Here is a 72089-nt window from a genome sequence, read left to right as displayed (position 1 = left end):
AAACTTATGTATTTTACCTCAAGTCTTTGCACAAAAGTAGCAACTGAATGCAGGTGAAGTGAAAATAAAATTTGTTCCAATCTTTTTTTTAAACTGAACTAAAAAAAGATACATCAATGAATAAAATGAATCCCATTGGATGTAGGTAAGTTATAACAAACCCCAGTATCATTTACTTCCTGTATTACTATGTATTTTACACATCTAAGAGCCAATGGTTTTCCACATCTGAGATCCATTGTTGACTAGACTGGGAACTCACTGTAATCCGTTGACGCTGACGTTACCGTTGGCCAGCTCCACGAAGGTTCCATCCAGCTTCAAAGAAACCTTAATAATAATAATAGTAGGACATTTTATTTCACAGACGCCTTTCAGGACCCTCAAGGTCACCTTACATTAAGATCATAGAGCAATAAAACCTATTAATCAATACTGCAATTAAAAAACAATTAATCAATAGTGCAATTTAAAACAATTAATCAACAGTGCAATTTAAAAACAATTAATCAATAGTGAAATTTGAAACAATTGATCAATAGTGAAATGTAAAACAATCAAAGGACTGATCACAAAGGAATACCTTGGTGATGGTTGGCAGCCCATCTACCTCCCCGCGCTGCAGCTGAATGTTAAAGGCCTCGTAGCCACTGCTGCTCTTACACAACGACGACAGCACGTAGTTACAGGTGTAGGGCAGCTGGAAGAGGTCTCCATCGTAGGTTTTGTAGTGGTAGTTACCCCATGTGCTGCAGACCTGCCCGTTATGAGTGGGACTTGCTCCTGCTGCATGATGGGAAATGTACAGTATAGTTGCACCATTCATGTCTGAATGTAAGATGTATAATATAACAGTAGAGTAGAATATAGATATTTGAGTATTTGGCGACATATATTCAACAACACAAATTACCTGATACGATTTGCAGTTTGGAATCATATAGACTCCCAATGGAAGTCATGTCTGGAATCATAACTGGAAATAGACAGGGAACAAGTCTTATTTTGCTTCTAACCCAGCTCCTCTTTAGTTCCTAAACTATGCTACATGACTTATCCTAAAGTGATATTAAAATGTATTTCATCATATCTTGTCTTACCAGTCTCAGAATGTGCAGCAGATAGTCCGAAGACCAGAGCGATCCACGGCTTCACCCATTGGAGTGCCATGATGGTTCTTCTAACGAGTCGTCCTGGTCCACCTGAACAGGTAATCTTCCTGTTCCTACTGATTCCGTGAGGCACCAGGTGCCTGCTTTTAAACTACTACACTCAAGGAAGTACCTTGATGATGCTGGGATAGTTTATTCTGTATCTAAGGAGGGGACTGATCAAACTTTAGGTGTTACCATTTTTCTGTTTGTCTGTCTGTCAGAGGTAGGATTACCTTTACTGTAATTGACATTGTGTAATGTATTAATTATAATAATCCCTAGGTAACTATCGATATTCCTGATAAGTAGCGTACATCCCAAAAGTGCTCCCTATTCCCTATACAATGAGTGTACATAACAATAAGACTCCAGGTGAAAGCTGTGATCCCTGATTGATGTCACCTGTTAAATCCACTTCAATCAGTGTAGATGAAGGGAAGGTTAAAGAAGGATGTTTAAGCCTTGAGACATTGTGACATGGATTGTGTATGTGTGCTATTCAGAGGATGAATGGGCAAGGCAAAATATTGAAGTGCCTTTGAACGGGGTATGGTAGTAGGTGCCAGGGCACCGGCTTGTGTCATGAACTGCAACACTGCTGGGTTTTTCACACTTAACAGATTCCCCGTGTGAATCAAAAATGGTCCATCACCCAAAAGACATCCAGCCAACTTGACACAACTGTTGGAAGCACAACAGTTTCCCTTGTGTTTCTCACAACTGTGAGAAGCATTGGGATCAACATGGGCCAGCATCCCTGTGGAACGCTTTCGACGCCTTGTAGAGTCCATGGCCTGACGAATTGAGGCAGTTCTGAAAGCGAAAAGGTGACGTGCAACTCAATATTAGGAATGTTTTGCACATTCAGTGTATAGTGAACAGAGTCCTCGTGTATGGTATAGGGTATAGGGTGCCATTTGTGCACATATTGATTACAGTAAACCCTTATTTAAACTGTGATGAATGGACAGACTCATCAACATTCTACAGAATCTTAGATTGTTGCATTAATCTTTAAAGGGCCAGTCTGTGATATTTACAGCCATTTATGCCACAGACGTGTTTGAGTGGTTACGTTTCTCCAGCCCTATCCCTCAGCTTTTATAGCAAACCAAGTGACGGGGCTGCCGTTGAGTTCTTTTTCAAATTAAGGAGTGGGCCTTTTAATGGCTAATGGATGATGCGCTGTCCATCTGTTTATGCTGATTTTTATGGTTTTACCGGGTTTTTAATATGTTGCATGACATCAAATATTATGTATGTTCTGCATATGTACAAAGATGTTCAAATAAACCTTTCAAACCTGATGGGATTAACTTGTTTGAACTTCAGTGTTATGTAACTTCAGTTGTGGTTTACTACTTGTCATGTTTCATGGCCTGTTATTTGAGAAGAGGGATGAAAGTGTGTGTTAGTCTTATTATGGACACAGTCTGCTTCACAGCCAGGACTCACCACTGGACCACAAAGTTGTAGGAGCAATCCCAAATAGCACCCTACTCACTAGTCACCATAAGGCTCTGGTCAGAAGTAGTGCACTATATAGGGAAAAGGGTGCCATTTGGGACGCATTCATAGATGTCCTACAGTTGTTCAAGCTCTGGGGTGTGTCTACAGATTATTTGTTTTTGGTTGGAGGAAACGTATCATCAACAACTCCACCACTCAGTCATTTCTAAGTACTCAGATCTCTAATGAACCATTAAAAGGACATGACCAAATATTGACTTAACAACTTATTTACAATTCATCATCAGCTTTTGGTGAACACACTACACAGTCACGCAGTAGAAGATGAGGTGTCAAGCTCAGCTCAATTATAATTCACTGAAATATTTCAGGACTATACTTGTACTAACAGGATGTCTGTTGTGTTAGAACACAGTAGTGATATATCAGACAGAGTAGTGATACTTCAGATAGAACAGAGTAGTGATATTTCAGATAGAACAGAGTAGTGATACTTCAGATAGAACAGAGTAGTGATACTTCAGATAGAACAGAGTAGGGATACTTCAGATAGAGTAGTGATACTTCAGATAGAACAGAGTAGTGATACTTCAGATAGAGTAGTGATACTTCAGACAGAACAGAGTAGTGATACTTCAGATAGAGTAGTGATACTTCAGATAGAACAGAGTAGTGATACTTCAGATAGAACAGAGTAGTGATACTTCAGATAGAGTAGTGATACTTCAGATAGAACAGAGTAGTGATACTTCAGATAGAGTAGTGATACTTCAGACAGAACAGAGTAGTGATACTTCAGATAGAGCAGTGATACTTCAGATAGAACAGAGTAGTGATACTTCAGATAGAACAGAGTAGTGATATTTCAGATAGAACAGAGTAGTGATACTTCAGATAGAACAGAGTGGAGAATAAAGTAGACGGCACGAGTCAAAATTCTGATTTATGACCCTATGTCCGGATGACGCGTACGTGCCGAAATATGGGTATCCGGTTAGGACATCCTGTTGGACATCCTGTTCCTGTTGTCACGTGTTAGAGGGTGTGTTATTTTATATCTATATTGCATCTATTCCTTTGAAGTTGTCGTGATGATTGATGTGTAGGGACCTGGTTGAACAGGGGGGGATGTGTTTGAACATTTCAAAGAGGGTGACCCCACACCCACCCTATTTTATTGCCCTTAGGGTTGTTATCTATGAAGTAGGAATGTCCGGGGGGGTTGTATTTGCGGCCGACGTATTATAAATAAATCCCAAAACAAGACATGCGGCCCTAAACAACACTAAACAAGATTTTAAAAATAAACATGGATTTTGCAAAGCAGTGATGACTGTAACAAAGGAAGCAGGACCTCGGCTGAAACATAGAGAAAGGGCCAAGTATAAAGCCACAATATACGATGCGACAAAAAAGCGGTTTCTAAGAGTGTATAGAACCAAAATACCGCCCACAACTGCGCTGAAAGATCAAGTGCTGATGTCTAATGGACAGCAATGGGAGTATCAGTTTGTTTACCTGGCCTGTAGAGAGAAACTCTATACCATAGCCGAAGGAGAAGAATATACAGACCAGGCTTTAGAAGTGGACTACAGGCTTGAAGACTGGCCGTTTTTTTTGCAAGGTTGTATTTCCCGAACAGAGAGTTATCACAAAGGGGTATAGCTTGTTCACTGGCTACGAGACCCATTGGGAAGGTGCCCCTGACTCCTCAGGTAGAGTATTTCATAGGGTGAAAATACAAAGAAAGAATGGACTTCCATGTGGATGTGTGGAGTTCAATATCAGCAACAAGGAAACCCGCAACCAAAACATTCATGATGGTGGCCTGACTGGGGATTTTAGGTTGCTCATGCTTATTCCTTTTAAAAGTTGGGATCTAATGGAATTGAAAAGAGTTGTTGGACGCTCTTTTTGTACAGAGTCAACAGCGGCAGAGCATTGTTCATCTAAGGAAGTGCATATTAGATACTGTATGAATCCTGAGGATTATGATTCAAAGGAACCCCAAGAAGGTACATCCTCAGATGGTTCAACCCCCGAAAAAAACTGCTGCGTTAACCACGCCCTGATACCCAAAGGACTGGTTCAACAATAAAGGGAGTGCCCTTAAAGCCTCCAGTTCTTAATTTCAGCATATATTACATGGATATGCGTGCTTCTACACCTGCATTGCTTGCTCTTTGGGGTTTCAGGCTGGGTTTCTGTACAGCACTTTGAGATATCAGCTGATGTACGAAGGGCTTTATAAATACATTTGAATTGATTTGATTTTTGATTCATGATGATGATATTCATACAACATACCAGGACTCCGATACGTCATGGGGGCCAGACTCTATGCCTCGCAGCCCAACATTCTACTCCCCCCAGGCAAGACCCACGACACCCCCTACATGTACACAGCCTGAGGATGTGTTTGATGTGGTGGTCAGTACTATTTTTGTGGACCATCAAGACCTCTGTAGCCACACTTTTAGATGTGGTGATTAGAGAGTATATAAGAGAAAAATGCAGCGGTTGTGAGATCAATCACCCCAACCAACGCCGCCATCCGTGCCTGTACGAGCCCCCAAGATACTACTTCTTCAACCATTTTGAGGAGCTGGTGAAAAGACTGTGGTCCTGCAGGTTTATACCTTCGCTGGTCAGAGCCCTGGATTCTAGGGGTCTTGTGCCTTCTATTCCCAGAGTTTACGGGGTAACCGAGGCTTAACTACAGGAACTGAAGGAGGAGATCTACATCCACGAGAAACTCAAAGAAATACGCATGTCGTGTCTTTACTATCATTAAATTGAAGACTTGGTTTTATCAAAGATTCTCTGTAATTATCAGTATTACGCGATCAAGCTGATTAATCATGTAACTGTAATTAACTAGAAAGTCGGGGCACCAAGGAAAATATTCAGATTACAAAGTTATAATTCCGAATATAACCTTTCAGATATTTTCATATCTGATCCAAAGTCTTCTGATTAATGAATTATTTATTTTACCTCACGTTAGTCTCATCCCAAACGTCGTAAATTGTTGATTATCTGCACGAACCCAGTCTTCACTTTGAGTCATCCATACATCAATTGTCTTGAATCATTCATTTATTACTAACTAAGTAATTCACAGAAATGATGCATAAACAAACAGTAAATATGGTTACAAGAAATGATAGGAGAATGTGCCCCTAGTGGGCTGAACCGGCATTGCGGCTTGATGGACAAAAGGGGGAGTGGGGGTCGACTGAGAAGTCACTACAGAGTTAATAATTATAACAATTGAAATGCTAATCCATTGCACGTCAACGCTCACTCATTCGGGAACAATTGCAATCAACATATATATTTACGCTCAGTGTGACGTCTTGATCGCTGTTGAAAAGTTGTTTATTTTGTAGAATTGTCCGTCTCTCTCCTACGTTATCTCTGTTGAGGTTAGAGTGGATTGTTCAGAGTGACAATCATTCATTCATTATAGTATGAATGTTTCGGCGGTTGTCGTTCTTCGCGTTCAATGATACCGAATTCCTGGCTGCAGACTAGTAATTAATATCAAAGACTTGTTCTTATTTTGTCGCTATCGATAGTCTAAGAGTTTAACCACGTAGTATTGTTAAAAGATTCAGCATTGGTCTACAACCTTTGTACCCTCGTAATGGAGGAAAACATGGTCTTACTGAGAATTTCTCAAAGTTGGGTTTTATTTGGAATTGCAGAAAAGGGCTGTCCCAGGATGCCTGACCCTAACTGGGCTCAGCGGCAGTCCTCTGATTTAGTTAAACTCAAAAGGGAATTGGAGTTTCCTTCAATAAACAGTTCAAATCACATTGTAAAATTGTGTAAACAGTATCATACTCACTCATTCATCTTATACAACAATTAGATGTAAACCTCATATCTGAGGCTATTATATAAACAGCGTTATGGTAATGTGGCCACAGCGTCTCCCATGAGCTTCCTCAAGTTGTAACAAATGGACCTGTTCGTAGCTGGATTCTTCACCGGTCTTTTATACTTTCTCCGGAACATGAAATTTGTTCTGTGAGGTGGAAGAAATTCCTTTGTTCTCTATGAAAATTCACTCTGTCTCTTATACTGTGTGGCCATGAGGTAGGGTCTTCTCAGGAATTTACGACCTCTCTCTGACCACAGCAGCCTAGTTGAAGGAGGCAGGGGGGAGGCAGGGAGAGGGGGATGGGCTTGCTCTACCCAAAGAGGGCAACGTCATGACACCCTGGTTGACGACAACAAATACAGGGAAGCTGTGGTGGCTGATGTGATGACTTTCTGGCTCAATAAACCCCAAGAGAACGAGTAACAACATATATTTGTTATTTAGATGTAAAGCCATGGGCAACTATATGCATACGATGTTAGAGAGAATAAAGACATGTTTTCTTTTGAGAGAACTTACAAATGTTATGCATCAAATTATTGAAAATAAAGTGAACAATGTATCATTCTACACAACACACAATGCCTGGGCTAATGTAGAGCGTTTGCTAAAAATGGAGCAGATCATGAATCATGTACGACATGCGGGCGAGAGTCTACAACGGACACAACTGGTATCCCGTCTTGTGGATGATTCTGAAGAACTAGAAACAACTTTGTCTAAGATTTTACTTTATTTGTTTGAAATACCATTTAATTGTAACATGTATCATATTTGTTGTTTATGTACTTATATAGTGTGTGTTTTAAAAAAATCTAAAAAAATCTAAAACCAAATATACAGGGTGTTGCATGCTGGGATCATTGAGAAAACAGGGACAAGTATCCTGCAACGAATCCTGAATTGTCTTACGTAATACTTGATGTTTGCAGAAAATAAAAAATACATTCAAAATGAAAATGAAACGTTGTCGTTATTTGAAAGTGTCTCATTAACGTTATTGTAGGGTGGCGGAGCAGATGTTGAAAAACATTTATTATAACCCCTCCAACCCTGGGTCTTATAGGGGTAAGGAACGTTTACAGAGAGCTATAGCCGAAGAAACAGGTAGCCAGTTAAGCGCTGCTAAAGTGAATGAGTGGTTATCAGAGCAGGATGCATATACTCTACATAAACCTGTACGAAAACAACAAGTTTTTTCTACTCATCCCTTGTCACATTTCAGGGGGATCGATGTGACATGCAGGCCCTTGCAGATAAAAATTATGGAATACGCTACATGCTAACGGTTATAGATATTTTCTCTAAAAATCATTTGTAAGGGGCTTAAAAAATAAGAGCGGGGCAGAGATTACCGGGCCTTTGACTCTATCTTGAAGGAAGGAGGAGCACCCAAGAAAGTGCAGACTGATGGCGGAAAATAATGTTTTTATAATACTTTTCAGAAACTCATGAAGAAGCACAATGTAGTACATTTTGCTACAGGCTCAGGTTTGAAAGCTTCAGTTGTTGAACGCTTTAACAGAACTCTGAAGGAGCGAATGTGGCTATATTTACAACACATATATCGATATAGTTCAAGATTTTTTTTATTTTAAATTCATAGTGGGGGACTTGGTGCGTATATCCAAGTTCAGGGGTGTTTTCGACAAAAAATATGAGCAAGGTTAAATCGATGAGTTGTTCACGGTTACCGAATGTCTACCGCACATACCCCCGGTCTACAAATTAAAAGATTATGACGGGGAACTTATAGAGGGACCTTTTATGAGAAGGAATTACAGAAGGTACAGTTGGGTAAAGACAAAGTCTTTCACGTGGAGGAGATTCTAGATCAAAAGAGAGAAAAGAGTCAAAAAATGGGTGCTGGTCTGCTGGAAAAATTGGCCCCAAAAGTTCAACAGAGAGAGAGAGCACGATGTGGTGGAGGCATCGGGGGTTAACTTAAACCCACATGCATGATAAAATACACCATCATTTGCGTGTACACAGGAGTGCATCATGGAACACAGCGGCTTCTACCTGACTCCCCAGTAATGCGTCCGTACATATATATCGTAATAATCAGAGTTCAAATTATACAACCAATTTTCCAAAGCCTATAGAGTTATCAGAGGCCTGGGAAGTAGGTCTCAGCGAGATTACATACCCCCATAGTTAGTATAATATCAAAGATAAGGACCGTGATTTTTATTGCAAAAGGATATCAGAACCTACGAAACTTATTAACCCTTAAAAAAGGGTTCTATAGAACTGTCGACAGGATCGTCTCAGAGTTGAATGAACTCAGAGTTGAATGAACTAACCCTGAACAATATGGAAATACTCTTTATCTACAACCCTATACATAAACGTGTACAAATCTCAGAGGATGCTGACGGGGGTATAAAGACCAGCGGTAATTTAGCCTTCATGTTGGGGATGGGTCCCAATAAATGGACGTATGTGAAAGATTAATTATTCCCATTCCCTGCGGATATACATGCAGGATTTTACAACATATTTGTGTATACCAACATCATACCCCATCAAAGGATCAGAGATAGCTGTGTGTCCCTCCTGAGAACAGTTCATATAGACGGAAAGGACAGCGATATAGTCACTGTCAACTACGACAAGCCACACTATGTACCTGTAAGCAAGAAATATATTGAAAACATTCTGGTTGAGCTTAAAACGGATCAGAACGAAAACATTGAATTTACTTATGTAAAATGATTGTAAAACTCCACTTTAGACCCACCAAAACCTCTCTACATATATAATATAATATTAGTATTATATATTTTTATAAATATAATACAAATAAATTAAAAGGGTTATGGTCCACCAGCATCTCGACCCTAGCCGCTATGTCTCATACTATGTTGCTCAAGTCGGTAATGGGTTGCCCGGCTATTATGGATCCCCAACCATGTACGGTTCGGGGATAGGCGGTATATTTCGTAACCTCTTTAGGATGGTTTTACCGTTTATGAAGAGAGGCCTCAGCATAGCCAAACCACATTTAAAATCAGTGGCTAAAAATATAGTAAGTGAGGTTGTAGCCAATGCTATGACCAGAAGGGCGTCACCAGATGCCGAGCATCATCAAGAAGGCTCGGGGCTTATGATGTTGTCTTGAAGACCAAAAAAGAGACCTCCGGGTATAAGGCGCAGGCTGGCCCCTAAAAAGCGAAGGGTAACAGTTAAAAGAAACTCAAAGACGTGGTGAAGTGAGGAGGTCTGGACCAAAAACAACAAAAAGACTCGGAAGTATTTCCTAAAAGAACAAGCAACATGGCTCTTCTACACCGCATGTCCTCTGAAGCTATAAAGACAGAGCTCGATCTTTTCACTGCTCCCTTAACCCAACATTCAATAGAGAGGTCCAGTTACGTGGAGACAGCCCTACTCTCTGCCATTATGGACAACGGTCCTATAGAATTTTTCATACCAGGCCACGGTGACAACTATCTGGACCGCAACAACACCTTGGTGCATTTACGTCTAAAAGTGACCAAAAGAGATTGTATTAATATTGCAGACGATGCCAAAGTGAGTCTCATTAATTACCCAGTGGCCACCATCTTCTCCCAAGTTGATGTGACTTTGGGGGAACACCTAATCAGTCAAGGCAGTGCCACCTATCCTTATAGGGCTATCCTGGAATGTTTACTAAACTACTACGAAGACACTCTCAAGACACAATTCAGCGCTGGCTGTTTAGCAAGGATACTGCAGGAGTCTCTATGGAAACGACAGACCCTTCCACCGGTGAAAACAAAGGACTGGAGGCACGCACTGGCTACTGTGCCGAATCTCGAGAGTTTCATCTGCTAGGGCCCATACACTCTGACATTTTCTTTCAAGAACGTTTACTCTTAAATTCGGTTGATTTAAGAATAAAATTAACCAGGGCTAAGGATGAGTGTTGCCTAATGTCTGCCCAGGACGAGGACTTTAGTTTAAAAGTGTTGGGGGCAACGCTTTTTATCTGTATCTCCGACAGTTCGTCTGGGTCACTCACAGGCTTTGATGAAAGGAAATTCCCTTTACCTTCTCCATAGAATTAGGGGGGCTGTAGCTCATTGAAAGTTTTTGTTTTAAAGCTTGAATCTGTAGACGAAGCTTATAGTTGGGTACCACCAAGAGGGGAATGTTGAGGATTGCCAGGGCCTTAAGAAACTGACGCCACCCGGGTCTTCTGTCATCAGCAACCTTGTGGGAAGCCGTGGTACTTTTAAGCAAGTCAAGCATATGTGAACCCTTGACAACAGAGCCCTGAAGGATAAACTGCCCTTTGTCATTCCAAGTAGCCGTCCCCTTTGAGTCTTTTTTCTTGTTCATAATGTATGTAACATTTTTCCTGTTATGTGCCGGAACATGGGTTAACATGTCATGCATAACTTTATCTTCAAAAGGCATTTGATATTCAACCGGTAAGATCGCAGGTACAGGCATTACAGGGGCTTGGCTCTCGCTAGGCTCGTCATCTTTTACAGGGTCCGGCAGGGAAAGCGTTAAAAGGTTGGTCTCTCTCTCTCACCTTTGTTTACCAAGGCCAAATACCTTTGCAATAGGTTTGTGTATTTTTGGACCTTATCATAGGGGTTCAACCCTTTTCGGTTCAAAATGTCCTTCATGGCCATATCCAAATCATTTTCCGCTGTTTGTCTGATATTTTCAGGACCCTGCATTTGTTTGTTTAAGTCTATCCAACTCTTGTTGTGGCACCAGATACATTTTGTTGGCCATCACACTCTGTGTTCAACCCCCACGTCTGGCAGCAATAAGGCTGGTGATGAAGGGCACGGCTATACTTAGTAAAGGTGGAAGAAAACCCCCAGACTGTTGTATGCTATGTCTTTTCTTTTGAAGACTTGCCCTTTTATTGGCAAAGAGTTTGATCGCGGTCTTTTGTCTCTTTAATTTTTTCAATTGGGTCAGGGTGAGTGGAATGCGTCCTTTGAGAAGATTTAAAGCAATCTCACATAGGGATAATATGAGATCTGAAGAACAGTGACCCAAGATGGCCTTCCCTTCTTTAGCTGTATTCCCAACTAGGCTTCTCAAGAGGGGCAGGTTTCTTTTTAAACGCAGAGACATAGCGTTTACTTTTTAGGAATGTACGCAGCCGGCCACTCCCACGGGAACAGACCGGTTCGTAGCCTCAGGTGTTCTGGAGTATTTGCTTTTAAATCCACGATTAAATAAGAAAATTGAGCTTTGGTAGCGTCCTCGTAGCTTTCCATAAAGTAGGATTTCCTTCCCGGGTACATCTGCTGAGCTAGAGTGTTAATTTGTAGTTTGTCTCTAGGATTTTTGAACAAAACCATGTAATTGGTGTTCAAACTGATGGTGCGGCTATTTTTACCTTGGTGAAACACATTCTGCACCAAGTAAAGCACGGACAGGTTTCTATGATGAATATATTGGGTAAAAGCTTGTGCAATTTCGGGATGTTCGCTACCTACAAATAGCATATCGTCCAAAACTAGCAAATTGTTTTTATGAGGAGGGAGAAGTTCATCATCAGACAGGGATTCAGGTATTCCTTCAACAAACTTAATTTTTATTTTCTTCAACAATTCATCATACAGAGGTTGATAACACGAATAACACCACTCAACACTATCAGGCTTTTGAGATAACACATGTTCAGAATTCTCTAAAATACTTTTTACAAAACAAGTTTTACCACTATTGGAGGGGCCTGCGATTAAGGCCGATTATGGTAGTTGCAACCGGGGGTCAAAAACTTCTACAGCAGTCATTATATCTTAAGCTTTAAGACACACTGGGGCTTGTAGAATAAGTCAGTAGCCAAAGGGCAATGTGGTCCCGTCAGGCAAAAGCAGTCTCTTGTTATAGACTACCCTGAATCTTTTAGTAAGTGGGGCATTCCTTAGATGGAATCCCTTTTTATCCCTAACAATTTTTTTGTAGGAGCTCAAAATCTCCAAGGCACTATTTCGGTCGTTTATGAACCCCTCCACCAAGCGTATGATTGATTCCAAGTTGACACGCGGGGCATTCTCATAGTTTTTGAGTCAAGCCTTTGGCCTTCAACGCCACGTGATTGTCACGTGATGTGATTGCCTCCTGTGAATCACCATGTGATTGCCTCCTGTGGTCCCAAAAGTTATGCTTTTGGGACCACAGGAGGACCATTCTGTGATATGGTCACCATCTTCGAGTTAAACCACCCAGATAGTTGCTAAGTGGGGGGTTCCAATCACCCTGTTTGCTTACATAGACCACAGAGTCTATGTCGTGGTAAAGAACCCGCCTCTGAAGCTGCTCCATGAGGGTGTACAGTTCAAGTCGGCCATAGGCCGTGCTAAATGCTGCAAGAAACACATTTACATTACCCGGGGGTAGAACCCACTTCTTGTTACCTCATACCTCACTTCTTGTTGCACCAGGGCAATGTCTTGACTCAAGAATGAAAAATTAGAAATGTTGTATTGGCCCGAAAAAACAAATTCCCCAAATTCTTTGGGGTCTTTAATGATCAACGTTGTTAGCATATTGCATCTCTGCAAAAGCTTGCCCAAAAGCGAGTTCAAGTACAATTTCGACACATTTATTTTGGTTTTGTTGACCGATGCAGGATAGCCTGAAGCCATTTGCTTGCATCTCAAGAAGGTCTTGATGTACTCTTTAAAGAATCGTATTTGTCTTGAAACTCTTGGTACATTTCCCCAAAAGTATTTCGGGTTAGGACACACATGGCCTGGAGCACAAAGTAAGATTTACAACCATGGAAGAAACAACCGTTGTACTCAAACACGGTCTCAACCCTGTCAATCTGTGTGCATCCATCTCAATGATAAGACCCAAACGCCTTCTCACCCCTATTCAAAGCATGTTGAATAAAAATGTCTTTATCCTAGGCCAAGTACTCCAACCATTGAATGGACCAACTAGAGTATGACTTGAATTGGCGTCGGTAGTTGTCAGGCGAGGGGATAGCTATAGATGCTGTAGGTAGAAAGTGTGTACGATAGGTTTTCATGCATGCCGATGCAATAGCTGTACAACTCCAGGGGTCAATGCCTGCATCTTTGATTACCTCTTCTCTGAATCTGAGGCATCCGTCACGCAGTATAACCACATCATTGTCACAGTGTGATTCCATCTCTTTATGGAAATCAAAGGTGATATGTCTTACTGTCTCGTACCACGTCATGAATCTCTCACGCTGTTTGGGAGACATTTGATCACACCCGTACATTTCGGGGCTGGGATATGATCCGACATAATGTAGATTCTCCTCAGATGTGAAGAAGTGGGGAAACCAGCCTTTCACAGAGTTTTCAAAACGCAAGGCCTCTGGCATTTGAGCCAATCTCATGGGTAAGAAGCTTAAACTGTCAATGTATCTCTGGTTGAATGCGGGGTCTACAAAACACAAGATTTTACTACCTTGAGCTATGACACTGGGTGCAACGCCTTGCTGTATCAAGTGGCTCTAGAATTGTGCGCTATAAACGTGAAGTTTCTGTACTGGGGTTTCCTAAAATGTTTTAGTGCAGTGCACAATTGGGTCCCTCTGCCGACCACTTTTCACCCTTGAAAGTCATGGTAAACACAAAAATAGGCAAATGAACCCCTGATTGCTGATTTGTCTCAAAATCATAGAACACCTATTTCTCTGAATGTTCATCTTCAGCCAAGGGCTGAATATAACACTCGTGTGGCACTTCCTGAACCACTTCAGCGTCTCTGCTTTTCAAAGGCCCTTTACAAATTGGGCAATGTATTTTTCCACACACATTAGGTTTAGGGCTGTCTATTTGTACCTTTTTGGGATAGGGGGCAGCATTTTCACTTTTGGATGAATAGCATGCCCATAGTGAACTGCCTCCTACTCTGTCCCAGATGCTAATATATGCATATTATTATTAGTATTGGATAGAAAACACTCTGAAGTTTCTAAAACTGTTTGAATGATGTCCGTGAGTATAACAGAACTCATATGGCAGGCAAAAACCTGAGAACAATCCACCAGGAAGTGGAACATCTGAGGTTTGTAGTTTTTCAAAGCTTGGCCTACCGAATACACATTGAGATATGGATAAAGTTGCACTTCCTACGGCTTCCACTAGATGTCAACCGTCTTTAGAAACTTGAATGAGGATTCTGCTATAAAGGAGGGGCTCATGAGACCTCTTTCAGTCAGTGGTCTGGCAGAGAGCCTTGGTCTCATGACGCGTGTTCCAGACAGAGTTACCTCTCGTTCCAGTGCATTTCTGAAGACAAAGGAATTCTCCGGTTGGAACATTATTGATGTTTTATGGTGACTTCTTGGTGACAGGGGGCAGTATTTTCACGTCCGGATGAAATACATGCCCAAATTCAACTGCCTGCTACTCATCCTCAGAAGATAAAATATGCATAGTATTAGTATATTTGGGTAGAAAACACTCTGAAGTTTCTAAAACTGTTTGAATCATGTCTGTGAGTATTACATAACTTATTTAGCAGGCGAAACCCAGAGGACAAACCATTCAGATTTGTTTTTTTTGAGGTCACTCTCTTTTCAATACGATTTCATTGGGAATCCAGATTTCTAAGGGACCTTCTTGCAGTTCTTATCGCTTCCACTGGATGTCAACAGTCTTTAGAAACTGGTTGAGGTTATTCCTTTGTGTAATGAAGAAGTACGGCCATCTTGAACGAGGGTCACTTGAAGCGTACTGTTAGAGGCGAGTGACCAGAAAGCTAGAGTTTGTTTTCCTCCTGTATAGAACACAGATCATCCCGTCTTCAATTGTATCGATTATTTACGTTAAAAAATAACTAAAGTTGCATTACAAAAGTAATTTGAAATGTTTTGGCAAAGTTTCCAGGTAACTTTTGAGATATTTTGTAGTCACGTTGCGCAAGTTGGAACCGGTGTTTTATTCTGGATCAAACGCGCTAAATAAATGGACATTCTGGATCTATATCGACGGAATTAATCGAACAAAAGGACCATTTGTGATGTTTATGGGACATATTGGAGTGCCAACAAAAGAAGCTTGTCAAAGGTAAGGCATTAATTATATTTTTATTTCTGCATTTTGTGTTGACTGGATTCACTGGATAATATTGTAATGAATAATATTGTTCTGGACTTGTAAATTGATAACACCTATTGATTCTTGAAGAATATCACTTATAAATGCCTAATGAGCTGAGTTCAACTGTCGTAGTCCATCACAACCCAAAATATAAGATTGTTTTATTCCATTGTTGGTAAACGACATAATTGTTAACAAAAACTGTATAGCCTCAAAACATGATTAAAACTGTCATTTTGATATCATGGACGGTCAGTTCTTACATCCATGGCCTTGTCTATGAACTTGAGAGTGGTTACATTTCTCCAGCCGCATTCTTCAACTTTTTGCCAAAACACTGGCAGGGTGGCCACTTTGTTATTGTTTGAATTGCAGATTGCCCCTTTTAATAGTAACAGTTATGTAATGAATATGTTCTTTATTAAATACTATGTCTACTGTTTCCCTAGTCACACAATGACGCACTTGACAATATGAAATAAAACAAGAAAGATAATGACTTCATGCTTCTTCATCAGTTTAATAGGTTTGCATAATGTCTATGGTAGTGTAGAGAGAAAGAACATACAGTTCATGAAAGTAGCCTATATGATAATGAGACAGACCCTATTGGTTCCCTTTAGATAAAACTATTGAATATTCCATGCAGGTAAATAAGAACATTTTAAAAGACTTAATTCGTCAAGGCCTAATCTAAGTGGTTCTTCTTGTCACACTCAGAGTCATGGCAGCCACACTTATCAATGTAAATGTAGGACTGCATGATCTTCTTCCCATCAGGGCAGACCATCTCCACCTTCCTCTCACTGGTAGACATCTCTTGACAGCAGGAGCAGGAGTGCATCAGGGTGTTTTTCTCTGCAGAGTACCTAGCAAACAGGACACACAAACAACACTGTTAGAAACAGTACCACATTTATTCTGCTATAGGTCAACTTCCATTGAATTCTCACCCTTCAATCCAATTCCCCACTTACAAATTTCTAAAAAGACCCAAATGCATGTTGCGTTTGTTTCTGTGTGCTTTTTTGGCATGTGTGTGTGTGGTCTTATTTAGAGTTCGTACTCACATAGAAGATGTTCCACAGGATCCCCCACAGGCTGAGATTTCCACCGGCACAGAGGACCTGCAGTTATTCACCTCAAGGTAGGTGGTGGTGTTCTTCACGTCACAGTGACTGATTAAAGTGCCTGTGGAGGTAGACAGAGTTAAGGAGGACATTTTAAAGTGGTGAGTACATCACATCTGTATTCAGTTTCATCTACAGTAACTCAACATTGATTTATTGTGTCATAAGAGGTCAGGCTCATAAGAGGTCAGGTTCAAAAAGGTTATGTTCATAAGAGGTCAGGTTCATAAGAGGTAATGTTCATAAGAGGTAATGTTCATAAGAGGTCAGTTTCATAAGAGGTTGTGTTCATAAGAGGTTATGTTCATAAAAGGTTAGGTTAATAAGAGGTTATGTTCATAAGAGGTCAGGTTCATAAGAGGTTAGGTTCATAAGAGGTTATGTTCATAAGAGGTTAATTTCATAAGAGGGTATGTTCATAAGAGGTTATGATCATAAGAGGTCAGGTTCATAAGCGGTTATGTTCATAAGAGGTCAGGTTCATAAGAGGACATGTTCATAAGAGGTTAGATTCATAAGAGGTTAGGTTCATAAGAGATTATGTTTATTAAGAGGTTATGTTTATAAGAGGTCAGGTTCATAAGAGGTTATGTTCATAAGAGGTCAGGTTCATAAGACGTTATGTTCATAAGAGGTCAGGTTCATAAGAGGTTATGTTCATAAGAGGTCAGGTTCATAAGAGGTTATGTTCATAAGAGGTCAATTTCATAAGAGGTTATGTTCATAAGAGGTCAGGTTCATAAGAAGTTATGTTCATAAGAGGTTATGTTCATAAGAGGTCAGGTTCATAAGTTATGTTCATAAGAGGTCAGGTTCATAAGAGGTTATGTTCATAGGAGGTCAGGTTCATAAGAGGTTATGTTCATAAGAGGTCAGGTTCATAAGAGGTTATGTTTGACTAGTAGATCTGATGTATAAACGAAAAATACAAAACAAATCATGAATTATATATTATATTATATTATATTGTTTTAACTTACAGGTTGTGCAACATCCATTTGCATCAGTTTTCTCAGTTCCCTGTCAAAAAGAATAGTGTACAGCTCAATTTGGATACGACTAGTTACAGTCTATTGAGCTAGATAAGACAGTGTAGATGTTATAATGGAAAACTATGATCATCTATGAATATGTTACTCGGGTGTAAATTCAATATAACCTCCAAGTTACTATCAAATGAAGCAAGCAGTATATTTAGAAATAGTAACTTTACTTCAAACAAACACATTCAACCAGTTTCCTCATCTACTTACAGGGACACAGTCCTCTGGACGGAACACTGGGCATTTCAATTTGGATTCCACAACGATGAACTGGCTGTTTGTCTTCGTGCATTCATACTTCACACAGCGGTCACTAGGGGGCGACCAAAACTTCCCAAGCTGTCAAGTAGCAAAACAATAAATGTTGGTATTAATACTGTACGTTATAAAATCTTAAATAAATAAGAGTTGATAAATCATTTATAAACTTTTCAGAAATATCTACATCATTATTCGAAAATGTAAACAAACATTACATTCTTTAAGCATTTACACCTTTAACATTTATGAGAATTTCTAAGCAATTATATGTTCTCATAATTGATGTCATTCGTCCCTTTGACATTTCACAAAGATATCTGATGTTAAAAATAATCTAATTTGGGTGCATTATCTCATCAATGTCACCTGAATGATGTGAGATGTGGCATCTGGGAGACCGACAACACAGTCCTTCTGTATACACGTTCCACAACATTTCTCAGGTAGGACTTCATACGCATAACCCTGGAGGAGAATCAACATGGTGACATCGTTAGGGGATTTCCTTCATATCAACCTGGAATATTATACTGTATAGCCAACCATGTAAAATGGTTCACTTATGTTAAACCGAGTTTGCAATTATCCAGAGTGCAGTACCGTTGGGCAGGTGGTGTTACAGTTGATTTGGGCACACTCAACAACATATAGCTTGGAGACTGGATCCTTTTTAGGACCACACCTGCACTCCTCACAGGTGCCGTTGGGAACATTTTCACCAAGCTGGAGAATGAGAGTTAGTATCATGCACTGAAGCAAAAATTCAGCCTGGGGCCACAGTGGCTCTCAGGATTACTTAAAGGGGCCATCTGTAATTGGTACATCAATATTTAGGTTTATTTTATACAAAATGTACAAATTATTTATTGAAATACAGCTCTGAGTGATATCAAAGAAGTGTCACTTCTCACCGTGTATTCAGTATTGTTGTGGACACAAACAGGTTTGGCCACTGAAAGAACACACAATAAAAGGGTCAGACAATGGTTGAGGCATAACAGTTGTTGAACGGTTAAGTTAGTCACAGTTCCTGCACCATGTTACCATCATGAAACCTGCACCATGTTACCATCATGACACCTGCACCATGTTACCATCATGACACCTGCACCATGTTACCATCATGACACCTGCACCATGTTACCATCATGACACCTGCACCATGTTACCATCATGACACCTGCACCATGTTACCATCATGAAACCTGCACCATGTTACCATCATGACACCTGCACCATGTTACCATCATGACACCTGCACCATGTTACCATCATGAAACCTGCACCATGTTACCATCATGACACCTGCACCATGTTACCATCATGACACCTGCACCATGTTACCATCATGACACCTGCACCATGTTACCATCATGACACCTGCACCATGTTACCATCATGACACCTGCACCATGTTACCATCATGACACCTGCACCATGTTACCATCATGACACCTGCACCATGTTACCATCATGACACCTGCACCATGTTACCATCATGACACCTGCACCATGTTACCATCATGACACCTGCACCATGTTACCATCATGACACCTGCACCATGTTACCATCATGACACCTGCACCATGTTGCCATCATGAAACCTGCACCATGTTACCATCATGAAACCTGCACCATGTTACCATCATGACACCTGCACCATGTTACCATCATGACACCTGCACCATGTTACCATCATGAAACCTGCACCATGTTACCATCATGAAACCTGCACCATGTTACCATCATGACACCTGCACCATGTTACCATCATGACACCTGCACCATGTTACCATCATGACACCTGCACCATGTTACCATCATGAAACCTGCACCATGTTACCATCATGACACCTGCACCATGTTACCATCATGAAACCTGCACCATGTTACCATCATGAAACCTGCACCATGTTACCATCATGACACCTGCACCATGTTACCATCATGACACCTGCACCATGTTACCATCATGACACCTGCACCATGTTACCATCATGACACCTGCACCATGTTACCATCATGACACCTGCACCATGTTACCATCATGACACCTGCACCATGTTACCATCATGACACCTGCACCATGTTACCATCATGACACCTGCACCATGTTACCATCATGACACCTGCACCATGTTGCCATCATAAAACCTGCACCATGTTACCATCATGAAACCTGCACCATGTTACCATCATGACACCTGCACCATGTTACCATCATGACACCTGCACCATGTTGCCATCATAAAACCTGCACCATGTTACCATCATGACACATGCACCATGTTACCATCATGAAACCTCTACCATGTTACCATCATGAAACCTCTACCATGTTACCATCATGACACCTGCACCATGTTACCATCATGACACCTGCACCATGTTACCATCATGAAACCTGCACCATGTTACCATCATGAAACCTCTACCATGTTACCATCATGACACCTGCACCATGTTACCATCATGACACCTCTACTATGTTACCATCATGAAACCTGCACCATGTTACCATCATGAAACCTGCACCATGTTACCATCATGACACCTGCACCATGTTACCATCATGACACCTGCTACATGTTCATGATAATATTTACATTCATCCTGGGCTTAATAATTACCTCCAGGTTGAAGTTAAAGTCTAAGTACATGATATGTTTGAGTGAGCGCTGTGCCTTTCCCCATTCTTGGAATAGAAATATGAAGTCACTGTTTTATCACTTTACACAGTTTTTAAATTATGGTGCATGATGGTCCAATGACATGGTCCACTGACAGGGTCCACTGACAGGGTCCAATGACAGGGTCGAATAACATGGTCCAATGACAGGGTCCAATAACAGGGTCCAATGACAGGGTCCAATGACAGGGTCCAATGACAGGGTCCAATGACAGGGTCCAATGACAGGGTCCAATGACAGGGTCCAATGACAGGGTCAGTATCAAGGCTTCACAAACACTACAGAAATGTGTTACAAATCATCTATAACCGTGTGGCATAACTGTATGACATAACCCACTGTGTCAAATTAGACAAACCTGTGCTTTACAAATGGTGGCATAAACACTGCTTAATAAATGTATTGTGAATAATTAACCTATATTTATTGTAATTTTTTCTGATTTTATAGTAGTTAAGTGTTGAGTTAGATTGCATATTGTTGTCACGCCCTGGTCTTAGTATTTTGTGTTTTCTTTATTATTTTGGTCAGGCCAGGGTGTGATATGGGTTAATTATGTGGTGTGTTTTGTCTTGTCTTTTTTTGTAGGTATTGGGATTGTGGTATAGTGGGGTGATCTAGAAAAGTCTATGGTTGCCTGAAGTGGTTCTCAATCAGAGGCAGGTGTTTATCGTTGTCTCTGATTGGGAACCATATTTAGGCAGCCATATTCTTTGAGTGTTTCGTGGGTGATTGTTCCTGTCTTTGTGTTTGTTGTCATCAGATAGGCTGTTTAGGTTTTCACACGTTTATTGTTTTGTTAGTTTATTCATGTTTAGTTTTCTTTATTAAAAAAACATGAATAACAACCACGCTGCATTTTGGTCCGCCTCTCCTTCACCTAAAGAAAACCGTTACAATTGTAGCTATCTTAATTGTTATTTCAAATAATTAGCACATCCTTTCAACACTGTATATAGACACAATATGACATTTGAAATGTCTTTATTCTTTTGGAATTGAGTGTAATGTTTACTGTTAATTTGTATTGTTCATTTCACTTTTGTTTATTATCTACTTCACTTGCTTTGGCAATGTTAACATATGTTTCCCATGCCAATAAAACCTCAAATTTAATTGAATTGGTGTGACAAATGCATTTCCTAACACACCTGCTAAATGTCTTTGTTACTTTTAAGGTTGGAATCAACATGCAGAACCTCCAGCAGAAAGACAGGTAAGAAAACATTGGTCCACCAGCTCAGGGACAAGCTACACTATTCACAGTCCGATGATTATGTCAGAGTTATGGCACATTTATGAACCCTTTATAAAGCACGTTATAGATGCTTTGTAACACATTTATGTAGTGCTTATGAAGGCTTTATGAAGTAGCTAGAATGAAGAGCTGTTTGGTGCTAACATTCCACTCCTTGTCATATGCCAAACATTTAGCACAAACAGACTTGTACCCAGGTTACCTGGTAGCACGTTAAGGTGCCTCTCTATCCTGTCTCTACTCACCACATGTATTTATCTGACAGCAGTCCACCGTCTCGTTGACCAACACCTCACCGTACTTCTTACAAGTAACAATTTCTTGGGGCGGACATTTCACTGGTTCACACTGGACACTCAGTGTGTCAGCATTACACGTGCACTTCTGGCAGTTACTGTTCCAAGTCTCACCAAACTGTGTTGGGACAAAACAAACACTGTTAACAGAGACTTCAAATTTGTTAAGACGAGGACTGGCCACCCCTCAGAACCTGGTTCCTCTCTTGGTTTATTCCTAGGTTTCTGCCTTCTAGGGAGTTTTTTCTAGCCACTGTCTTTCTGCCTCTGCATTGCTTGCTCTTTGAGGTTTTAGGTTGGGTATGTGGAAAGGCTTTGTTGCTGCTGCTGATGAAAAAGGGGCTTTATCAAATACATTTGATTGATTGATAATAACAATAGGGCACCAGCCTCTTCAGGGCTGGACAACTTACAAGCCCCAATGAAACTAGTAAACGGATTAAAATAATGGGGGTTCTATACAGAACCTTTTTGTGGGCCATAATGTGAAGTGATCTGTTGAACCATTTCTTCTGACAGATTCATTGTGGTTCACATCCACATTATTACCTGTTTGGGTTTTCCATCAGGTCCTGTGCATCCTTGAAGGGAAAATAAGATCTTAGGTCATACATGCTGGTACTTTGAGACACAATTAAACAATGTATTCCTCAAACTGACACATCCTTACCACAGTCACGAACACAGGTGTCAGAGAATGTGTTGAACAAGATGGTACCCTCAGGGCAGAAACAGCCCTCCATGAATGAGTCACATACAAAGTCACGGGTCATTTGTGCTCCCTGACATGAATGCACATATTTGTCATTGTATCTATGATAAGAAAAAACAATTAATTACAGACTAGAAACTTTGGCATAGACTGGAAACCTTTAAGAATGCATGTACTTTAGGAAGTGGTGTAAAATAATGAGATGGGAAAGAGATGCGATGGGAATGAGACGAGATGGGAATGATATGGGAATGAGATGAGATGAGATGAGATGAGATGGGAATGAGAATTAGATGAGGATGAGAATTAGATGGGAATGAGATGAGATGAGAATGAGATGGGAATGAGATGAGATGAGATGAGATGGGAATGAGAATTAGATGAGAATGAGATGGGAATGAGATGAGATGAGATGGGAATGAGAATGAGATGAGGATGAGAATTAGATGGGAATGAGATGAGATGAGAATGAGATGGGAATGAGATGAGATGGGAATTAGATGAGAATGAGATGAGATGGGAATGAGAATGAGATGGGAATGAGAATTAGATGGGAATGAGATGAGATGAGAATGAAATGAGATGGGAATGAGATGAGATGAGAATAAGATGAAAATGAGATGGAAATGTGATGGGAATGAAATTAGATGGGAATGAGTTGAGATGAGAATAAGATGAAAATGAAAATGAGATTGAAATGAGATGAGAATGAGATGGGAATGAGATGAGAATGAGATGAGATGGGAATTAGATGAGATGAGATGGGAATGAGATGAGATGAGATGGGAATGAGATGAGATGAGATGGGAATGAGAATGAGATGGGATGGGAATGAGATGAGAAGAGAATGAGATGAGATGGGAATGAGATGAGAAGAGAATGAGATGAGATGGGAATGAGATGAGATGGGAATGAGATGAGATGGGAATGAGATGAGATGGGAATGAGAATGAGATGGGAATGAGAATGAGATGAGATGAGATGGGAATGAGAATGAGATGAGATGAGATGAGATGAGAATGAGATGGGATGGGAATGAGATGAGATGAGAATGAGATGAGATGGGAATGAGATGAGAAGAGAATGAGATGAGATGGGAATGAGATGAGAAGAGAATGAGATGAGATGGGAATGAGATGAGAAGAGAATGAGATGAGATGGGAATGAGATGAGATGGGAATGAGATGAGAATGAGATGAGATGGGAATGAGTTGAGATGAGATGGGAATTAGATGAGAAGGAAATGAGATGAGATGGGAATGAGATGAGAATGGGAATGAGAATGTAATGAGTATCAGATGAGATGGGAATGAGATGAGATGGGAATGAGAAGAGATGGGAATGAGATGGGAATGAGATGAGATGGGAATGAGATGAGAATGAGATGAGATGAGATGGGAATGAGATGAGAATGAGAATGAGATGAGATGGAAATGAGATGGGAATGAGATGAGATGGGAATGAGATGAGAATGAGATGAGATGGGAATGAGTTGAGATGAGATGGGAATTAGATGAGAAGGAAATGAGATGAGATGGGAATGAGATGAGAATGGGAATGAGAATGTAATGAGTATCAGATGAGATGGGAATGAGATGAGATGGGAATGAGAAGAGATGGGAATGAGATGGGAATGAGATGAGATGGGAATGAGATGAGAATGAGATGAGATGAGATGGGAATGAGATGAGAATGAGAATGAGATGAGATGGAAATGAGATGGGAATGAGATGAGATGTGAATGAGATGAGAATGAGACTGGAATGAAATGTGATGGCAATGAGAATGTAATGAGAATCAGATGAGATGGGAATGAGATGGGAATGAGATGAGATGTGAATGAGATGAGAATGAGATGAGATGAGATTGAAATGAGTTGAGAGTGAGATGGGAATGAGATGAGATGAGAACGAGATGAGAATTAGATGAGAATGAAATGGGAATGAGATAAGATGGGAATGAGATGAAATGAGATGGGAATGAGATGAAATGAGATGGGAATGAGATGAGATGGGAATGAGATGAGATGAGATGGGAATGAGATGAGAATGAGATGAGATGGGAATGAGATGAGATGGGAATGAGATGAAAACGAGATGGGAATGAGATGAGAATGAAATGGGAATGAGATAAGATGAGATGGGAATGAGATGAGATGGGAATGAGATGAGATGAGATGGGGATGAGATGGGAATTAGATGAGATGGGAATGAGAAGGAAATGAGATGAGATGGGAATGAGATGAGAATGGGAATGAGAATGTAATGAGTATCAGATTAGATGGGAATGAGATGAGAATGAGAATGAGATGAGATGGAAATGAGATGGATACCTTGAATTGCATGTTGGCTGGATAGTAGAGCCACATGCCTTATACACTTTGGTCTTAGGGCATGTCAGATCTATATTATGGTCAAGATGGAATGAAAGACAAAACAGTATGTACACAATTTGTAAATGCAGGTTGTCAAAATACAAATAATTAATGTAAATCATAAAGTTATTAGAATTATTTAAAACCGTGTTAACATCTATCCTGCATCCGAAATTGGATCCTATTCCTTACATAGATCACTACTTATGGCCGGAGCCTGGTCAAAAGCATTGCACTATGTAGAGAATAGGATCCCATTGGGGACACAGGTCTTATTGGATATGAAAGTCCTGCCCTACCACATGTTCCATTAGTTGATTTCCTCCAGTCGATACAGACTCCAGCTGCTGCACAACTCACGGCGTAGGCTTCCAGGCTGGAGCAGCCGATTGAGATATTTGGCATGTGGCAGACATCAAACTTACAGGCCTCGAAGAAGGGTTGTTGTGGGATAACGTCATGGCATTGCTTAAAGACCCTTCCAAAATAAAGAACCCATTTAAGTTATTATATCGGCCTAACCCAAAAGGGGCATTTAATATGTCACAACAGATTTCTTACAAATATTGATTACTCTATGCCTTACACGCTAAATTATTTGTGAAGCATCTATGAAGTTCCTATGAATATGACATATTTTATACGGCATAAACAGTCTAAGATAATTTTGGTTCTAAGTTATGGAACAACAACCCATGCCTTTACCGGAGAGTTTACAGACTTGTATGTATACAGTGTCACAGCAACCTCAATCAATTCCCTTGTCTTTGTAATATAGCTGTCTCTTTGTGTTATTACAAGGTTACACGTCTTACGGGCTAAGTATGATGTCACAGATTGATGTCTTTCCTGGCGGGCAGGTTGGAGGCTTAGGGGTAGGTGGGGTAGGGGGTTGCCATTCACAGTAGGGTTTTTTAACATCAGGAATCTTCCATTCATGAGCCATCAGAGGACATGATGGGTCAATCTGTCCATTCGGTAATCTGCAATCGTTTTTCCTGTTATTGTCACAGGTACCTTTATAAAGGTACAATAAATATGGGAATGAGAAAAAACACAAGTTATTTTATGTCAGAAACAGCTGCTCATAACTTTAAGCCTACCTACAGTATCTTTTAATTGGTAAAGCTATCATTGTAACTGTACAGTGAACTTTAATGCCATGGAAATGCAAAAACACGCAACAAAATAACATTAAATCATTGCAACAAATGTTCAGTTTACTCACAGAGTAAACAAGCTGTTCATCTGATTCATACTTTAAGTGTTTTTGGTCTACATAATGGATGCATCCCAAATGGGACCCTATTCCCCCTGGTTAAAAGGAGTGCACTACAATGGGACCCTATTCCCCCTGGTTAAAAGGAGTGCACTACAATGGGACCCTATTCCCCCTGGTTAAAAGGAGTGCACTACAATGGGACCCTATTCCCCCTGGTTAAAAGGAGTGCACTACAATGGGACCCTATTCCCCCTGGTTATAAGGAATGCACTACATTGGGATCCTATTCCCCCTGGTTAAAAGGAGTGCACTACAATGGGACCCTATTCCCCCTGGTTAAAAGGAATGCACTACATTGGGAACAGTGTTCCATTTGGGATGCAGTAAAGCCTACATACTTACCACACTGCCCCTCTGTGTTGTTGTAGAATAGGGAGTTTGGCAGGGTTACACTGAACATAAGGGACTTAAACATCACTGTTGCTTTAATGGCAGGGATCTTCAACAGTAACTCCACCCCAGTGCTGGTGATCATGAGGTCTTCATTAGAAAAGGTTGGGAAGATCTGATTTCCATTGATGTAAACCTTGTGAATGATAAGGAAAAACAAGCAAGATCAGATATCCCTATTAATCAATACCCCCACGTTACAAAAAAATAAATAATACATTTCAAAATATGAAGCTAGATTATTTTAAGTCTTAAAGTGGTATGATAATGTCTATATCAAAGAATGTCTGTTTCAAATAGTGTCTATCTCAAATCATTTCTATCTCAAAGTGCACTTTTTTAAAGTGTATAAATGTGAACAATAGCACAGTTATAATTACCATATTTGTTGTCACGTTTAATCTCTTCGGAGTAAGAACGATTTTGTAGGACTTGTAATTGACAATCAGAGACTGAGGGCAGGTCGCATGTCCAGACGGATCGCAGTTATAGTTGTCGATGATGACACTGAAGTTCTGTAGAGGAACTATTTCTTTAATCAAAACGTAGGTGCAGTTTTCCTGGAAACTGTAATATTGGCCATCAAATGTGACGTAATGAGGGTCTCCCCATCCGTAGCATATACCTGAGAGATAGAACAGAAGAAGGTAACAAATAGATAGATCACTCATCAATACAAGAGTTTAAAGTCCTACTCCAATATTCCCCCCCACTTCTAAAGCCAAAGTTGCGCCACTGGATCAGACCTCCTTGAAGTTTGCAGCTTTGTAAAAAAAAACAAATATTGTATTTCTTTACCCTTTAGTATGCGTACTTTACTGTATTTATACTTGGGATATCACTTTCAACAGGAAAAGTTAAAAAATCAATGACGGACGTCTTTAAAACAAGTAAATTGGGGGTAATGCGTATTTGTAGAAGGTGAGAAGAGATGATAATTAAAAACATTACGTTTTGAACTTACATTCACATTCGTATTGATAGCAGCAACCTGATTCATCGTAGACTTTCACTGGTGGGTATCCATTTTCACACACAGGCTTTTCTACAGACTTACAGTCCACAGGCGTGGTGGTAATTACACCCCTATGGCAAGTCTGAGTAGTGCAGTTGTCTGTCTTCCAAGTCTCACCATCCTAAAGTTGAAAATGTATGTTTTAGTCCTGAAAGTAAACACACTACGTACTACACAACACTGTAAACTACACAACACTATGAACTACACAACATTATGAACTACACAACACTATGAGCTACACAACACTATTAACTACACAACACTGCGAACTACACAACTCTGTAAACTACACAACACTACGAACTAAGAAACACAATTATTCTGTTTACTTTATTTCATTACCTTTCTTGGTGGGAAGACATATTCACAGCCCGTGTAAGGTGTAGTCGAGGACAATCTAGATGTTGCAGTATGTGAAGCTTCTGTTGTTGTTGAGACATTGCTGACTGTAGTTGAGACAGTGCTGACTGTAGCTGAGACAGTGCTGACTGTAGCTGGGGTCGTAGAGGGACATGGTCTGGCTTGTTTCTCAACAACACAACTTGAGTTACAGTAGGAGGTGAAACACCAGCCTGCCCCATCAGTCTCATTATATATCAAGGAACCTAAACATAAACATAATATCAGTAATGAATAGATATTAAATGAAGTGTAGGAATGCAATATTTAGTCAGCATGTATCATTTCAATGAAGGAAGCTTTCACTTACCAGCAGGGAAATGTAGATTTTTATATGTGCAAAAACATAATGTGGTAGGATTTGTGGTTGGGATAGTTGTAGAGGGTGTTGGGCTAGTGATATGGGTTGTTTTGGGGGTATTGGTAGGGGTTGTTGTTGGGGTAGTGGTATGGGTTGTTGTTGGAGTGGTGGTAGGTATTGTTGTTGGGGTAGTGGTATGGGTTGTTGTTGGGGTGGTGGTAGGGGTTGTTGTTGGGGTAGTGGTATGGGTTGTTGTTGGAGTGGTGGTAGGTGTTGTTGTTGGGGTAGTGGTATGGGTTGTTGTTGGGGTGGTGGTAGGGGTTGTTGTTGGGGTAGTGATAGGGGTTGTGGTTGGGTTTGATGTCATAGTTTTTTCTGTCTGTATGGTCAAAGTTGTATTTTGCACTTGAGGTGCGGTTGACTGAAATGTATTTGTTGGATTTGTGATAACAATGAAGCCTGTTGTTGTGGTAGATGCTGAAGTAGTTGCAGTAGTTGTTGGGGTAGTGGAAGGTTTTGATGTTGGGGTAGTGGTAGGAGTTGTCGTTGGGGTTGTGGTAGGTTTAGTTGTTGTAGTAGTTGTTGTGGTAGTGGAAGGTTTTGATGTTGAAGTAGTTGTAGTAGTGGTTGGGGTAGTGGTAGGTTTTGATGTTGGGGTAGTGGTAGGAGTTGTTGTTGGGGTAGTGGTAGGTTTAGTTGTTGAAGTAGTTGTAGTAGATGTTGGGGTAGTGGTAGGTTTTGATGTTGGGGTCATTGTAGTAGTTGTTGTTGGGGTAGTGGAAGGTTTTGATGTTGGGGTACTGGTAGGAGTTGTTGTTGGGATAGTGGTAGATGTAATGGTTGAAGTAGTTGTAGTACTTGCTGGGGTAGTGGTAGGTCTTGATGTTGAAGAATATATAGTAGTTGTTGGGGTAGTGGTAGGTTTTGATGTTGGGGTCGTTGTAGTAGTTGTTGTTGGGATAGTGGTAGATGTAATTGTTGAAGTAGTTGTAGTACTTGTTGGGGTAGTGGTAGGTCTTGATGTTGAAGAATATATAGTAGTTGTTGGGGTAGTGGAAGGTTTTGATGTTGAAGTAGTTGTAGTACTGGTTGGGGTAGTGGTAGGTTTTGATGTTGGGGTCGTTGTAGTAGTTGTGGTTGGGGTAGTGGTAGGTTTTGATGTTGAAGTAGTTGTAGTAGTGGTTGGGGTAGTGGTAGGTTTAGTTGTTGTGGTAGTGGAAGGTTTTGATGTTGAAGTAGTTGTAGTAGTGGTTGGGGTAGTGGTAGGAGATGTTGGGGTTGTGGAAGGTTTAGTTGTTGAAGTGGTTGTAGTAGCTGTTGGGGTAGTGGTAGGTTTAGTTGTTGAAGTAGTTGCAGTTGATGTTGGGTTAGTAGTAGGTTTTGTTGTTGGGGTAGTTGTATCAGTTGTTGGGGTAGTGGTAGGTTTTGATGTTGAAGTAGTTGTAGTAGTTGTTGGTGTAGTGGTAGGTTTAGTTAATGAAGTAGTTGTAGTAGTTGTTGAAGTAGTTGTAGGGGTGGTGGTAGGTTTTGTTGTTGCGGTAGTGGTAGGAGATGTTAGAGTAGTGGTAGGTTTAATTGTTGAAGTAGTTGTAGCTGGTGTTGGGGTAGTGGTAGTAGATGTTGTTGGGGTAGTGGTAGGATATTTTGTTGGGGTAGTGTTAGGTTTAGTTGTAGGGGTAGTTGTAGTAGGTGTTGTTGGGGTAGTGGTAGGTTTAGATGTTGAAGTAGATGTAGTTGCTATTGGGGTAATTGTAGGTTTTGATGTTGGGGTCGTTGTAGTAGTTGTTGTTGGGGTAGTGGAAGGTTTAGTTGTGGAACTAGCTGTGGTAGTTGTTGTTGAAGTAGTTGCAGTAGTTGTTGGGGTAGTAGAAGGTTTTGATGTTGGGGTAGTGGTAGGAGTTGTTGTTGTGGTCGGTTTAGTTGTTGGGGTAGTTGCAGTAGTTGTTGTTGGGGTAGTGGTAGGTTTAGTTGTTGAAGTCGTTGCAGTCGTTGTTGGGTTAATAGTAGGTTGTGTTTTTGGGGTAGTTGTATTAGTTGTTGTTGTAGTGGTAGGTTTTGATGTTGAAGTAGTTGTAGTAGATGTTGTTGGGGTAGTGGTAGGCTTTGCTGTTGGGGTAGTGGTAGGAGCTGTTGTTGGGGTAGTGGTAGGAGTTGTTGTTGGGGTAGTGGTAGGTTTAGATGTTGAAGTAGTTGTAGTAGATGTTGGGGTAGTGGTAGGAGTTGTCGTTGGGGTTGTGGTAGGTTTAGTTGTTGTAGTAGTTGTAGTAGATGTTGGGGTAGTGGAAGGTTTTGATGTTGGGGTAGTGGTAGGAGTTGTTGTTGGGGTACTGGTAGGAGATTTTGTTGAAGTAGTTGTAGTAGTTGTTGGTGTAGTGGTAGGTTTAGTTAATGAAGTAGTTGTAGTAGTTGTTGTTGAAGTAGTTGTAGGGGTGGTGGTAGGTTTTGTTGTTGGGGTAGTGGTAGGAGTTGTTGTTGGGGAAGTGGTAGGTTTAGTTGTTGAAGTGGTTGGGGTACTGGTAGGTTTTGATGTTGGGGTAGTTGAAGTAGATGTTGGGGTACTGGTAGGTTTTGATGTTGGGGTAGTTGTAGTAGATGTTGGGGTACTGGTAGGTTTTGATGTTGGGGTAGTTGTAGTAGATGTTGGGGTACTGGTAGGTTTTGATGTTGGGGTAGTTGAAGTGGTTGGGGTACTGGTAGGTTTTGATGTTGGGGTAGTTGAAGTAGATGTTGGGGTACTGGTAGGTTTTGATGTTGGGGTAGTTGTAGTAGATGTTGGGGTACTGGTAGGTTTTGATGTTGGGGTAGTTGAAGTGGTTGGGGTACTGGTAGGTTTTGATGTTGGGGTAGTTGTAGTAGATGTTGGGGTACTGGTAGGTTTTGATGTTGGGGTAGTTGTAGTAGATGTTGGGGTACTGGTAGGTTTTGATGTTGGGGTAGTTGAAGTGGTTGGGGTACTGGTAGGTTTTGATGTTGGGGTAGTTGTAGTAGATGTTGGGGTACTGGTAGGTTTTGATGTTGGGGTAGTTGTAGTAGATGTTGGGGTACTGGTAGGTTTTGATGTTGGGGTAGTTGTAGTAGATGTTGGGGTACTGGTAGGTTTTGATGTTGGGGTAGTTGTAGTAGATGTTGGTGTAGTAGTTGTAGTAGTTGTTGGGGTAGTGGTAGGTTTTGATGTTGGGGTAGTGGTAGGAGTTGTTGCGGAAGTAGCTGAAGTAGTTGCAGGGGTAGTGGTTGGTTTTGTTGTTGTGGTAGTAGATGTTGGGGTAGTGGTAGGAGTTGTGGTTGGGGTAGTGGTAGGTTTAGTTGTTGAAGTAGTTGCAGTAGTTGTTGGGGTAGTGGTAGGAGTTGTTGTTGTGGTAGTGGTAGGTTTAGTTGTTGAAGTAGTTGTGGTAGTTGTTGGGGTAGTGGAAGGTTTTGTTGTTGGGGTAGTTGTGGTAGATGTTGGGGTAGTTGTGGTAGTTGTTGGGATAGTGGTTGGTTTTGATGTTGGGGTAGTGGTAGTAGATGTTGGGGTACTGGTAGGTTTAGTTGTTGAAGTAGTTGAAGTAGATGTTGTGGTAGTAGCTGTTGTTGGGATAGTGGTAGGTTTAGTTGTTGATGAAGAGGTAGTTGTTGGTGGGGTAGTGTCAGGTTTAGTAGCTGAAGTAGTTGCAGGGGTAGTGGTTGGTTTAGTTGTTGATGTAGTTGTAGTAGTTGTTGGGGTAGTGGTAGGAGTTGTGGTAGGTTTAGTTGTTGAAGTAGTTGCAGTAGTTGTTGGGGTAGTGTTAGGAATTGTTGTTGGGGTAGTGGTAGGTTTAGTTGTTGATGTAGTTTTAGTAGTTGTTGGGGTAGTGGAAGGTTTAGTTGTTGATGTAGTTGTAGTAGTTGTTGGGGTAGTAGAAGGTTTTGTTGTTGGGGTAGTTGTGGTAGTTGTTGGCGTAGTTGGGGTAGTTGTTGGGGTAGTTGTTGGTTTTGATGTTGGGGTAGTGGTAGCAGTTGTTGTTGTAATGGTTGTTGTGGGCCTGACTGAGGTGGTAGTTGTCCCATTGCTACAAACATCAACAACATCAACACAACATCTGACTCTGATCTCGTAGTTGTAGCATATTGGTATCTTGCCTTGATCCTTGTTGTGGCATATCAGTCCAACTGAGGGATTGCATTCAACATTTTGACCTAGTTCGTCCAAAGGAACAAGGAAGTCTTTGGCTCTGCATTCTACTTCCTTCGGTTGGCTACAAGTATCATTTCTATATTTCTTTATATTTTCTATGGTTTCATAATCTCCTCCTGTTTTTTCAGTAGGATAGTGATTGTCAATCCAGTCTGACCATTCACAGACAATCTTGGTCAAGCAGAGTGGAGTAGTAGTGGGTGAAGTGGTTGTTGGTGAAATAGGGGTTGTTGTGAGGGCAGTGGTAGGGGTTGGGGTAGGGGTTGTTGTTGGGGTAATGGTAGGGGTTGTTGTTGGGGTAGGGGTTGTTGTTGGGGTAGTGGTAGAAGTTGTTGTTGGGGTAGAGGTAGGGGTTGTTGTTGGGGTAGTGGTAGAAGTTGTTGTTGGGGTAGTGGTAGAAGTTGTTGTTGGGGTAGTGGTAGGAGTTGAGAAAACAAATACTGTTGTGGTCGGTGCTTGAGTGGATATCTGTGTTGTTGTAACACTTGGTGTAGTTGTTGGGGTGCTGGGACAGGGGTTCATAATCCGGACAATAGTTCCGTTCTCTTTGCAGGTGGCAGTAATACAGGTCCCATCACCGTCAGATGTGTGATATATGGTCGCTCCATAAGGGTATGTTCTGCCGTCGTATAAACAATAGCAAGCTGCAATAGGATTATCACAAGGAACATAAGTTATTATCATGTAATCATCTTGTCATGTTACCTTCTTGGTAATAATGTAGGCTAATGTTTCAGTTATTATCATGTAATCATCTTGTCATGTTACCTTCTTGGTAATAATGTAGGCTAATGTTTCAGTTTGTAGTGGTTTTCCTTACCTTGGACATCATAGCTGCATCTGACCTCAGTCGATGAGCAACGACTTGAAAAAGAAAGAAGGAGGTTACAGTACCTTTCAAAGTCGAATAAAATATTAAGAGCTATTTGTTATGAAGTACAAAACAATGTTATATGTTATATTCACAATAAGGTATTAACAGGTCAAATCACAATGAGGTATTAACAGGTCAAATCACAATAAGGTATTAACAGGTCAAATCACAATAAGGTATTAACAGGTCAAATCACAATGAGGTATTAACAGGTCAAATCACAATAAGGTATTAACAGGTCAAATCCCAATAAGGTATTAACAGGTCAAATCCCAATGAGGTATTAACAGGTCAAATCACAATGAGGTATTAACAGGTCAAATCACAATAAGGTATTAACAGGTCAAATCACAATAAGGATCAGTTCAAATCACAATCTTTGAAAATCAAAATCAATTGAATGGTAGGAAAACCTCTTTGTAGGTGGACTATTGACATTGCCTTATCTGACCAGAAATACAGGCTACCTTAAGGCTTATACCAACCGTATTAAACCCTATGTAATGTAAATACAGTATCTATGTATTTATCAAAATGTTGATCTGAAAACATACCATGTCTGACAGTTCTCCTTAGAAGGTATAACCTCTCCATCATTGTAATGAGTTCCATCTCCATCGTAGCAACCACAGTCCTTCTTAGTGACACACTTCATGGTACTTTCTTCCAAATAAGGCTGGGCCGAAGAACATTTTGGATAGCAACCTTTAAGATAAAAACAGTCAATTTAATCCAGGACACCTGCACAGATTAGATCATCCTCATGGTATCTAGTTTTAACACCAAAGCTGTAATGGATATGATATTTCAATATTTGTATTTAGTTTTCAGTATAGATGAACAAGGGAGGGGGAGGCATTACATATGTTATACTGTACATTTGTTTAACAACTTGGAATGTAAATTGTAAATCAAACGGCCAAGCTGTTATGAAGGGCTCTTAGTTACCTTCCAGTGCAGGGATCTGACTGGAGCATGTTCCTGAGGGATTCTTGCAGGTCTTCATACAGGGGTATCCACACGGATTATAATGCCACTCACACTCACCAATAGGGTTGTAGAAATCACAGAACAGAGCTGGTGAAATGAAAACATGTCACATTTTAACTGAACCAGGGTCCTAAAAGAGGATTAAACAGTTACACATTCAAATCATAAATTGGTATTTTGTCCCGATAGCAAAACAATCCCACCTATCCATCAATCAATTGTCCCACTCAAAGCAAATGACTCACGGCAGATATCTGGTGTTCTCCACTTGATACAAGCCCCTGCCTCGTTACAGGCCTGGGCGTAGGCTGCTACAGCTGTACAGAAACACTCGCAGTCTCCCCCAGTGTCACAGGCACACGAGTCCCTCACACAGGCATCATGGAATGGCGTGGGGTCCACCTTTTAGGAAGATGCATTAAGCCATCATTTGTTTATTCAATGCATTGCTCAGCTTGTTGAAGAGACTACAGATGAATTATTGACGATGATTATTATTGGGTTGGATGGTAGACTTTTAGTTTTTTGTTATCTTTTTATTCCTACTTTCGTTGGTGGATGTTTTTGGTGTCATTCACATGATTATTGACAAACCAATTTTATTAAAAGGATTGCCATGTACCATCATTCAACTCTGCTTGTCATTGTGTACCTTATACGAAACCTGTTAGCCTAAGACTTGTGCTACAAAATTATCGGTTCTTATAAATTCCACCATAAGTTTTACCCTGAGGCTGTGAAGTAAATGAACTATTGTTGAAGCCTTAACCTTATTGACCCTGAGGGTGTGAGGTAAATTAACTCTTGTTGAAGCCTTAACCTTATTGACCCTGGGTCTGTGAGTTACTGTGTATTAACTCTTGTTGTAGTTTTAACCTTATTGACCCTGAGGCTGTGAGTTACTGTGTATTAACTCTTGTTGAAGACTTAACCTTATTGACTCTGAGTCTGTGAGTTACTGTGTATTAACTCTTGTTGAAGCATTAACCATATTATTGTACTTATGCAGTGCCACTTTGGCTGCGTTTACACAGGCAGTCCAATTCAGATCATTCACCAATTATTTGCATATCTGACACCAATTGATATTGCCCTTAATGTATAAACAGCAACAACAAAAAAATGGAATCTGATCTTTTGAGCTCTGATTTATACCACTTCCATACGTGGATCTCAATCCTGATTCAAACCCAATTCTCCATGTGATCTCTGTTTGGATGCTCAGATCTGATGTTTTTGCTCTAAAGTGTTTTTTTTTGCACATGACCTGCCATTACCATGACAACCACCCAAAAATGTAAAGGACAGGAAATGAGCATTGCATCTGTGTGCTACTTCAGAACCTACATCAGTGTTAATGCGCCAATCTGATATGGGCTACAGTAAAACTACAGTCAGGGCCATAAATATTTGGACATTGACTAAGTTATTATTATTTTAGCATATTGGAGTTGAGATTAAAAAGTGCTGACTTCAGCATTATTTTGAGGGTATTTACCTCCAAATCGGGTGAACAGTGTAGGAATCACAGCACTTTTTATGTGGTCCCTCCCTTTTTAAAGGACCAAAAGTAATTGGACAATTGGCTGCTCAGCTGTTCCATGGCCAGGTGTGTCTTATTCCCTCATTAGTTAATTTGCAAGTAAGCAGATAAAATGCCTAGAGTTTATTCAAGTGTGGCATTTACACTTGAAGTCCACTGCCAGTGAAGCAAGCCATCATTAGGCTGAAAAATGAAAACAAACCCATCAGAGAGACAGCAAAAACAGTAGGCGTGGCCAAATCAAATATTTGGTACTTTCTTAAAAAGTGAGTGAGCTCAGGGACACCAAAAGGCCCGGAAGACCACGGAAAACAACTGTGGTGGATGACGGAAGAATTCCCTGGTGAAAAACAACCCCTTTACAACAGCTGGTCAAGAACACCCTCCAGGACGTAGGATTATCTGTGCCAAAGTCAACAATCAAGAGAAGACTCAACCAGAGTAAATACAGAGTAAAAAAGGAAGACCAGATTAAAGTTTGCCAAACAACATCTAAAAAAGCCTGTAAAGTTCTGTAACAACATCCTATGGACAGATGAGACAAGGTTCAACTTGTACCAGAATGATGGGAAGAGAAGAGTATGGAGAAGGGAAGGAACTGCTCACCATCAGAGCATACCACCTCATCTGTGAAGCAAGGTGGAGGTAGTGTTATGGGGTGGGCATGTATGGCTGCCAATGGAACTAGTTCCCTTGTATTTATTGATGATGCGATTGCTGACAAAAGCAGCAGGATGAATTCTGAGGTGTTTAGGGCCATATTATATGCTCAGATTCAGCCAAATGCTATTAAACACATTGGACAGCCCTTTACATTGCAGATGGACAATGACCCGAAGCACACTGTGAAAGCAACCCAATACTTTTTTAAGGCAAAGAAGTGGAATGTTCTGCAATGGCCTTTAAGGCCTAGATTCAATCCTCGTTAAAGAGCGATTTGAGCCAACAAATGCAGTGTTTACCTTGAATGTGGTCTTCATGAATTCAGAAATATTGCCTTTAAAAGGTGCATAGCCGAAATGGGGTCTAGAATCTAGCCTTTTAGAGTTGATCCCCCACATCTCAGGTCCATATTTATATTACAGATGAACTTTTATACGACCTGTACTGCAGTAATGTGCAGAGAGGTCAGTGGCTGGGTAACAACGGGTTATTAACAAAGCCAGATTTACTCACAAATAAACCTTGATGAAGGTCAAGTTCCCCATACAGCAGATAGCTCCAACAACCAGAGTGATTGAGGCTATTAATACTTAAAGAGTACATTGATGCACCTGTGCGTTGATCTAAGTAACATCACCAAAAAATCCCCCCTCACAATCTGTCAATTTAAGCCAGAGATATCAGGTTTTTTTTACTGCTTCTTTAAGAAAGCTCAGGAAGTATGGAGGTAGCTTAGTGCCAACAAAAATAAGGGATTAAGTACGTGTCCAAAAAAAGTAAAACATCTCCTAGATATACAACAGACACTTCAAAATCCTATTCCTTATGATTTATTTTTGACTGTCTGTTTTGCCATTTATGAATGTGTTGTTATGGGCTATAGCAGTAAAGGCCAAATTGAATATCTTATCAAATATCTTTGGGGAGGGGGTTATATTTTTGAAACCTAAAGGGGTCCTAAAATTGCAAATGAAAATAGCTAAATGATCAATGGCACTGTATGACCATCTGAAAACCATTCCATAAGTAACTCCCTCAACGGCTTTTGACCGAAATGGACAATTTTCACCAAATGTAATTACCAACATAGCCAAGATACACAAGTCATAGCCTTTTTACAGACAGCTTGTTTGAACCTGCCGACTGCATGTATCTGCTGTACTGTCTATTGAATGTATAGGTTTTTCAAATGACTGTATCTATTTATTTTATTTGACCTTTATTTAACTAGGCAAGTCAGTTAAGAACAAATTATTATTTTCAATGACGGCCTAGGAACAGTGGGTTAACTGCCTGTTCAGGGGCAGAACGACAGATTTGTACCTTGTCAGCTCGGGGATTTGAACTTGCAACCTTCCGGTTACTGGTCCAACGCTCTAACCACTAGGCTACCTTTTATCTTTATCAGCTGCACTACGTCGACTTCCTAACAACTTTGGTTGGCATGGCAATAAAGTATTGATCTATATTGAATAGTATCTGCTGTGTACTGTACCTGTGAGTGGCAGGCTGAGAAAACGTTACTGGTGATGATGCTGCAGCGTTTCAGAGACCAGGACTGCCTATATGATCTTAAAGTGCATGGGTTTTTTATGACATCAGCGTTGGGGCAACTGGGTGACACTTTCCAGCTGTTCCCAAACTCCAGAGCTTCAACAACCACTTCCTGGTTTCTGGATGTGAAGTCGTTCTTTCCATTACCGTCGTAGTTACCACACAGACCACACACTTGGCCCTGGAAGGAAATTCAACATTTAGAAATAATAACTTGAAGTAGATAATCAAACATCACATTGTTTTGTAAGCCAATGCAATTGCTAAACAAAGATACAGTGCAATCACTGGTTCAAAATGTCCTATTCTAGTCACTCACCTGGAAGGTAGAGCTGAGTTTGATGAACAGGCTATTCTTCTTGTCCCACATGAGGATCAGGCCATTTTCAGCCTCAACAACAACATAGAGACCGATAGAGTGGACCTGGTATGGCACGTCAACCCCGTTCTCTTGTTTGATCACTTTTACAGATTCATCTGCTAGTATGATCTCATTGCTCTGAAAGACAGAAACAGAAAGTGTTCATTGCTAATGTAATACTAGTAGACAGGTTTACACTGTGGTGGTGCTGGATTTAACACTATCCAGGGTAACACTGTGGTGGTGCTGGCTTTTACACCATCCAGGGTTACACTGGGGTGGTGCTGAGTTTTACACTATCCAGTATGTACACTAAAAGTGGCAGTGGTAAAGCCTCTCTTGAAAAAGCCAAACCTTGACCCAGAAAATGTAAAAAACTATTGGCCTATATCGAATCATCCATTCCTCTCAAAAATTTTAGAAAAGGCTGTTGCGCAGCAACTCACTGCATTCCTGAAGACAAACAATGTATACGAAATGCTTCAGTCTGGCTTTAGACCCCATCATAGCACTGAGACTGTACTTGTGAAGGTGGTAAATGACCTTTTAATTGCATCAGACCGAGGCTCTGCATCTGTCCTCGTGCTCCTAGACCTTAGTGCTGCTTTTGATGCCATCGATCACCACCTTCTTTTGGAGAGATTGGAAACCCAAATTGGTCTACACGGACAAGTTCTGGACTGGTTTAGATCTTATCTGTTCGAAAGATATCAGTTTGTCTCTGTGAATGGTTTGTCCTCTGACAAATCAACTGTAAATTTCGGTGTTCCTCAAGGTTCCATTTTAGGACCACTATTGTTTTCACTATATATTTTACCTCTTGGGGATGTCATTCGAAAACACAATGTTAACTTTCACTGCTATGCGGATGACACACAGCTGTACATTTCAATGAAACATGGTGAAGCCCCAAAATTGCCCTCGCTAGAAGCATGTGTTTCAGACATAAGGAAGTGGATGGCTGCAAACTTTCTACTTTTAAACTCGGACAAAACAGAGATGCTTGTTCTAGGTCCCGAGAAACAAAGAGATCTTCTGTTGAATCTGACAATTAATCTTAATGGTTGTACAGTCGTCTCAAATAAAACTGGACCTCTGCGTTACTCTGGACACTGATCTCTCTTTTGAAGAACATATCAAGACTGTTTCAAGGACAGCTTTTTTCCATCTACGTAACAATGCAAAAATCAGAAACTTTCTGTCCAAAAATGATGCAGAAAAATTAATCCATGCTTTTGTCACTTCTAGGTTAAACTACTGCAATGCTCTACTTTCCGGCTAACCGGATAAAGCACTAAATAAACTTCAGTTAGTGCTAAATACGGCTGCTAGAATCCTGACTAGAACCAAAAAATTTGATCATATTACTCCAGTGCTAGCCTCCCTACACTGGCTTCCTGTCAAGGCAAGGGCTGATTTCGAGGTTTTATTGCTAACCTAAAAAGCATTACATGGGCTTGCTCGTACCTATCTCTCTGATTTGGTCCTGCCGTACATACCTACACGTACGCTACGGTCACAAGACGCAGGCCTCCTAATTGTCCCTAGAATTTCTAAGCAAACAGCTGGAGGCAGGGCTTTCTCCTACAGAGCTCCATTTTTATGGAATGGTCTGCCTACCATGTGAGAGACTCAAATTTGGTCTCAACCTTTAAGTCTTTACTGAAGACTCATCTCTTCAGTGGGTCATATGATTGAGTGTAGTCTGGCCCAGGAGTGTGAAGGTGAACGGAAAGGCTCTGGAGCAACGAACCACCCTTGCTGTCTCTGCCTGGCCGGTTCCCCTCTTTCCACTGGGATTCTCTGCCTCTAACCCTATTACAGGGGCTGAGTCACTGGCTTACTAGGGCTCTTTCATACCGTCCCTAGGAGGGGTGCGTCACTTGAGTGGTTTGAGTCACTGATGTGATCTTCCTGTATGGGTTGGCGCCCTCACTTGGGTTGTGCCGTGGCAGAGATCTTTGTGGGCTATACTCGGCCTTGTCTCAGGATGGTAAGTTGGTGGTTGAAGATATCCCTCTAGTGGTGTGGGGTCTGTGCTTTGGCAAAGTGGGTGGGGTTATATCCTTCCTGTTTGGCCCTGTCCGGGGGTGTCATCGGATGAGGCCACAGTGTCTCCTGACCCCTCCTGTCTCAGCCTCTAGTATTTATGCTGCATTAGTTTATGTGTTGGGGGGCTAGGGTCAGTTTGTTATATCTGGAGTACTTCTCCTGTCCTATCCGGTGTCCTGTGTGAATTTAAGTATGCACTCTCTAATTCTCTTTCTCTCTTTCTTTCTTTCTTTCTTTCTCTCTCTCGGAGGACCTGAGCCCTAGGACCATGCCTCAGGACTACCTGACATGATGACTCCTTGCTGTCCCCAGTCCACCTGGCTGTGCTGCTGCTCCAGTTTCAACTGTTCTGCCTGTGATTATTATTATTTGACCATGCTGGTCATTTATGAACATTTGAACATCTTGGCCATGTTCTGTTATAATCTCCACCCGGCACAGCCAGAAGAGGACAGGCCACCCCACATATCCTGGTTCCTCTCTAGGTTCCTTCCTAGGTTTTGGCCTTTCTAGGGAGTTTTTCCAAGCCGCCGTGCTTCTACATCTGCATTGCTTGCTGTTTGGGGTTTTAGGCTGGGTTTCTGTATAGCACTTTGAGATATCAAATGATGTACGAAGGGCTATATAAATACATTTGATTTAATTTGATATACTGTACATGTCAATTTGAAATTCTACTGTACAAATACATAGCTAACCCTAACCCAAATATATAGCTAACCCTAACCCAAATACATAGCTAACCCTAATACATAGCTAACCCTAACCCAAATACAAGGGGGGGGGGGGGGGGGGGGGGGGGGGTCCTGCTATCAATTCTGCTCATAGAGAATTCTAAGCAGGCATTCCATCAGACAGCCCTGTCAATCTAGCTACAGTGGTTGCTCCACTAAAAATGTTGTGAATATGCTGCGGGATTTAGAGGTAATTTGTGGTTTAGTACAGTACCCTGCGCCACCACTTCATTGCTCCAGACCACCACAAGGGGGAGTTAGAGCACTGATTATGATTTTGGTTCCAACTGTGTCTCTAACTGACAATGAATGGGTGACATAAACCTAAATAGAAACTGATAATTGTGCACGACTTCAGTATTACTTACTAAAACTGTTGTTACACAGGTTTTTATTATTTCATTTTGTTAGGATTGTTTTGGTATTACTGTAGTACTGTAGGCTACTCTCGACCAGTCACGTTGTACAGCGCCTGAGTGGCACAATGGTCTAAGACACTGCTTAGCAAGCTGTGTTGCTACAGATGCTGGTACAATACTCCTACCAGCCTCGACTGGGAGATCCATGAGAAGACTGTGGGTTTTGTAGCTAAATTCATGGGGGGGACGAGATAAGCACAATCCAGAGTTCAGCATGCAATTCCGCTCACTGCCACCGGCGTCGACATTGTGCCAAATGTCCAGACTTGTCTATTGTACCTTTAATGCATGTATGAAGCAGTCTATGAACAGTAGTTCCTACCCCCAAGAAGAGCTTGATGGCCTTGGAACAGGTGGTGCCAGTGGATCCACAGGGAATGTTCTCTGTGATCACTCTAAAGGTACCGTTTGGATTGTTGCTGCAGTAGTCCTGCAGGATGTTTTCAAATTCACAATCAGAAAACATCTTAGTTATTATTATTATTACCTCATCTTAATCATAATTTGAAAATATGTGCATCATACATAAAGTAGGGGTTTTAATAAAATACAAAGAAAATCATGAATGCAAATGATTATTGCCCTACCTGAGTAAGAATGTATTCACAATCTCCATTGAAAGTGAACCTTTCCTCATCAAAAGTGATGAAATGCCCATCTCCATATATGGCACACATCCCATCACACTGCTTATTGGTACACTGCCATTTTCTGCCTTCGCAAGTGCTACAATGATGCAAACATAATCACATAGGAAGATTTTAGAGGGAAGCATTTGACATATCCAAAGAAGAAGAAGAAGAGGGATAGAAGTTGATTTTACCAGGTATTGCAGTCTACTTTGAGCACATGTCCAGGTTGGTAATAGACTCCATTGTGAGAACAGGGACATAGATCTTCCTTGATGCATCCTCCGTTTCCATCAGACAGCAGACCATCAGGACATACACAGCCTGACACACACTCTGCACTGATCTATAACACAATGAATCAGGGAAGGACTGACATGAATTTAAGTTGGACTTTATGTGCCTGAATGTCCCTCCTCCCTCCAGTGTATAAGATGTGGACATTATGTGCCTGAATGTCCCTCCTCCCTCCAGGGTATAGTATGTGGACATTATGTGCCTGAATGTCCCTCCTCCCTCCAGGGTATAATATGTGGACATTATGTGCCTGAATGTCCCTCCTCCCTCCAGGGTATAAGATGGGGACATTATGTGCCTGAATGTCCCTCCTCCCTCCAGGGTATAATATGTGGACATTATGTGCCTGAATGTCCCTCCCCACTCCAGTGTATAAGATGGGGACATTATTTGACTGTATGTCCACATCTTAAATTAAAACATGTTGTGAGGCATTTTCATATTTTTATTAACGTGTTGTAAGACATGTCCCATTGTAGACTTACACAGTGACTGTCTAGTGTTTGACAGCTCTTCTGGCACTCTGAGCCCTTGGCTCCGGGCCCTGCACTAGAACAGTTGAAGTATCCCATTGGTTCTTCACAGGCTGTAGGGAACAAAAGTAGGCTTTATAGGTTAGTAGGGATTAAACTACAGAGTCTTGGATGTGAAGTGATTTGCTAAATTTGGCAAATAACGATGTGTTCTGAATTTCAGAGTACTCACATAAATGTTGTTGTTCTCCAGTACAGCTTAATTTCCCTTGTCTGCAAGAGCTGGGTGGTTAAGAGGGGTACAAGAGGAGGGGGTTAAGCATGGTTTAGCATGCCTCTTGCAGTAAAACAAGACTTCAGAAGAAGACAGTCGATTTCTAAATATTTTAGTAGAGCCACAACAGAGAAGACCATCAGATTTTCAGAGATTTTCTTTCACATGCCAACCAAGTCCTCACCATGTAGCCCCATAGATCCTGGTGACCGCTCCAGGGGGTACTACTGTGCCTCCATTGTAGCAGGAGCAGCGTGAGGCAGGGACACACTCTCCCTGGTCATTCAGGTAGGTTCCCTCGGCACAGCCACAGCCGTCCACAGACACATGGTCTAACTGTTCAATTCAATTAAAAATGTTTTATCCATGAGGGGAAATTACTTTGGGCATGTCTGCAACAACAATAACAAAACAGCAACAACAAGACAACAACATCCACAACAACAACAAGACATCGACAACAAGACAACAACATACACAACAACAACAAGACAACAACAACAAGAAGACAACAACAACAACAAGACAACAGCAAGAAGACAACAACAATATATTGGGGCTCTGGTAGCCTATTGGTTAGAGCATTGATTGCTGGATCGAATGTCAGAGCTGTCAACGTAATAATCTGTCGTTCTGCCCCTGAGCAAGGCAGTTAACCCACTGTTCCCCGGGCCCTGAGCAAGGCAGTTAACCCACTGTTCCCCGGGCCCTGAGCAAGGCAGTTAACCCACTGTTCCCCGGGCCCTGAGCAAGGTAGTTAACCCACTGTTCCCCGGGCGCTGAAGATGTGAATGTCGATTATGGCAGCACCCTCTCTGATTCAGAGGGTTTGGGTTAAACGCGGAAGACACATTTCAGTTTAGGCATTCGGTTGTACAACTTACACAACAACAACAAGACAACAACAGCCTACACAACAACAACAAGACAACAACAGCCTACACAACAACAAAACACACAACCATTCACATCAAAATAAACTCGTCATAGACCACAAAACATTAAAAAAAATGAATAATAATAACAATAATTATGAGAATACAAATATATTAAATAAGTAACATGAATAGAAATGAGATGTCCAAGTAAATGTACCTGGCAGGTAAAGTCTGTCTGGCTCAGTGAACGACAGGTGCGGTCACAGCTGGTCATGGTGTAGTCATAGATCATCGTGTCAGGGCAGCTAGAGGAGTACTTCCCTGTGGAAAACAGTATGGTGATTCAACATTTAATTACATGTTTTGCGGAATTTTGTTTTTAAATAAGAAGGTAAACCCTGGACACCGTGGGTTAAAAGGAGGGTAAACCCTGGACACCGTGGGTTAATTGGAGGGTAAACCCTGGACACTGTGGGTTAATAGGAGGGTAAACCCTGGACACTGTGGGTTAATAGGAGGGTAAACCCTGGACAACGTGGGTTAATAGGAGGGTAAACCCTGAACACTGTGGGTTAATAGGAGGGTGAACCATGGAAACTGTGGGTTAATAGGAGGGTAAACCCTGAACACTGTGGGTTAATAGGAGGGTGAACCCTGGACACTGTGGGTTAATAGTAGGGTGAAATCTGGACACCGTGGGTTAATAGGAGGGTAAACCCTGGACAATGTGGGTAAATAGGAGGGTAAACCCTGGACATCGTGTGTTAATAGGAGGGGGAACCCTGGACACCGTGGGTAAATAGGAGGGGAACGCTTCATTAATTAATAAATAAATATATTCAGTATCTCTGATGTTTATCTTACCACAGGTGGTGTTTCTCCATCCACTGAGCAGGACGCCTGCAGCAGCACATGCATGGACGTAGGAGGAGACCGCAGCACACATGCACTCCTCACTCCTCTCACAGTTACAACTGTCATATAGGCAGATCTACAGGGAGAGAAGAAGAAACAGTAGAAGAAGAAGAAGTTATGAGATGTGATAATGAAGAAAACTACTGTTTTCTGAAATCACACACAAGCACAGGACAATAGTACTACAAAAATCTTAGATGTTTTGAGATAAATTAAATTAATATTATATAATTATTTGATATAGAACGTCTTAAATGATTGTTTAAATAAATATATTCTTAGAGCTTTGGGATAACTCTGTAATTAAAGAGTATTTGAGAAGTTAAAATCATCATACTTACTTCCTTGTAGTAATTTGGGTTGATCTCGGTGTGGCATTGGGAAAATATTCCTTTACTATCTGACAGCATTGAGCACCAGTACTTGGCATATCTCTCTGTAAAACATATGAGATATTAGAAACATTTCACAAAGTACAGTGTTTTTATCTAGGCTTTACTGTGCATCCCTTTTCTACTACTAGTAAGGAATAGTTTTGGTATTATCAAGTCCCTCAGTCGAGCACCTGATTCGCTTTTTGTTCAAGCTGGGCTGAAGCGCATTTGGGTTTCATGTTTCATTAGACCAAGGGTTTCCAAACCTTTTTGGCACACGACCCCATTTGGACTGGTGAAGAGGCCTGCCCGCTGTCCCACCATAGATTTGCCCCATTTGTGCAAGAGTCCACCTTTCAGTCCCATAAAAAGCTGGGGAGTTTGTGAGTCGTTCAATCAGAGTTTCCTCTTGATTGCGAGAAATAGCATAAATTCTTTGTTTAACATGTGCCTCTATCCCCCCACACCGATTGCGGACGGTAATATCAAAATCTCTGCAATAGTGAGTGGTTTCATTCCGTAGTGGAACTAGCCGTTCAACGTGGGAATGATTCAAGTGCAACGGTCAAGTGCGGCCATTGAAGAACTGGGACAATTTCAGCGTCCAGGAATTGTGTACAGATCCTTGCGACATGGGGCTGTGCATTATCATGTTGAAACATGAGGTGATGGCGGTGGATGAATGGCATGACAATAGGCCTCAGGATCTCGTCACGGTATCTCTGTGTATTCAAATTGCCATTGATAAAATGCAAGAGTGTTCATTGTCTGTAGCTCATGTCAGCCCCATACCATAACCCCACCGCCACCATGGGGCATTTTGTTCACAACACTGACATCAGCAGCGGTTGTGAGGATGTACTGCCAAATTCTCTAAAATGACGTTGAAGGCGGCTTATGGTAGAGAAATGAACATTCAATTCCCTGGCTACAGATCTGGTGGATCCTGCAGTCAGCATGCCAATTGCATGCGCACTCAAAACGTAAGACATCTGTGGCATTGAGTTGTGTGACAAAAACCTCACATTTTAGAGTGGCCTTTTTTTTACCCTAGCACATGGTGCACCTGTGTTATTGTCATAGTGTAAATCACCTTCTTGATCTGCCACACCTGTCAGATAGATGGATTGTCTTGGCAAAGGCAAAATGCTAACTAACAGGGATGTAAACAAATTTGTGTATATATTATTTGGTATTTTGGAAATTCTCCCGTGACCCCATTGTCATATAAAGTGACCCAACATGGGGTCGTGACCCCTAGTTTGAGAACTACTGCATTAGACATATGTTAGTGCTTTTAAAGAGGTCGAAGGAGTACCGTTCTCTACACTCAGACTGCATGGCATCTCAAAGTTCTGTGCCACATCAGGACAGCTTGCTTTGTTCTTCCACATGTTGGCGAACGTCACAGCGGTTCCTTCCACGAGTCCATTGATGGTTCTGAAGTCGTCAGCTTGGACACCGTTAAAGTCTCCGCAAAGACCTAGATAAGAGGTACAAAACATTATAACAGGTGGTTTGAACTAACATTGACAGAAGATGCAATGCATCAAGTATCATTAGTTTATTAATAATGGTTTCAGGTGAGGTTTGACCGAACCCCTCAAACAAGTGGTATAGTGGCACACGTTACATTAACAGTAGATTGATAACCAATCATCTTTTATAATAACAATGCATGACATTTATATAGCGCTTCTCAACAACCCCAAAACACTTATCTTTCCACAAAGACTTTAAATGAGCAGAGAGAAACATACCCTGGGTTTTTTCTTTGTGTGAACTGCTAGCTACGATGTAGACCTGCATTATAGGTGTTAGCTGGACCTCTAGACGGAGCCCATAAGAGGTATGCACAACGATGTAGAACGTAGAGGGCTGAAAGATCCTTACATCAGCTGTGGAAAATATACACAAGTTCTAGTTACAATCTGGTTTACCATGAACTTTTAGCTCCCACTTCCCTATTGTGGGATGCTTATGGTGTTACATGCTGCTAGACAAGGAAAGAAAGACGAAAGAAAGAGACAACTTCTGGTACAGAATGTACTGCATGGGAAGGGTTTCAAACATACGTTTATACTGATCAATGACTACAAAAAATAGACAGATATCACATCTCTGTATCCCTTTTCTCAAGCAGCCATCAATCAGTCCCTCACCCATGAAAAGCGGCATCTGAGAAAACATCTTGTTGACAAAGACCCTTCCACTGGCCTTGATGACGATCATCTGCAAGTGACAAATTACAACTTGAGTTAAAGCGACTCCCTTGGTGATAAGAAGTGTGGAACAGGGTTGGAGTCAATTCCAGTCAATTCAGAAAGAAAACCTCATTCCAATTCCAAATGTTCCTCACTGAAAAACAATGAAGAGCATTGGAATTGGAATTCAGTGGACTGCCTGAATTGACTGGAAATGAAATGTAATTTACTCCAACCCTGAAGTGGTGATACGAGTCACGGACTGGCTAACTTACCGTGGACTCTGGAGTCACCAGGGTTACAGATCTTAGGCAGGTCTCAATGTCCGTCTTCCCACATTTCACTATGTCACCCAGGACTGTGAAAGCAGTCTTGTTGGTTTGCTGGGGACAATCGGCAACAGGTATGACAGTAAAGTTAAGGTATGACAGTAAAGTTATGGAGTAATTAATTACAATATAGCAATTAAACACTGGAGTGATAGATGTGCAGAAGATGAATGTGCAAGTAGAGACACTGGGGTGTAAAGGAGCAAGATAAATAAATAAATACAGTATGGGGATGAGGTAGATAGATGGGCTGTTTACAGGTGGGCTATGTACAGGTGCAGTGATCTGTGAGCTGCTCTGACAGCTGGTGCTTAAAGCTAGTGAGGGAGATATGAGTCTCCAGCTTCAGTGATTTTTGCAGTTCATTACAGTCATTGGCAGCAGAGAACTGTAAGGAAATGCGACCAAAGGAGGAATTGGCTTTGGGGGTGACCAGTGAAATATACCTGCTGGATCGCGTGCTACGAGTGGGTGATGCTATGGTGACCAGTGAGCTGAGATAAGGCGGGGCTTTACCTAGCAGAGACTTGTAGATAACCTGTAGTCAGTAGGTTTGGCAACGAGTATGAAGCGAGGGCAGAGTGTTGGAGGCTATTTTATAGATGACATCGTCAAAGTCGAGGATCGGTAGGATGGTCCGTTTTACGAGGGTATGTTTGGCAGCATTAGTGAAGAATACTTTGCTGCGATATAGCGAACCAATTCTAGATTTAATGTTGGATTGGAGATGCTTAATGTGAGTCTGGAAGGAGAGTTTACAGTCTAACCAGACACATAGGTATTTGAAGTTGTCCACGTTTTCCTTGTCAGAACCGTCCAGAGTAGTGATGCTGGACGGGCGTGCAGGAGCGGGCAGTGATCGATTGAATAGCATGCATTTAAGAGTAGTTGGAGGCCAAGGAAGGAGAGTTGTATGTCATTGATGCTCGTCTGGAGGTTAGTTAACACAGTGTCCAAAGAAGGGCCAGAAGTATACAGAATGGTGTCATCTGTGTAGAGGTGGATCAGAGGATCACCAGCAACAAGAGAGACATCATTGATGTATACAGAGTCAGCCCAATAATTTAACCCTGTGGCACCCTCATAGAGACTGCCAGAGGTCCGGACACACTGAACTCTATCAGAGAAGTAGTTGGTAAACCAGGCGAGGCAATCATTTGAGGCACCAAGGCTGTTGAGTCTGCCAATAAGAATGTGGTGATTGACAGAATCGAAAGCCTTGGCCAGGTCGATGAATACTGCTGCACAGCATGTCTCTTATCAATTTCGTTTAGGACCTTGAGCGTGGCTGAGGTGCACCCACCGTACCTTCACCCATAGCGGAGAAGGTACGGTGGGATTCGAAATGGTCGATAATCTGTTTGTTAACTTGGCTTTCAAAGACCTTAGAAAGACAGGCTAGAATAGATATCGATCTGTAGCAGTTTGGGTCTAGAGTGTCACCCCCTTTGAAGAGGGGGATAACCGCACCAGCTTTGCAATCTTTGGGAATTTCAGATGATATGAAAGAGAGGTTGAACAGGCTTGTAATAGGGGTTGCAACAATTTCGGCAGAGAATTTTAGAAAGAGAGGGTCCAGATTGTCTAACCCGGCTGATTTGTAAGGGTCCAGATTTTGCAGCTCTTTCAGAACATAAGCTATCTGGATTTGTGTGAAGGAGAAATGGTGGCGGCTTTGGCGGGTTGCTGTGGAGGGTGCCGGGCAGTTGACCGGGGTAGGGGTAGCCTGGTGGAAAGCATGGCCAGCCGTAGAGAAATGCTTATTGATATTCTCAATTACAGTGGATTTATCGATGGTAACAGTGTTTCCTAGCCTCAGAGCAGTGGGCAGCTGGGAGAAGGTGCTCTTATTCTCCATGGACTTTACAGTGTCCCAGAACTTTTTTGAGTTTGTACTACAGGATAAAAATGTATGTTTGAAAAAGCTAGCCTTCGCTTTCCTAACTGCCTGTGTATATTTGTTCCTAACTTCCCTGAAAAGGCTATTCGATGCTATTGCAGAACGCCACAGGATGTTTTTGTACTGGTCAAGGGCAGACAGGTCTAGAGTGAATCAAGGACAATATATATTCCTAGTTCTACATTTTTTGAATGGGGCATGCTTATTTAAGATGTTGAGGAAGGCCCTTTTAAAAAATAACCATGCATCATCTACTGACGGGATGAGGTCAATGTCATTCTAGGATACCCGGCCAGGTCGATTAGAAAGACCTGCTCGCAGAAGTGATTTAGGGAGCGTTTGACAGTGATGAGGGGTGGTCCTTTGGTCACAGACCCATTGCGGATGCAGGCAATGAGGCAGTGATCGCTGAGATCCTGATTGAAAACAGCAGAGGGGTATTTGGAGGGCGAGTTAGTTAGGATGATATCTATGAGGGTGAAAACTCCCCAGTCCTTAACGATTACAAGCATACCCATAACATGATGCAGCCACCACTATGCTTGAAAAAATGAAGAGTGGTACTCAATAATGTGTTGAATTGTATTTGCCCCAAACGTGACACTTTGTATTCAGAACAAAAAGTCAATTTCTTTGCCACATGTTTTGCAGTATGACTTTAGTACCTTGTTGCAAACAGGATGCATGTTTTGTAATGTTTTTCTTCTGTACAGGATTCCTTCTTTTCACTTGTCAATTAGGTTAGTATTGTGGAGTAACTACAATGTTGTTGATCCATCCTCAGTTTTGTCCTTTCACAGCCATTAAACTCTGTAACTGTTTTAAAGTCACCATTGGTGAAATCACCGATCAGTTTCCTTCCTCTCTGGTTACTGAGTTTAGGAAGGATACTTGTATCTTTGTTTTGACTGGTACACTATCCAACGTGTGTAATTAATAACTTCACCATGTTCAAAGGGGTATTCAGTGTCTGCTTTTAATTTTTTTTTACCAATCGGTGCCCTTCTTTGCGAGTCATTGGAAAAACTTTCTGGTCTTTGTCGTTGAATCTGTTTGTGAAATTCATTGCTCGACTGAGGGACCTTAGAGATAATTTTATGTGTGGGGGTACAGACATGAGGTAGTCATTCAAAAGTCATGTTAAAGACGGTAAGTCACAGCGAGTCCACGCAATGTATTTATGTGACTTGTCAAGCCAATGTTTACTCCTGAACATAAAGCTTGTCATAACAAAGGGGTTGAATACCTATTGACTCAACATTTTTCGATTTATCTTTTAAAGTAATTTGTAATTTTTTTTTACAAATTTTAGAAAAATGATTCCGTTTTGACATTATGGGATATTGTGTGGCCAGTGACCCCCTCCAAAAATCACTATTTAATACATTTTTTGCAGTATTACTTTAGTACCTCGTTGCAAACAGGATGCATGTTTTGGAATGTTTTTCTTCTGTACAGGATTCCTTCTTTTCACTTGTCAATTAGGTTAGTATTGTGGAGTAACTACATTATTGGGTGTGAATACCTTCTGAAGACACTGTATATTATGGTTCAACTTGATTGAAAAGTATTTATGAGATTAATATGGATAGTGATGGCCATGGTATGTATAAGCACCTCCAATGCACGTGGCTGCCAGCTGTCGGCCGCAATCTATGCCGGATGTGGCCGGTTCGTTGGCCAGTACATGTTCGCTAGCGAGTTAGGAGTTAAATCTACTAAAACATACAGTATGTGTCAGCATGGAGTCATATTAGTGCCAACTGACATGGAATCTGAATTGAGTCACTTTGAATTTGTATGAAAGAGACCACATTTTTATTCAATATTTCTGTTGGCACTAATACCACTACATACAGTAGGTTAGATCCCTACCTTGGACAGGACATATGAGCAGTCTCCATGCAGTAGGTTAGATCCCTACCTTGGACAGGTCATATGAGCAGTCTCCATGCAGTAGGTTAGATCCCTACCTTGGACAGGACATATGAGCAGTCTCCATGGAAGGTGTAGGCTTTCCCATCGTAGGTGGTGATGTGGGAACCTCCCACTATGGAGCAGGTAGCAGGGCAATCTAGATCCATACAACTCCACTGGCCTCGGATACAGGTACTAACGGAGAGAGACAGTCAGTTTAGCCTCAACACATACAACTCCACTGGCCTTGGATACAGGTACTAACGGAGAGAGACAGTCAGTTTAGCCTCAACACATCTGGCTCCACTGGCCTTGGATACAGGTACTAACGGAGAGAGACAGTCAGTTTAGCCTCAACACATCTGGCTCCACTGGCCTTGGATACAGGTACTAACGGAGAGAGACAGTCAGTTTAGCCTCAACACATCTGGCTCCACTGGCCTTGGATACAGGTACTAACGGAGAGAGACAGTCAGTTTAGCCTCAACACATCTGGCTCCACTGGCCTTGGATACAGGTACTAACGGAGAGAGACAGTCAGTTTAGCCTCAACACATCTGGCTCCACTGGCCTTGGATACAGGTACTAACGGAGAGAGACAGTCAGTTTAGCCTCAACACATCTGGCTCCACTGGCCTTGGATACAGGTACTAACGGAGAGAGACAGTCAGTTTAGCCTCAACACATCTGGCTCCACTGGCCTTGGATACAGGTACTAACGGAGAGAGACAGTCAGTTTAGCCTCAACACATCTGGCTCCACTGGCCTTGGATACAGGTACTAACGGAGAGAGACAGTCAGTTTAGCCTCAACATACCCGGATCAACACACACAACAATTCTGTGTATATAAACGCAATGCAGCTCTTACCATTTGTGGCATGTTCTTGAGAATGATTGTCCAGGCTGGTAAGTTTGTCCGTTGTGGAGACAAGAGCACTGGTTCACAGCTACACAGCCAGTCTGAGTGATGTCATCAAACACGGTTCCTATGAGAAAGACATTCAATACATTTAGCCAGCTGATCCCATGACTTACATTCAATACATTACATTTAGCAAGCTGATCCCATGACTTACATTCAATACATTTAGTCAGCTGATCCCATGACTTACATTCAATACATTTAGCCAGCTGATCCCATGACTTAGATTCAATACATTTAGCCAGCTGATCCCATGACTTACATTCAATACATTTAGCCACCTGATCCCATGACTTACATTCAATACATTTAGCCACCTGATCCCATGACTTACATTCAATACATTTAGCCAGCTGATCCCATGACTTACATTCAATACATCACATTTAGTCAACTGATTCCGTAAATATATGTTATATTAAAGGCCCAGTGTAAAATTTTTTTATATATATTTTTTTAATTATGATTTTTTAGGGGGTGCTGCTGGACACTCAGCACCCCTACTTCCTGCAGCTATGCACATATCTGACATGAGGTTTAATTCAGTCTTCCTGGTTTAAAATACAAGGACGTGGACTCCAGTCATGTGACTTGCAATTTGAGACTTGACAAAAAAGTATCTTCATTTTATTTCACCTTTATTTAACCAGGTAGGCTAGTTGAGAACAAGTTCTCATTTACAACTGCGACCTGGCAAAGATAAAGTATAGCAGTGTGACACAGACAACTACACAGAGTTACACATGGAGTAAACAATAAACAAGCCAATAACACAATAAACAAGTCAAGGACACAGTAGAAAAAAGAAAGTATATTTACAGTGTGTGCAAAAGGCATGAGGAGGTAGGCAATAAATAGGCCATAGGAATAAATTATTACAATTTATCAGATTAACACTGGAGTGATAAATGAGCAGATAATGATGTGCAAGTAGAGATACTGGGGTGTAAAAGAGCAGAAAAGTAAATAAAATAAAAACAAATAAAATAAAAACAGTATGGAGATGAGGTAGGAAGATTGGGTGGGCTATTTACAGATGAACTATGTACAGCTGCAGCGATCGGTTAGCTGCTCAGATTGCTGATGTTTAAAGTTGGTGAGGGGAAAAAAAGTATCCAACTTCAGCGATTTTTGCAATTCGTTACCTAGCATAGACTTATAGATGACCTGGAGCCAGTGGGTCTGGCGACGAATATGTAACGAGGGCCAGCCGACTAGAGCATACAGGTCGCAGTGGTGGGTGGTATAAGGTGATTTGGTAACAAAACGGATGGCACTGTGATAGACTGCATCCAGTTTGCTGAGTAGAGTGTTGGAAGCTATTTTGTAGATGACATCGCCGAAGTCGAGGATCGGTAGGATAGTCCGTTTTACTCAGGTAAGTTTGGCAGTGTGACTGAAGAAGGCTTTGTTGCGAAGTAGAAAGCCGATTCTAGATTTGATTTTGGACTGGAGATGTTTAATATGAGTCTGGAAGGAGAGTTTACAGTCTAACCAGACAACTAGGTATTTATAGTTGTCCACATATTCTAGGTCGGAACCGTCCAGGGTGGTGATGCTAGTCGGGCGGGCGGGTGCGGGCAGCGAACGGTTGAAAAGCATGCATTTGGTTTTACTAGCGTTTAAGAACAGTTGGAGAACACGGAAGGAGTGTTGTATGCCATTGAAGCTCGTTTGGAGGTTAGTTAGCACAGTGTCCAAGAAAGGGCCAGAAGTATACAGAATGGTGTCGTCTGCATAGAGGTGGATCAGGGAATCGCCCGCAGCAAGAGAGACATCATTGATATATACAGAGAAAAGAGTCGGTCCAACAATTGAACCCTGTGGTACCCCCATAGAGACTGCCAGAGGTCCGGACAACATGCCCTCCGATTTGACACACAGAACGCTGTCTGCAAAGTAGTTGGTGAACCAGGCGAGGCAGTCATTAGAAAAATTAAGAATATTGAGTCTGCCGATAAGAATGTGGTGATTGACAGAGTCAAAAGCCTTGGCCAGGTCGATGAAGACGGCTGCACAGTACTGTCTTTTATCGATGGCGATTATGATATCGTTTAGTACCTTGAGCGTGGCTGAGGTGCACCAGTGGCCGGCTCGGAAACCGGATTGCACAGCGGAGAAGGTACGGTGGGATTCTAAATGGTCAGTGATCTGTTTATTAACTTGGCTTTCAAAGACTTTAGATAGGCAGGGCAGGATGGATATAGCTGTAACAATTTGGGGCTAGGGTGTCACCCCCTTTGAAGAGGGGGATGACCACGGCATTTTTCCAATCTTTACAGATCTAGGACTATACGAAAGAGAGGTTGAACAGGCTAGTAATAGGGGTTGCAACAATGGCGGCGGATAGTTTTAGAAAGAGAGGGTCCAGATTTTTTATTTTACCTTTCTTTAATTTAACCTTTCTTTAACTAGGCAAGTCAGTGAAGAACAAATTCTTATTTTCAATAATGGCCTAGGAACAGTGGGTTAACTGCCTGTTCAGGGGCAGAACGACAGATCTTGTACCTTGTCAGCTCGGGGGTTTGAAGTTGCAACCTTCCGGTTACTAGTCCAACGCTCTAACCACTAGGCTACCCTGCCGCCCCAAGCCCAGCTGATTTGTACGGGTCCAGGTTTTGCAGCTCTGTCTGGATTTGGGTGAAGGAGAAGCTGGGGAAGCTTGGGCGAGTAGCTGCAGCGGGGGGGGGGGGGGGGGGGGGGGGGGGGGGGGGGGGGGGGGGCTTTACAGTGTCCCAAAACTCTTAGTTAGAGCTACAGGATGCTAATTTCTGCTTGAAATAGCTAGCCTTTGCTTTCCTGACTGACTGCGTGTATTGGTTCCTGACTTCCCTGAACAGTTGCATATCGCAGGGACTATTCGATGCTATTGCAGTCCGCCACAGGATGTTTTTGTGCTGGTCGAGGGCAGACAGGTCTGGAGTGAATCAAGGACAATATATATTCCTAGTTCTACATTTTTTGAATGGGGCATGCTTATTTAAGATGTTGAGGAAGGCCCTCTTAAAAAATAACCATGCATCATCTACTGACGGGATGAGGTCAATGTCATTCCAGGATACCCGGCCAGGTCGATTAGAAAGACCTGCTCGCAGAAGTGTTTTAGGGAGCGTTTGACAGTGATGAGGGGTGGTCGTTTGACCGCGGACCCATTGCAGATACGGCAATGAGACGAGACAGTGATTGCTGAGATCCTGATTGAAAACAGCGGAGGTGTATTTGGAGGGCAAGTTGGTCAAGATAATGTCTATGAGGGTGCCCATGTTTACGGATTTAGGGTTGTACCTGGTGGGTTCCTTGATGATTTGTGTGAGATTGAGGGCATCTAGCTTAGATTGCAGGACTGCCGGGGTGTTAAGCATATCCCAGTTTAGGTCACCGAACAGAACGAACTCTGAAGCTAGATGGAGGGCGATCAATTCACAAGGGCAGCTGTATGACTCAATTTGTCATCTTGCGCATGCAAACCTATGTATTATTTTAATCAGAGTGCTGCAGGTTCTGTGCGTTTTGTTCTGTGTCTTGACCAATCAGATTCACAGAAATCACAGGTTGCGCATGTCAGGCGCAAAGCACATAATCTAGCAAAACTCTGCTCCGCTTTCCTCCGGTATGTATTTAGCAAACATGATAACACATCACTCCTGACATACCCAAGCAAGAACTCTTCACGGAAATGTTTCAGCAGCCTACACTTAAACTTTATGGCAAGAAAACTAGAGGATTTCTCAGTCTGACTATGCTACTGATAACAACCGCTGCCTGGAGCTGCATAGTCTACAGCCATTGCGCCCTGTCCCTTCTGACCAGGGTAAACCACATGGTAATGTGGTTTAGGCTATATTCAAACTTGGTCTGGCTGGCTAGGCTACCTTGACCTGTTCAATCCAGAATGATTAACTGAAATGAATCAAACAACACAGAACTGATTACATAAATGGACCGTGTGAGTCCATTTTGAATTGCAGTTGTATGGGCCTATATGATGCTAAGCTCAGCCCTGTGAGTTCTGTTGTCCAATCACTGTGGTTGTGTCTGTGTACAGGAAAGAAGATTTAAAATAGGTTGCTGAAGTTTGACAGGTTTTTCATCCACCCAAGGGTCAGGATTTTTTCCCAGAATTTCTTTAAAACCATGTGACCTGTTTCGAAAATATCTGAATACCTAGGCGGCAGGTAGCCTATTGGTTAAGAGCATTGCTGTCACACCCTGGCCATAGAGAGGCTCTAATTCTCTATTTCGGTTAGGCCAGGGTGTGACTAGGGTGGGCATTCTAGTTTCTTTATTTCTATGTTTTCTGTTTTCTGTTTCTATGTTTTGGCCGGATGTGGTTCTCAATCAGGGACAGCTGTCTGTCGTGGTCTCTGATTGGGATGGGAATCATACTTAGGCAGCCTGTTTTGCCACCTTAGTTGTGGGTAGTTGTATTGGTTAGTGGCCTGTATAGTCGAAGTAAGCGTCACGGTAACGGTCACGGTCCTTATTCCGTGTTTTGTTGGTGACATTTATGAATAAAAATAAATGTACCACGCTGCAACTTGGTCACCCTGACGACGATCGTGACAATTGAACTAGTAACTGAAAGGTCGATGGTTTGAATACCCGACCTGACTAGGTGAACAATCTTGTGTCAGTGTGCCCTTGAGCAAGACTCTTACCCTAACTGTTCCTGTAAGTCGCTCTGGATAAGAGCATCTGCTGAAAATGTAAATCTGGGCCCACTCCCATCATTGCCCATAAAAATACCTTTTCACAACTACTAATTAATCACAGTCAGATCCTATAGGGTCCTGATGTACACCTGGGTTAGGTTACCAGATTAGGAAAAGCTCTGGGCCCCAGGAAAAACGATTTGCCCCACCACTCTGGGACCTGTGGTGCACCTCTGCATCAGGGCATCATCGGTCCCAAAAACCATTTGGTTTCAAAGACTATGTGGTAGTAGGGAGGGGGGGAGGGTTGCAAAACATGTGGGGCCAAAATCACTGATGTATTGCAGTTGCAATGAAATTGGCATAAAACACTTAACCATTAACTTGAGGACTCAAAACCCCAAATAAGGGACATGTACTGTAGCTTGACTCGAACTGAGCTGTCGAACTTTACTTGGGACTTACCCATTATTACTTGGGACATGCAACGAAACTCAAAAAATTAAGACTTCAGACTTGCTTAGGACGTGCAAAATTGTGAATTGATCCCATCTCTGATAAAATCAGTGAGTGTGCAGTAGGCAGGGCAGAATCTCTGTCGGTGAGATTGCATTGTATGTTTTAAATGCTACTTTAAATAGTTACATAGCTGACATATAATGTTGTATTCAGCTACTTTAAAATAGTTACATAGCTGATATATAATGTTGTATTCAGCTACTTTAAAATAGTTACATAGCTGACATATAATGTTGTATTCAGCTACTTTAAAATAGTTACATAGCTGACATATAATGTTGTATTCAGCTACTTTAAAATAGTTACATAGCTGACATATAATGTTGTATTCAGCTACTTTAAAATAGTTACATAGCAGACTTACAATGTTGTATTCAGCTACTTTAAAATAGTTACATAACTGACATATAATGTTGTATTCAGCTACTTTAAAATAGTTACATAGCTGACTTATGTTGTATTCAGCTACTTTAAAATAGTTACACAGCTGACATATAATGTTGTATTCAGCTACTTTAAAATAGTTACATAGCTGACATATAATGTTGTATTCAGCTACTTTAAAATAGTTACACAGCTGACATATAATGTTGTATTCAGCTACTTTAAAATAGTTACATAGCTGACATATAATGTTGTATTCAGCTACTTTAAAATGGTTACATAGCTGACATATGATGTTGTATTCAGTAATGAGTGCATGTACCAGCAGGGCAGAAGCATCCGTCGGTGCAGTGTTCCTCACAATGCTGGTTCCTCTTTGGGTTGGAGCAGGTATCAGTGCAGGGACTACCACACTCCTGGTACTGCATGCTTAAAGGACACGTCTGCACTGCTCAACACAAATAACCAGAGTCACAAATCTGTTTCTGACTCTTCATTACTTCACATTTTCACGGCTTCTTCTATTGACATCATTGGAAGTGAAAATTGGGATTTGCTCCTCAGTTTTCAGTCACATAAATGTAAATACTAGCATGTCAAAGAAGAAGACACTATAGATTACCTAAGGCAAAGCATTATTGCATATCAAAAGTGTTTACTTTGAGTTACAATATAACTGTGGCTGAGTTTGTTTTTTTTACCCACAACCAAACTACCAACAGAGCAATACAAACAAACAATCTAGTATAAAAACAAAAAGGATGTGTAATGCAAATAATGTTCCCTTACAGCAGAACTGGTCGGTCTTCCACTCCTGGGGTTTCCCCCCTGCGTGAGCACACTGGCGGGAGTACTCTGACAGGGTGGGACAGGCGCAGGTGACACTGCTGCTGCTGTTGCCACAGTGACACATGTCTTCTGCACAGGCCTTGATGAAGGAGTCTGTGGCAATCAGGTCCTTACAGCTACTGAAGGCAAGACTGGTGAGAAGCTGCTCACAAAGTTTGGTCTGAAAGGATGAAGAAGAAGAAGAATTACTAGAGGCAACATAGAGGGATTATGTACTGATCAAATGTCAGCCATGATGATATTTTAAACAAACAGACAAACAACATGTTTAAATGAAGTGAATAAGAAATCTTAAATGTTCAGCTCAGCTCTAGACTTGTAAATACCTGGTCTTCACACTGCTCAGTGTGAACAGGGATTTCTGTACAGGTTTCTGTTGGGCCATTCATCTTCCAAATATCAGCATAGTCGATTGTCTTCAGATAATCATCTGTAGGAAAAGAAACAGTTTTATCTTACCTGTTTATTTCCCCTTACAAACAGTGTTTTGTGTTTTTGATAACCTTTTCTTAAAATGGTACCTAGAAAAATACTTTATAACCCCTTCCTAACCCATAGATTGAACCCACACATTCATAAGCAGAACAGGAGCGTAATCCGCCCCTCTAAGACATTTGGTGATTTTGTTTACCATTCCTATTGAACTCGTTCTGGACTCCGTTGAAGTCTCCACACAGCCCACATGTATGATTCTGGAACTTTGAGTCCAGCTCCACCTATAAAATCAATGGAAGATGACTGAGGGGTAATGCATTGCAAGCTAGCTGTTGAGGCGCCTACAGCAGTTCATATATATGTACATTTCACATACAGCTAGCTGGCCATGCACCTACAGCAGTTCATATGTACTGACATTTCACATTCTTCATCCTGAGATGAGTCTGTTCTAGCCTGGGTACCAGTCTGTTTATGCTAATATTCCACTCCTTGTTGTAGCCTGGGTACAAGTCTGTTAATGCTAACATTCCACTCCTTGTTCTAGCCTTGGTACCAGTCTGTTTATGCTAACATTCCACTCCTTGTTCTAGCCTGGGTACCAGTCTCTTTATGCTAACATTCCACTCCTTGTTCTAGCCTTGGTACCAGTCTGTTTATGCTAACATTCCACTAATTGTTCTAGCCTGGGTACCAGTCTGTTTATGCTAACATTCCACTCCTTGTTCTAGCCTGGGTACCAGTCTGTTTATAATAACATTCCACCCCCTGTGCTACAAGAATTTCGCTACTTCCGCAATAACATCTGCTATATATGTGTGTGCGGCCAATAGAATGACACTGAGTACAAGGAGTGTGATGTTAGCACACACAAGGCACTGTTTTTCAGGCTAGGAATGTACAGATAGGATCAAAACAGAGCATTAGAGCATTTAAATTGTATTTTAAAGAGTACATATCACTATTTGTTTCTCTGTTTTAATCATCAGGATTCTATTTTTTGTTGGTTTGTGTTTTATAAACATCTGACAGGGGAGGTGTTTTACAATCCCCTCTGTTTTTTTTTACCTCTCCTGCACATGCACTCTTCCCTTTAAAACCATTTAAACTCTCATCATGGTTGTTCAAATCTTTTCAACTCTCATCTTTTTGTTAAAACCGTTTAAACTCTCATCATAATGTTTTGTATTTTCTTGTGTGCATTTTTGGAAAATAACAAAATGAAGCATCATATTGATTATTTTTTCGTCATTAAATTGAATGTGAGTTGTCTGAAAACTGGTCTGTCTGCTTTGCAGGTTAGTTTCAGTCTGAGATTATGATGTCTGAGTACACTGGCGTAATTTACGTACACACGAAGAGGAAGGATGATACATACAGTATTTACTCACTACAATGTCAATAGATAGTGAGGCAATGCTGTATGTAACCGTGCAGAAATATAGATTGATTATTGGTCTGTCCTGTCCCATCAGAGGTTAACACTCTGTTCCCACTCTTATCCAAACAGTTCCCCTAACACTGATGTTCCCACTCTTATCCCAACAGTTCCCCTAACACTGATGTTCCCACTCTTATCCAAACAGTTCCCCTAACACTGATGTTCCCACTCTTATCCCAACAGTTCCCCAAACACTGATGTTCCCACTCTTATCCCATCAGAGGTTAATAACACTCTGTTCCCACTCTTATCCCAACAGTTCCCCTAACACTGATGTTCCCACTCTTATCCCAACAGTTCCCCTAACACTGATGTTCCCACTCTTATCCCAACAGTTCCCCAAACACTGATGTTCCCACTCTTATCCCATCAGAGGTTAACACTGATGTTCCCACTCTTATCCCAGCAGTTCCCCTAACACTGATGTTCCCACTCTTATCCCAACAGTTCCCCTAACACTGATGTTCCCACTCTTATCCCATCTGAGGTTAACACTCTGTTCCCACTCTTATCCCAACAGTTCCCCAAACACTGATGTTCCCACTCTTATCCCATCTGAGGTTAACACTGATGTTCCCACTCTTATCCCAGCAGTTCCCCTAACACTGATGTTCCCACTCTTATCCCATCAGAGGTTAATAACACTCTGTTCCCACTCTTATCCCAACAGTTCCCCTAACACTGATGCTCCCACTCTTATCCCAACAGTTCCCCTAACACTGATGTTCCCACTCTTATCCCAACAGTTCCCCAAACACTGATGTTCCCACTCTTATCCCATCTGAGGTTAACACTGATGTTCCCACTCTTATCCCAGCAGTTCCCCTAACACTGATGTTCCCACTCTTATCCCAACAGTTCCCCTAACACTGATGCTCCCACTCTTATCCCAACAGTTCCCCTAACACTGATGTTCCCACTCTTATCCCAACAGTTCCCCTAACACTGATGTTCCCACTCTTATCCCAACAGTTCCCCTAACACTGATGTTCCCACTCTTATCCCAACAGTTCCCCTAACACTGATGTTCCCACTCTTATCCCAACAGTTCCCCTAACACTGATGTTCCCACTCTTATCCCATCTGAGGTTAACACTGATGTTCCCACTCTTATCCCAACAGTTCCACTAACACAGATCTTACCACTCTTATCCCAACAGTTCCCCTAACACTGATGTTCCCACTCTTATCCCATCTGAGGTTAACACTGATGTTCCCATTCTTATCCCAACAGTTCCCCTAAAACTGATGTTCCCACTCTTATCCCAACACTTCCCCTAACACTGATGTTCCCACTCTTATCCCATCAGAGGTTAATAACACTCTGTTCCCACTCTTATCCCAACAGTTCCCCTAACACTGATGTTCCCATTCCTATCCCAACAGTTCCCCTAACACTGATGTTCCCACTCTTATCCCAACAGTTCCCCAAACACTGATGTTCCCACTCTTATCCCAACAGAGGTTAACACTGATGTTCCCACTCTTATCCCAACCATTCCCCTAACACTGATGTTCCCACTCTTATCCCAACAGTTCCCCTTTCCCCCCAGAGTGATTTACAATCAGTGTATTGAACCAAAGCAGGTGAAACAACCACATATCACTGTAGTGTAACAGAAGACGTATGGAAATGAGTAAGCAAACTAAACACATACCCAGAGGGAATCATCTTGATTCCACATGATGACTAACCCCAGCTTGGCTGTGATCTTCACATAGGAAACGGTCCTCTCAATGAAGACGTTAAACTGACCAAACGGTATGGTGACCCTAGAGGGACAAAACAATAGTGTTCATCAGAGAGGAGAGTCTGTATTCCAACAAGGGTCAAAATGGTCCTTTACAGTATTTTCTTTGTATTTCTCTTCCTCCCCTGTTGAGACTGTACCAGGTAATAATGTCTGTATAGGATTTCATCAAATGGAATTTCAGCTTGGTAACTTTCATCTGTAAATGCACATCAACTGAACTTCAGAATAAGAGTTTGACCTCTGAATGCTTTTAGATCACGGATGAACTCACTGTTGCCGGTTGAAACTGACATTATGTAGATTATGTTAAAAGAGCAAAAGATTGATCTCAAGATGAGATAAATGATGATGCAACACTGCATCCATGACATTAATGCATTTTTTATAAAACTTGTTATGAATTTTACCTTAAGTCTTCGCACAAATGTAGCAACTGAATGAAGTGAAAAATACTTTCCATTCTTTTTTTCCTACATATGATAAATGCAAGTGAACTCTCTGAATAAAATGAATCCCATTGGATGTAGATAAGCTATAACAAACCCCAGTATCATTTACTTCCTGTATTACTATGTATTTTACACATCTAAGAGCCAATGGTTTTACACATCTGAGATCCATTGTTGACTAGACTGGGAACTCACTGTAATCCGTTGACGCTGACGTTACCGTTGGCCAGCTCCACGAAGGTTCCATCCAGCTTCAACGAAACCTTAATAATAATAATAGTAGGACATTTTATTTCACAGACGCCTTTCAGGACCCTCAAGGTCACCTTACATTAAGATCATAGAGCAATAAAAACTATTAATCAATACTGCAATTAAAAAACAATTAATCAATAGTGCAATTTAAAAACAATTAATCAATAGTGCAATTTAAAAACAATGAATCAATAGTGAAATTTGAAACAATTAATCAATAGTGAAATTTAAAAACAATCAAAGGACTGATCACAAAGGAATACCTTGGTGATGGTTGGCAGCCCATCTACCTCCCCGCGCTGCAGCTGAATGTTAAAGGCCTCGTAGCCACTGCTGCTCTTACACAACGACGACAGCACGTAGTTACAGGTGTAGGGCAGCTGGAAGAGGTCTCCATCGTAGGTTTTGTAGTGGTAGTTACCCCATGTGCTGCAGACCTGCCCGTTATGAGTGGGACTTGCTCCTGCTGCATGGGGGGAAATGTACAGTATAGTTGCACCATTCATGTCTGAATATAAGATGTAAAATATAACAGTAGAGTAGAATATAGATATTTGAGTATTTGGTGACATATATTCAACAACACAAATTACCTGATACGATTTGCAGTTTGGAATCATATAGACTCCCAATGGAAGTCATGTCTGGAATCATAACTGGAAATAGACAGGGAACAAGTCTTATTTTGCTTCTAACCCAGCTCCTCTTTAGTTCCTAAACTATGCAACATGACTTATCCTAAAGTGAGATTAAAATGTATTTCATCATATCTTTTCTTACCAGTCTCAGAATGTGCAGCAGATAGTCCGAAGACCAGAGCGATCCACGGCTTCACCCATTGGAGTGCCATGATGGTTCTTCTAACGAGTCGTCCTGGTCCACCTGGTCAGGTACTCTTCCTGTTCCTACTGATACCGTGAGGCACCAGGTGCCTGCTTTTAAACTACTACACTCAAGGAAGTATCTCCACTCAAGGAAGTACCTTGATGATTCTGTGATACCTGATTCTGTATCTAAGGAGGGTAATGTGTTTTTATCATAATAATCCTTAGATCACTATCAATATTCCTGAGATGTAGGGTATGTCCCGAATGTGTTCCCTATAAAATGAGTGTACAAAACATTAAGACTGTAGGTGAAAGCTATGATCCCTGATTGATGTCACTTGATAAATCCACTTCAGTCAGTGTAGGTGAAGGGAAAGAGACAGGTTAAAGAAGGATGTTTAAGACTTGAGACAATTGAGATTTGAGATATGGATTGTGTGTGTGTGCCATTCAGAGGTTAAATAGGCAAGACAAGACATGTATCTCAAGTGCCTTTGAGCGGGGGTATGGTGCCAGTCACACCAGTTTGTGTCAAGAACTGCAATGCTGCTGGGTCTATCACGCTCAACACTTTGTGTCTGTATCAAGAATATTCCAACACCCAAAGGACATCTAGCCAACCATCTGCCTCCTGTGTCTGTATCTGGGTCTCGCCTTGTGCCTTGATAATCACCCCATTTCAAGACTTGCTCAGCTAAGATTCTTAAATCCTTGGTTAATGTACAACTTTGTTCCTTTTTATCTGATAATTGTATTCTTAATATTAACCAGTCAGGGTTTAGGCCTGGGTACTACCACACCAACCACGCTAGTTTGTTAATGACCATGTCAATGCCTTGGATGCTAAAAAGAGCTTTGCTGCCTTGTTCATTGACCTTTGAAAGACGTTTGACACTGTTGATCTGTTTTGTGGAAGAAATTACAAATAAGAGAGAGATTGTTCAAACAATGCTTCGCCCTGCATTGGATTTTGGTTTTGGTGTTTACATGCATGTGGCAACCTCTGTTTTAAAACCCTTGGACACAGTCTACCATTCAGCGATACGTTTTAGCACAGCGGACAATTTTAGGACTCATCATTGTAGTCTGTACAAAAAATATGGGCTGGACCTCTCTGTCTGTAAGAAGAGAGCTTCATTCTCATATTTATTTACACAGCAATCTGACAGAAACTCCCTCTATATGTAACATCATTAATTAAGATTAAAAATCATAAGTTACCCGTTCACAGGAATGGATAGCCCTAGAACAGATTGTCTAGCCCAGCTGATTTGTATGGGGTCCAGGTTTTGTAGCTCTTTCAGAACATCAGCTATCTGGATTTGGGTGAAGGAGAAGCTGAGGAGGCTAGGGCAAGTAGCTGTGGGGTGGGTGGAGCTGTTTGCAGGGGTTGGGGTAGCCAGGAGGAAAGCATGGCTAGCCGTAGAGAAATGCTTTTTGCAATTTTCGATTATCATGGATTTATCGGTGGTGACCGTGTTACCTAGCCTCAAAGCAGTGGGCAGCTAGGAGGAGGTGCTTGTTCTCCATGGACTTGACAGTGTCCCAAATCTTTTTGGAGTTAGGATGCAAATTTCTGTTTGAAAAAGCTAGCCTTTGCTTTCCCGACTGACTCCAGTGTCATTTTGCGTATCAGTTCATAAACCATATGCCATGCAATCGGTATGTCAAAAATATCTTCCTAACTATTTTGCAATCTATATGGCACAGGCTGTCAATTTTTGGGTCCTTAAATGGAACTGGTATAGTTTTTTGTTTTCACAATTTTCATTAACCAATTTTGGGCCGACAGAAAAGTTCCTTGCTTTTACCCCTTCCACTTTCCCCTTCCACTTTCCTCTTACATTTTTGCGGTAATACCAATTAGTTGGTTGTATTTTGGGAAGAGCAGACATTTCCATCTGTTTTAGTTAGTCTTATTTATATAATTTGTGAAGATTATACCTTTGTTTTTTTTTGTTTTTTTGTCTTTCTGGTGGATTAAATTAAATTGAAATTGCATCAAACTTTCTATGGTTTGTTTTAAAAATCGCGATATTTGGGAGATGATTACCTTTTCAAATAACTGAGTGAGAGGTTGTAATCTGAATAAAGGGGGAAAGGTCTTTCTTGAACAGACATACTTACTAATTTGCTAGAGAACCAGTTGTCACATCCTGACCTTAGTTCCTTTGTTATGTTTCTTGTTTAGGTTGGTCAGGGCGTGAGTTGAGGTGGGCATTCTATGTGTTGTTCTAGTTTTGGTTTTCTATGTGTTTGGCCTGGTATGGTTGTCAATCAGAGGCAGCTGTCAATTGTTGTCTCTGATTGAGAACCATATTTAGGTAGCCTGTTTTTCCCACTTGATTTGTGGGTAGTTGTTTTCTGTTTAGTGCATGTCACTTTACAGAACTGTTTCGTATTCGTTCGCCGGTGTTATTTTGTTTAGTGTTCTATGTTTAATATGAACACATTTTGTATTTTGTATTCATTCTCATTAAAAGACATTGTGGACACGTACCACGCTGCACATTGGTCCGATCTCTCCTACTCCTCCTCAGACGAGGACGACGAACGTTACATCAGTTTGGATTTAAGTATAAGTTTTGTATGACCCGTGGCCTTTAGTGAGAGGTCCAATGCTTTAATATTTAATCATTTCTGCCCTCTGAATTCATATTCGTTATATAAATAGGCCATTTAATTTTGTCTGGCTTGCCTTCTAAATAAAATGAATATTTTTTTCTTATATAATTTAAAAAACAGTTCGATAGATGTCGGCAAGACCATCAGCGCAAATGTAAACTGGGATATGACTAAAGAGATATTTTTACACAAATAGACAAGATCTTGCTACCATGGAAAGGAAAATACCTGTCTATTTTTGCTAATTTTCTATTAAAATTTATTGGAGTGAGATCATTTATTTATTTCGGGATATGTATACACATCACCATCCACATCACCATCTGACCATTTTATTGGTAAACTACATGGTAAAGTAAAAGTAATATTATTTTTTTTTTGTGATCCAATACGTAATATGTCATAATTTGGTTGTAATCCGGAGAGGTTATATAAAGTATCTATTTCCTCTATGAGGCTGTGGAGGGATCCAAGTTGTGGTTTTAAAAGAAAACATGAATCATCAGCGTACAATGACACCTTTGTTTTTACACCCTGGATTTCTAATCTCTTAATATTATTGTTGGATTTGATTTTAATACTGTAGTTCAAATTTCAATGGCCATAATAGATATGCCGATAGTGGACAACCATTGTTTTACTCCTCTTGACAGTTTAAAACTTTCGGAGAAGCAGCCTTTATTTTATTGTTTTACTCCATGTGTAACTCTGTGTTGTCTGTTCACGCTGCTTTGCTTTATCTTGGTCAGGTCGCAGTTGTAAATGAGAACTTGTTCTCAACTAGCCTACCTGGTTAAATAAAGGTGAAATAAATCAAATAAAATTTACCATTTTACACCTAGCGTTACTGTAGATGATTTTAACCCATTTTAAGGAGATTCTCCAAATTTGAAATGTTCCAGGCATTTATATATAAACTCCAGTCACACTTTATCAAAAGCCTTTTCATAGTCTGCTGTGAATCGTAGGCCTGGTTTCCGAGAGTTTTCATAATGTTCTATTGTTTCCAGTACTTCTATTATCTCCAATGTGTCCATGGAAAAAGAACTGTCTGATTGGAATGAATAATGTCCGACAATACCTTTTTAAATCTATGCGCTATACATGTTGCTAGAATTTTTACACCACAACACTGAAGAGTAAGGGGCCTCCAATTTTTTTTAAAGGACTGGATCTTTATATTTCGCACTTGTATCCTGTTTCAGTAATAATGAAATCAGACCTTCTTGTTTAGTGTCTGATAATCTGCCATTAACATAGGACTGGTCAAAACATGCTATGAATGGTCCTCTGAGTACATCAAAAAAGGTTTGGTATACTTCCACTGCCATCAAGCCCTGGAGTTTTCCCAGACTTAAAGGCTTTAATCGCATCGATAAGTTCCTCCTCTGTATTTTGGCATTTCACATGAGTCTTTCTGTACACAATGTTATATTATTAATAGAAAAAGGAGATGGAGGAGACTGAAAAAAAAAACATATGCTTAAAGTTCTTTGCTTCCTCTTTAAAATATAATTTGTAACAAATTTTAGTAAATTATTTATGTATGTGGAAGATTAAAACATGTTTTGGGACACTTTTCCCCAATTGTCCATCCAGTTTGCTTCATTTCATTATTATAATATATTACACTCTTTTTGTTTTTTTTCTCTAACTCTAACTCTGAGCCTCTATGGTACAGTTTTTATTGCTATCTATCTGTTCTGTTAGACCGTCTATTTCCTTTGTTAGTATGGACTCCTTTGACCTGCTCTTGTTTTAGAGATGAGTGCTGAATTGCATGGCCTCTAAAAGGCACATTTAAAAGTGTACCACACAATACATTTCCAATATCCTGGTCCACGTGGAAGTTCAGTAAGAGTAATGTAAATGTCAATTATCTGATGGTCCGACCGCATTCTATCTCCTATCAACACTTTGTAAACTTTTGGTGCCAATGAGAATAACATAAGAAATAAGTCAACTAGCAACTAGGCAACTAGCAACTAGGCAACTAGCAACTAGGCAACTAGCAACTAGGCAACTAGCACCTAGGCAACTAACTCCACTACTCCACCCACTAAAGCCCCTCCCCATCCCTAGTTGGGTTGTCATCAAAGTAAGCAGCAAACCTCCCCCATCCCCCTTGGATCCCTAGGCCCCCTGAGAGGCCAGGACCCATCTTTTGAAAGGAGCACATAGTGCCAGAGACCCACAGAACAGAAGCAGATCAACCGCTAAATATATTTCCGATGCTCTCACCTCAATTTGTTTTATATATTGCCGTTAAAAAATATAGACATATTCAAATATCCTACGTATCTAATTTTCAGAATTTACAATAATAATAATGTCGACAGTTTGTGCAAAGGATTGTTACCTATAACCAGGACGGCCAATGCATTACATTACTTTTTTGTCAAGTAATTATTATTTTAGCAAACAATTATTGCTATTCCCTCCTATATTGTCCCTGCAGCATACCACCCTGCAGCATACCACCCTGGAGCATACCACCCTGCAGCATACCACCCTGGAGCATACCACCCTGCAGCATACCACCCTGGAGCATACCACCCTGCAGCATACCACCCTGCAGCATACCACCCTGCATCCCACTGCTGGCTTGCTTCTGAAGGTAAGCAGGTTTGGTCCTGGTCAGTCCCTGGATGGGAGACCAGATGCTGCTGGAAGTGGTGTTGGAGGGCCAGTAGGAGGCATGCTTTCCTCTGGTCTAAAAAATATCACAATTCCCCAGGGCAGTGATTGGGGGCACTGCCCTATGTAGGGTGCTGTCTTTCAGATGGGACATTAAACGGGTATCCTGACTCTCTGAGGTCATTAAAGATCCCATGGCACTTGTTGTAAGAGTAGGGGTGTTAACCCTGGTGTTCTGGCTAAATTCCCAATCTGGCCCTCAAACCATCAAGGTCACCTAATAATCCCTAGTTTACAATTGGCTCATTCATCCCCCTCCTCTCCCCTGTAACTATTCCCCAGGTCGTTGCTATAAATTAAAACGTGTTCTCAGTCAACTTACCTGGTAAAAAAACAGATAAATAAATGATGCTTTTGTGTTCCAGTTAGTCATATGTTTGAAAGTGTGTTATTTTGCTAGTTATCCTTTCTTCTAATGCTGTCTTTTCCATTTATAAAATACTATACTACACTATACTATACTACTATACTATACTACTATAATACTATACTACTATAATACTATACTACTATAAAATACTATAAATGGAAAATTGAACACTAGTAATTGTATGTCCCTATCTTGTAATTGTACTTTATTTATTTAACAATCATTTTATTTTATTGCTTTTCTAATCTTCCGTTCAGTATTATTTCAATCCCTACCATGAAAGTTTGTGTTAGTCTTATTATGGGAGGCGGCAGGTTAGCCTAGTGGTTAGAGCGTTGGACTAGTAACCGGTTCAAATCACCGAGCTGACAAGGAACAAATCTGTCGTTCTGCCCCTGAACAAGGCAGTTAACCAACCCACTGTTTCCTAAACCGTCAATGTAAATAAGAGTTTGTTCTTAATTAACTGACTTAAAGGTAAAAAATTTAAAAATAAACTGGACCACAAAGTTGTAGGATCAAACCCTAGCCCCCATAGGTCTCTGGTCAGAAGTAGTGCACTATATAGGGAATAGGGTGACATTTGGGATTCAAGCAACAGTTGTTCAAGCTCTGGGGTGTGTCTACAGATTGTTTGATTTTGTGGAGGAAACGTTGTATCATCAACTCCACCAGAGTAGTGTATCATCAACTCCACCAGTCAGTCATTTCCAAGTACTCCGACCTCTAATGAAGCATTAAAAGGACATGACCAAATATTGACTTAACAACTTATTTACAATTCATCATTAGCTTTTGGTGAACACACAACACAGTCACACAGTAGAAGATGAGGTGTCAACACAGTAGTGATATTTCAGACAGAGAAGTGATACTTCAGATAGAGTAGTGATACTTCAGATAGGACAGAGTAGGGATACTTCAGATAGGACAGAGTAGTGATACTTCAGATAGAATAGATTAGTGATACTTCAGATAGAACAGAGTAGTGATACTTCAGATAGAACAGAGTAGTGATACTTCAGATATAACAGAGTAGTGATACTTCAGATAGAGTAGTGATACTTCAGATAGAATAGATTAGTGATACTTCAGATAGAACAGAGTAGTGATACTTCAGCTAGAACAGAGTAGTGATACTTCAGATTGAACAGAGTAGTGATACTTCAGATAGAGTAGTGATACTTCAGATAGAACCGAGTAGTGATACTTCAGATAGAACAGAGTAGTGATACTTCAACATAGCTGATGTGGCTGACTTGCATAAAACAAATGTGGTTTCTACTGACAATTGAGATGTACAAACTATGGCATAAGGTCGACGACAAGCGGACAAGAGGCCATCCGTAATTTAGATTAAGACATTAATGAGTGAGCTAGGATGGACATAGTCAATATAACTTTTTTTCTGCTCTTTTAAAAAGTACAGCGACAGAATTCAGAACACGTTCTTACAGTACCTGTAGAGTAGTAAAGTCAGAACCGTAGGATAAATAAAGGGGGCATATGAGCAGACAATGAAAGCTCATACAATATTCCATGATTACATTTCTCTAAAACAGGCTATAGGCTACATGTGCAACACCAAGTCAGAACAGTAGGATAAGTTATGAGTGGAAATGGACCAAATGATTAGGGTGAGGCACATGGGCTACTA

The 72089-nt window shown here is 41.2% G+C and overlaps 1 protein-coding gene across 1 annotated transcript; it reads right to left on the bottom strand.

Annotated features, from left to right (window-relative positions):
* Positions 1-29410: 29410 nt before the first annotated feature.
* LOC110501031 (mucin-5B) lies at positions 29411-64829 on the bottom strand. The gene is made up of 34 exons (XM_036934544.1): positions 64694-64829; positions 64507-64569; positions 64177-64379; positions 63854-63921; positions 63114-63228; positions 60211-60295; positions 59906-60009; positions 59520-59739; positions 59053-59178; positions 53122-53239; positions 52308-52446; positions 48381-48488; positions 48064-48133; positions 47662-47799; positions 47220-47384; positions 45869-45963; positions 45477-45603; positions 44830-44933; positions 43919-44070; positions 43693-43742; positions 43473-43573; positions 42885-43036; positions 42649-42787; positions 42384-42491; positions 38815-38994; positions 38437-38676; positions 34981-35137; positions 34694-34822; positions 34300-34450; positions 33692-33735; positions 33029-33515; positions 31233-31925; positions 30821-30845; positions 29411-29803 (listed from the first exon to the last, which is right to left on the bottom strand). The coding sequence occupies exons 1-34, from the start codon at positions 64761-64763 to the stop codon at positions 29411-29413; spliced, it is 5319 nt and encodes a 1772-aa protein (XP_036790439.1). The 5' UTR covers positions 64764-64829.
* Between the last annotated feature and the right edge of the window lie 7260 nt (positions 64830-72089).

Source organism: Oncorhynchus mykiss, chromosome 2 (genome assembly GCF_013265735.2).
Source record: "Oncorhynchus mykiss isolate Arlee chromosome 2, USDA_OmykA_1.1, whole genome shotgun sequence".
In the NCBI taxonomy this organism is placed as follows: Eukaryota; Metazoa; Chordata; class Actinopteri; order Salmoniformes; family Salmonidae; genus Oncorhynchus; species Oncorhynchus mykiss.
Note: the sequence above shows the minus strand (reverse complement) of the source record. Positions and strands in the feature narration are given on the sequence as shown.

Bases quoted from the DNA above. Each gene is read 5' to 3' on its own strand.
- LOC110501031 (XM_036934544.1), bottom strand. From the start codon at position 64,763: ATGGCACTCCAATGGGTGAAGCCGTGGATCGCTCTGGTCTTCGGACTA. The intron at 43,574-43,692 runs GTGAGTACTCTG...TGTTCCCTACAG, and splicing joins TGGAGAACAACAACATTTAT to CCTGTGAAGAACCAATGGGA. The intron at 33,736-34,299 runs GTATGTTTTCAG...TTCTTTTTCAAG, and splicing joins AAGGAGAACTGTCAGACATG to TCGTTGCTCATCGACTGAGG.